General features: G+C 38.6%; 1 protein-coding gene across 2 annotated transcripts; it reads left to right on the top strand.

Annotated features, from left to right (window-relative positions):
- Positions 1-27,814: 27,814 nt before the first annotated feature.
- MAP9 (microtubule associated protein 9) lies at positions 27,815-44,985 on the top strand. Of its 2 annotated transcripts, XM_066548203.1 has the most exons (11): positions 27,815-28,004; positions 28,788-28,905; positions 30,124-30,522; positions 32,134-32,324; positions 33,200-33,258; positions 33,730-33,895; positions 35,004-35,093; positions 35,768-35,929; positions 36,426-36,571; positions 37,303-37,435; positions 43,270-44,985. In XM_066548203.1, the coding sequence occupies exons 1-11, from the start codon at positions 27,969-27,971 to the stop codon at positions 43,390-43,392; spliced, it is 1,623 nt and encodes a 540-aa protein (XP_066404300.1). In that variant the 5' UTR covers positions 27,815-27,968; the 3' UTR covers positions 43,393-44,985. The 2 variants fall into 2 exon arrangements, with proteins under 2 accessions (XP_066404300.1, XP_066404301.1); XM_066548204.1 differs by lacking the exon at positions 27,815-28,004 and having other exon boundaries at positions 28,188-28,905; positions 30,279-30,522.
- The last annotated feature ends 27,104 nt before the right edge of the window (positions 44,986-72,089 follow it).

The raw sequence follows: 72,089 nt of genomic DNA, 5'->3' as shown, positions 1-72,089 counted from the left end.
CTATCCTACCACTTGGAAAAAACCAAAACCTGTAAGCTTTCAATGCATTACCAATGTTCTACTCTATAATGATGTTTTATAATGGAAACAAAAAAATCTGGATTAGATTGATATTGAAATAATTGGCAGTGGAAGACACAAGGCTAACATTTCTTTTAACCTCTGCATTCAGTGGAACATAGACATTAGATTATTTAACTGCAGATACTGCAGCAATGCAAGAGGATTTATCATGGACTGGTTCTGTCACAATAAACCACAATAATAGAGAAAAGTAATGTACCATTTTAAATAGTTTGGCTAAGAGATTCAAACTAAAAATTATAAATAAATAAACAGTGTTTTCTGATGCTAGAGAAAATTATTAGAAAATCCAAATAGAACACAGAAGTACCAGAAGCTAAAAACAGAAGGATCTCTCATTTTCCCTTCACTGTTCCCCAACATTAAAGCATGATCAGTGGTCCTCTTGTCTGCTTGGGCACCATTTAATCTCTGCTTTTCACTTATTTATACTCCCTCCAAGCAAAACAGGCACTGGGCTATATAGAAGCTTCTATTTATGCTGTCCTTACTTGTGTCAGTTTTAATTATTGTCTATTGCTGTACCTCTGTCCAAAAGCAACAAAAGCTGATGGTTTTCCTCCATTACCTTTGCCCTTTTAAAAGAGTTTCACATAATATTCTGTACTTAGGTAGAGTATGAATTCAAAGTGCAAGTGATAAATGTTCTAGTATTCCATCAGGTTTGTGTATTAATTCTAGACATAACTTAGACTTGCCCTGGAGTGAGAACTAACTATCCTCTGGCTGTGCCAGGACACTGCAGTTACTGGTGCACAATCCTTGCAATGGAGCTTGGTGCAGGTGCTAGCAGCCTCACTTCTTATGGAGCATCCACAGCTTCTCTGGGCAACCTAGTCCAGTGCCTCACCACCCTCACAGCAAAGGATTTCTTCCTTAAATCTGATCTACACCTACCATCCTTCAGTTTAAACCCATTACCCCCTGGTCTATCATTACATGCCTTGTAACCCTGTGGTTTGTGTCTATTACTGAGTTCCTTAAAAACTGATTATTGTCTTGTCTTTTGCCCTTCAGAATAATCCTAATTTCTCTGTTTCTTCTTGTTTTTTCCAGACTAGGAACATTAAGTCCTGAAACTAACGCTGGGCCTTCCTGCACCTTAAAGTAAAACAAGAGTTAAAAGGAATGGGGAGAAGTCATACCATTGTACTTTATCCTGATAGCAACACCACTGAGGCAAAACAAAGCATGCAGAGTCCTTCTCCAGTTCAAGTGATGGTTATTTACTCTTCATGTTAATTTTAATTTAAATTCTGTATGTTAATTGTAACTTTAATTCCTTTTAACTTCCTAAGTCACTTGTAAAAAAGAAAGAATGCCCTGCATCTTTAATCACTACACAGAGATAAAGGCTCGTGCATGTGTCTGCATACAAAAAAACAAATTCAGACATTGAGAGTAAGACAGAAGCAAACTTCACTGTAAACAGTTTGGCAGAAAGTTAAGATTAGATTTTATTAAGTTCAACTCAAATATTTATTGTAGAGGGAACATAATACAAAGATGAAACTTATATGATGCGTGAGAAATAATTTTTAAGCGGCTGAATTTTTGCCAGGATTTTTTTATTTACAGGGCACCTCAGATGCATGCATAGGAACACTCAACATGGAAAATATGAGGGAGCTATCTAGTGAAAGAACATCAGCCATTAATTAACACAAGCATCACAAAACTGGGAGAGGCACAGAGAAGGAATTCAGCAGCCTTAGGTAACCTCTGGGGAGAAGTGGAGCCAACACCTTACACGTACTGAGAAAAGAGTACTTTAAAGTAAGCAATTACTTCCAATGATGAGTGAACTAAGTGTCAGATGTGTCACTGGTGAAAATACAAGCCTCTGAGATGAACACAAGATCTCATAGTCCATAAAATGCAATGCTCTTTTAAAACAAATCAAATTCTCTTCTAGACAGAACACTAAACAAAAGTGGGAGCTCCTAACTGAAAGTAACAAGTACATTTCAGTATTACAAGATCTATTTTTAATCTTCTTTCTGGCCACATTTTGTAAATATGCTAAAAGCTAGTGCAGAGGAATGGAAAAAAAATTCCTAATTCTTTAGACCAACAGCAGTGATGTAATTAAAAACAACTATGAATTGCCCCAAGGAATAGGCTAGGAATTCTGCTAACTGTATCCTAATTTCTAAGCTGCTAGTGTCTCCAGCAGAACTGAGACCAAAATTTAAAAGTTTACTTTTAGACCTCTAGGCTTTCAGTTTTTTTGCCTTGTAAGCCCCTCTTTTATCCATCTGCCAACACATGGTACTATGTTCTGATTATTTCTTTTTGTTTTTCACTCCTATTCCTGTGTCTGCAGTCTCCATGTCTTGCAAAACTCTCTGAAGTTTTTAATTTTTAATCCATGTTCAGAATATTGGTCTACATTTCCTGCAGAAGCGCCTTTCTTCTCCACAGAGCAAATTTCAAATGGAGGCCATATGAGTAACTTTTGGATGCTTTCTTGCTGCCAGCACTCTCAGCTTTACCATGGAAGTTACACAACCAAAAAATTTAACCTTTTATGCCAGGTATTTAGAAATACCTAATTCAGGTGCTAAGGACCAAATCAGCAGAACCCTCACCCTAATCCTAGTTATAACATGTTAATATGGATTAACTCCATTGTTATCTGGATTGTACAGATTTTCTCTATTAGCATAAGTGAGACAGTATATTCACAAGAACTTTTATCTTTTTGTATATTCATTTCCATTTCCATTCTTGGTCAGATGAAATGATAGCTCTGAAATCAGCCTGTCACTTATATAATTTGAAAAACCTACTTACTATAGAGCTTGAAACCATACTCCACCTACACACACGCACTCCTAGTCAAATTAACCTTCAAGTCAATGAATATTTAATTTTTACATTATTTTCAGCATCTCATCTCCCCACAGTAAGTGTTTACTGGATAACAACAAAGTTGATATGGTGCTAAATTCTTCAAGGCACAAGAGATGGAGTAAAAAGGGCTACAGACAAACTAACTACTCCTGAATACAGAAAGCCCAAATCCAAAGATAAAAAGATTTTTTCAAGTGTTGAAATGTAGGCAAAAGGTAAGGACATAGAAACTCAGGAAAGCTATAAAACATTCTTTCCTACCTTGACAACAGCCCTAAAAGTGGGCTATTAAGGAAATTAAAGCACTGGAGGCCACAATGATACATTATAAACAGATCAATAGCCCAAAATGCCACATGTATCTTCTTTCCAACATATTCAATAGCTAAACACTGACCTTTATCAAGAGGTACAAAGCTGTGAGAAATAATCTGATTCGTTTTGTCTAATGCTATAAACCTAAGAGCAACGAAAACAAAAACCAAGCCAAGAGATACTACTTAGGTTTTAAATAAGTGAAAGACTTTATTTAAAAACAGACCAACAAAACAAAGCAAAATCAAACCTAACCCAACCGAAACTAAACAAAAGAAAACAATGAACCTAGAAAAATATTGTGTTAAAATTCCTGTTCCAGCAATCTCAAAGCATTTTATAGAAACCTATTGGTCAGACAAAAAAATCACTTGCACACTAAACCCACTTCCTCACATCCAGGTTGAAATTTTGACAAGAGCATATTCTATTCCTTAGACTTAGTCCGTGTTCCTATGAACTTCTATGAATTTCAATTTATTTATTTGTGTCAGGCAGAAGAGTGGTTTAATGCTGTGTCATTTCTCTGCTGACTGCCCTACTCATCTCTTGGTTACATGGCTTTGGGGGTCTCCCCTCTTCCTCCATGGCCTCCAAATGGAGTTTGGCACAAAATTTTTAAAAATAAGATTTTTTCCATTATCAAATTGATATTTTCTAAATGATCTGACTGCAGCTGTAAGTTATAGCCTTGAATACTAGATTAGATATAAACTGATGTTTCCACTAATTTGATGTAAAAATGTTCAAGGGAAAATAAAACCACCAATAACCATAACAGGGAGTAAGAGGATGTACCTGCATTGCTGGGATTAGTTGTGTCATGTTAATTTCCCTATTGAAAATATTCATTGTGTTTCTTTAAAATATTCATTGGGTATTCTTTAAAATATGAACTGCGGTATGCAAATAATAAAGAAAAAGAAGTACTTCTGTTTCCATCTTATACCAACAGTTGACCTACAAACTTATGAATCCCTAAGAAAAGCAAGTCTTGCAAATAACTGGTGTATTTAAAGGATTTCTAAAAGGATTTGGAAAAGAGATTTTATTTAGGCATATTTCAGCTAGGGTTTGTGTTTATTTTTATGTCTGCTTAAGGAGAAGAGTTATTTATACATTTTTTTGAATCTATTATTTATGTATTAGCTCTCTGTGACATGAATAGCATTTCAGGGAAGGGCTGATCCTGGGTCTAAAGAAGATATGCAAAGCTAAATATCCATGTGTGCAGAAATCTGATTGTTGGGATTTATAGTCAAAGCATCTTTCCTTACTAAATGTTTTCAGAGAGGCTGTAATTCCATGTTATTGCACAGGACAGCAAGAGAAACCCTTTGAAGTACAGAAATCAACATAGAGCAACCATGAAAAAGATCAGCAATTACACCAAAATTGGTGGTTGGATAAAGCCAGACCATTTTTCTGTGCCTTCACATGTAATCCAAGACTGAAACTCAGATCAATTATTTCTAGGTTTACAGAAACAAAGCAGAGGGTATGTGTTTTTTAAAAAGACTACAATTTGCTTTCTATTGAATTATTTTATTTTTCTCCAGAGATGTACTCTGCCTACCCATGAGGCTACAGTATGTGTTGGAGAGGCTATTCCCTGATGTTACAGATTACATAAAAGGAAAATGTTCTCGCCTTCCATTCTCCTTTTAGCTATCCAGGGCAGCCACAATTGGTATAGTACCAAGCAAGAATACTGAAAACATGATAAAAGCAGTGGCTTCTGTCTTTCAAGAGAAAATTATTCCAGTCAGGAAAACCAGCTCCCAGCACCACTCTAAAAGACTGTAGTAAGAAAGAGCGACTCAAGACAATCTCAAGACACAATATGTTCCTTTCAGTGGGAAAATTAAAAGCTATCATTTTACATTGAATTCCCTAAATAACCTTGCTGACGGTATTTTTTCAGGTTTTTTTTTTTCAGTTCTACATGCCAAAGGAGACGGGCTGCTGATTAAAGTTGTTTGATCATACACCAGCAGACTGAAGGCCTCCTACTGCCTGCTTAAACTGCTCCCTCACTTTCTCAAATGCATGTCTTCATTATTTTGACTTCATCTGTAGCTTTGTGTAATAAAAAACAAAGTCATTTGTCTGGTATGTATTTATATCACTCTGATACCAGTCCTCTGTTTTCATAAATGGGTTTTCAGTGTGTCATTTCCGTGCATGTTACCATACTGCACATACCCAAGTTACCCCAAAATAATTATGATGACACGCTCATCCTAATATAGAGCTGAAACTGCATTCCTAATGTGGAGCTGCTTTTCAATATATTTTCTGTGGAACAAACTTCTTTGAAAACAGTAATACAGCAAAGTATTTGGCTGGTACTTTATTAATGCTACTTACAATGTCTGTCCACAAGAAAAATTCATGTCAGAATAATTAACAATATGTGTCGCGACTCATTAGAATCAGCACATGAAACTATTGCTACTGGCAACACAAGTGACACACACAAGTCAGCCAGTGGCAAAGACATGTCACTTCTTCTAATCACAGGAGGGAGGGACATGATATCTCTTCTGCTCAAAAAGTACTTTCTCCATTTAAATTTAGTACTCATGTTGATTAAACAGTTTTCCACTTTAATCTGTTTTAATCAGATAAAAAGACTTTGTACTATGTACATGAGGCAGTACCTATAACTGATACTTAACAGAATGCAGAACACAGGAAGAAATTATGTTTGAAAACAAGAAAGCTTTGCAATAAACTACATAATGAAATAGTATCATACATTTATCATAAATAATAAAAGCAGCATGAACACATGATACCTTTTTATTAAATGATTGGGGTGTTACTGAAGGCAGACAAAAACTACCCCTTTCTTGAGGAGGAAAAGTAAGATAGAAATAAGAAGGTAAATGTAGCTTCCTCCAGAAATGTCATAATATTATGTGCAAGAAATCATGATTATACCTTTTCTAAGTAGATTATGGTTTCTGTACATACACAGTTCTTGGGATTGTATGAACAGTCAGATCACATCTAACTGGTTATTTAGTCTCACATGCCTGTATGGTTGCAGGAGAGATTTTTGCACACATAGTTCTGTTGCACAAATATTAGCCTGTGTTTCTTGCTGCAAAGGACTGAGGTCATGTCTACAACAGAAGGTTCCTCTGGCAGAACTCTGAGCTGATTACAACTTGTACACATTGCACTGGAAGGACAGAGGCATACTTGCTGAACTGCCTTTGCCAGCGCCAAATATCCTCTATTTAAAGGTCCATTTTGGAAAAAAACATGAGGTATACACACTTTCTATTGACCCTAGCCACTCTGCCAAGCCCAATTCCTCAGGGACATGAGGAAGCATGTTCTGAGATGTCAACAAGGAGTTTGGGTTCAAATTCTTGTTAATGCCCTTTTTTCTAGCCCACCATGTTTTTCCCATTCTTTAACATTCACATTTCTGTTGTATATTTCCATGATACCTTTTCATGTTTCTGTTCAGTTGCTCAGCCAGAAATAGGGCCCTAGAGACATAAATTGCATAGCAGAGCCTGCTTACATACAAAACCTCCCACAGGCTCTACTCCCAAGGTAGCCAGTGGAGCTGTGCTGGACACAAAGTGGAGCAGCTGATTATGGCAGTGCATGAAAAAGGCAAGATGTCCTAGACATTTGATGCTCAGCACGGTACAACAGAGCAGCAGGAAGCTAGTGTTAAAGAATGTGGCATGTTATTATACTGCACTACAAACCCAGGAAAATCACCAGTGATCCCAAATTTCATGAAGGTTGAAATGTCCTTGGGCACAGAGACACCGGTGACAGCAGATGGAGCTTGTTCATCTTGCAGCCCTCAGCCCAGATGTTGATTCACTTGGGGCAAGAAAGGCCAGGAAGTGAATATAATCCTCCCACAGCACTGCTACATAGGCTCAATCTGCTCTGGCATAGCACAGTATCCTCACAGACATATGGAGGCACAGCCTCCCTCTTCTTTCATACCCAAACTTTGGCTCTGTCTGTCCAAGACAGTTACCAAAGGCTGAGATCGGGGTGGATAAGCCCAGCATGGGAACAGATTGTCAGTCAGGTATGCCAGGACTGTGGCAGGAGGAACAACAGGGAGATTTGAAAGAATTTTGGAAGAGGCAAAATGTGAGGCACAACCCAGCCCAGCTCATCACATTGTGCCTCTGAGCACATAGGGACAGAAGAACAGTTATGCTGGCCCAGATAAAAGCTTTAACTAGACTCATATTTTTCCAACAGTGGTCAGCAACAGATGCTGAGAGAAGAGTAAAAAAGGAGAGCAGGCAAGTGCTGGCACTTCTTCTGAACATTCTTCCAGCCTCAGGACTTCCTAAGTCAAAGGTTTTCACATTGTATTTCATTGTCTTTGAGTAATTGCTTTTCCAGTAATTTGTGCTGTTGTTTTTGAAACCCTGTAAAATTTTACTGTCCACAACAAGTTGTGGTAAGAAGTTCTACAAATTTTTGGGAAGTATCCAAGGAACTAAATTAATGAGTTTGCTTTGAAGAGTTAAGTAATTCAATCTGATGCTCATTGTATTTCATACTGAAAGCAACAGCAAGAAATTGCTCAGGATTTCTTGTTTTGTAACCATATGGGACCTCATTGTCTTACAGTCATAGAATCATAGAAATGTTTAGGTTGTAAAAGACCTCTAAGATCATCAAGGCCAACCATTAGTCCAGGACCACCATATTCATTTGTCCCCAAATGCCCCATCCACAGGCCTTTTGAACACTTCCAGATGATGATTCCACCACTTCCTTGCGCAGTTGTTTGCATAACTGACTTGGCTTTGGATTTTTCATAACTCTGTTACGAACAGAGTAGAGAGGATGGTAAGAGTCTGTAAATATGTATAAACAGGAATGGCATACTCATTAGCTTGTTCATGATTTGAAAGTAAAGTTAAATTGGGACAAAAAATGTGCAATCAGCCATACCCTTCAGACCTCATGAGCTTTAATATTAATACTTCAGCTTACCACTAATATGTGTGTGAAGTGTTTTCCAACACAGCCTCTATTTTGTCCCACGGGCCAGTGTATGTTACTTCTAGTTATTTATCTTATTCATGAAAGGCCTGTTACACACCTCCTACAGCTTTCACCATTCTTCTAATATTTGTCTTGTACATTCTGCTTTTTTTCAGCCATGTTGCGCATTAACCCTTTGTGCTTTTTCTTGGACTCAAGAACTCTCAGACATCATTTCACGCATCCCCACTTCCTACTAATTACACTTGAGAAGCATGGGGGGTGTAAGCTACCCTGCTTCTTCTGATTTTCTAATCAAGGTCTATTAGTAGGGGACTCTGACTTTGAAAAATGCAAATATGCACATTGAATAAAATATCCAGGGAGGAAAAAAATTAACTTGGTGAAAATTTGAAAAAGGTTGTATTTGCTTTGGGGCTGTTCCATAATTTGAGACATCACAAACATGAAGGCACTTGTGAAAGTCTCTGGAGAGGTGTTTGTGAGAAGAGAAAGGACTGTCAGAGTGGCACCAAACTACTGAAAGGAAGTAGGTGGAGATGAGCACTGGCTGCTAAATGTTGTTAGCCTGCCCATGACTTGAATGTGGGTTCTTGCCATGGATTCCATGCACCAGCCCAGATATCTCTGATTTTAACTCCTCCTGGTTATCTGAAGGGTCCTTTTCCCTCTCCTGAATAAATTCATCATTACTGGGTGCTGCCAGCATCCTTCTTTTCAGTCTAAAATGGTGTCCTCTCTTACTTTTGGCAGTGGCAATCCAAACAAGGCTGGAACTTTTTTGGTAGCCAGAACAGACATGTTTTGGAGAGAAGCACTAGATTACCCTTCGTTTTACTTCATTTAACGTCTTTAGCTGAAAGTGTTGTTGTTTCTTGTCATTGTTGAATTAAGAATTTTGTCATTTGCAGGGGCAGTTTTGCTTTGGAGACAGGAAGCTGGTTTAATCAACAAGAACTTTGGACAAAAACTTTACAGTGCAAGCTAAGTTTGAGAAATTGCTATAAAAATTACTGAAAAAAATCAATGTCCAAAAGTAAAAGCAGAAAAAGGAATTGTTTACTGTGCTGCAGATCATGACTGATCCTCTAATGCTGTGTTTTGTATTACAAAGACATTTTTGTTATGAAGACATGAATAATACAAATGTTTATTTTTTTAGAAAACTAGAAATAATAGAAAAACAATCACATCACACTGGTCTTCCATGCTTTAGAAACTATGTCATAAATACTCTAAACAATTAGGAAATCAACATTTTATTTGTTTTACATGATACTGCCCACAACAAAATGTGCCAGTTTGGGAATGTAGTTCAGAAAGTCACTTGAGGTAGGAATCCTGTCAATGATAGCTGTATCAACAAGCAGAAACAATAATACATATGCTTGTACATAATTAGGATAATTTGCTTTATTTCTTAAAACAATGTTTCGTTCTTATGGATTAATTGATGGGGCAAACATCCATTACATATAATTATTACTCCACCCTTATTAATCTGAATGTATCTCCTCAGTCTTCACCAAATATGTACGCGTCTATCACAACCTCACTGAAGGAGCTGCTAAATTGAGCCTTTGATAATCTCAAAATAATGTTATTTTTAACTTCCCTTCTATAGCTCCTCCATTCAGTTTTCTGGTGTACTCCATCACCATCTTCCCTCTTTGTAAAGTAACTGTCCTCTGCTTGACCTTCTGCTTCTACTTTGCTTCCTGCTTGCTGGTGCAGTAATTCACCACCCAGTCTAATCTCGGATTTACAAATGGGTTGATAGCCCACAGTCAAGGAGATGAGGCAGTAAAAAGGACTGCCAGGGGAAATTAAATAAACTTGGAATTTATCCATCTTTAGAAAGTGGTGCAAAGCCCCTTAATCTCTATCACCTCTAAGAATTTTTATGGCAATAGTTCCTCCTTCTATGTGTCTTCCTACCTTTCTTTAAAAAAACTTAAAAATAAATACAAACAAAATAATGAGGTCAATAAACTTACCAGAAGAAGAAAGACAGCCCCTGACATCAAGTAGAAATGGACACTCCAAGAAAGAAGGGAAACTCATTACGTCCATTAAGGACCTTTGCAATTAAGAAGCGGTATTACACAGAAGGTGCCCCTGAAATGTGATATTTTAGAAGCAAAGAAAGGAGAAGTAGAGAGAGGGAGATGCATGTACATGAGATTTTAAAACAGACCCAAGGCAACTGGCAGACAGGAGAAAAATTATCAAACATTTCTATTAATATTCTGGGCCTGCTAAAGGTATTAGTGCAAATCAGTCATATTCCCTTGAATTTAATGGCATATTATTGACAACAGCTTAGTGTGAGTCCATCTGCCCCTTCTGCTGTAATTGGATGGCTAAGAAAATAAGGAATTGTTTACCAATAAAATTGAACAAGAGCCATATTTTCTAGGACAAAAATTATGGGAAATGCATGTGTCATTTCCCTGTGAGCCCTGTGTCCAACCCTTGTTTGGCCAGCAAGTGGCATCTCAGTCTTTGCTTCTGCCAGTGCTTGATGATGTCCTGATATTTCACCACAGGAAAAAGAAAGGCAAATTAGTGCCCTTTGGAAATTTCTGGCATGCACATATGTACAAGCAACTTTTGACAAAATGCTGTACAATCTGCTTTTGGAACATCTCTAGTATCTTTGCTAATAAGGCTTTGACTTCAAAGGTACCTGCACAGAATTTTCTTTCCTACCACACACTTATGCTTTATATTTCCCTCCTTGTTAAGATGTGGCAAGAAGGTACAGCATCTACTAAACTTTGTTTTATTCCTCCTCCTTCTAAAATTTGTATTTGGAACTTTATTAAAAAGAGGGACTTGATTTTACTTCTTAGCTTTCTAATTTTGACTGACTGGGGTGACTTAATGATCCTGGGCACCTGTGTGCATCTCCTGTTATGCTTCAGTGCACTTCAGTGATAGAAGTGCACATTAAAACTCAGTTATTCTGAGTTCCTGCGTCTTCCCTGAACACCAAATACTACCTGTATTTATGCTCTCCTCCCCCTCCCACAGAGAGATAAAGAGGCTTAATCTTCTCGTGGGCTCTGCATGATCTTCTTTTATCTCCTTAGCTGTGTTCCATATAATGAAAGTGACATCACAGTGTGGCTTTTTGCCTCTTCCCAAATTACTTTCAAATTAATTAATGTTCTAAGTTTAGAATGTTTAGAAGGATTTTAATTTTTACTTGACAATTTTAGATTGCATACACACTTTTTTATCTTTTTCTTGGGATGCGTATTTTTAGATCCCTGACCTTTTGGATGTATGATTCATGCTGATTTAATTTTTTCCAGCTGGTCCATTTTCACTTAAATTGATACAGATGTTCTGAAAGAGATACTTTTGCATTAAACCAGTCATTGCACACCTGGGAATCCCAATTTTTTATTGAAAATAAATTGATTTTCTTCTCTATTCTCTATATTTATTTCCCAAAATGTCTGTAGAAACCTTTCAGGACAAAAACCCAGTACAAAAAAAAGCCCAAGCACCTGTACACTAATGCCACCTGTCACAGATCAAGAAGCAATTCCAAATCAGATAATGCTATTTAATTTATCATGCAACTTTTAAGAATCAAGCACATAGTCTATTTATTAATGCAAGTAAATAAGATTTATTATTTTGTGCATACATCAGACTAAAATGAGCTCTGCCAAAAATGATTCTATGCTTCCTTGGGTTGTATTCTACACACATGGCTCTTAGATACACTCTCAAAAATATTAACAAGCATATCCATCAGTAGCTGAGCATTCAAACAGTAAATATCAGATTTGTCCATTGAGGTGCTGATCTGAGCTTTCGTTAGGTTTCTTTCATATGTAGAGCTTGGAAGCAAAGAGCATTTCCATGCTTTTACTACTGAGCATGTATCCTTTCTGCACTCTTATTTTGTCATGAGAAAAAAGACCATCTCCAGCCCTGGTCCCCTCCCTGAATTTCTCCTCTTCCCCTCCAAAACCTACAAAAGCACATAGGCTCACTCACAGTTCATGAATTTGACTCACCCTTAAGCTTGGGAGGAGTGGTTCCATATTACTTCTGTACTCAGAGAGTCACCTGTTTACTCTTGCATTTTCTCCATTTAAAAAAGACTCATAAATAGTATCCTGGAAAAAAAAAAGAAATAAAACTGTAGCAGGGCTTTGAAAATAAAGGTCTTGGGAAAAAAACATGGGGTCTCTCAGTTCAAGTACAAAGACAACATCAAACTTCCCAATCATATTACTTGCAAAATGTTAGGAGACAAAAGCAGCTGAGGAAGTTTTTCAACTTTGACTCTCAGTGCCTTTTTAGTGTAATCTGTAGCAAGCAGCAAAATCTATAAAGAAGATTCAAATGAAATACCAGACATGAAAAGGCACGGGTAATGTTGATATAAACAGATCTTGGAAACTGGCACTTAAAAGTGCTTTAAACATTTCTGTTTGCAATTCTATTAACAGTATTCTATATACTAGATTTTTCTTTTCTTTTATGATGTTCTCTCAAGTGAGTGCAATGTTCTTAAAGGTTTTGTGTTTCTCATAAACTGTTCATGTCTGACATGCTTATATTTGTCTATTACTTATTCTATGTGAACCATAAACCCAACAAGAAGATTAAAGTACAGACACCCATTGCAGTCATGACATAAATTGTGTATCTTTCTGAAGGACAATGGTATTAAATATTTTAATGCAAAGAGCTGCAGATGTTGAGCTCATGGGGCTGAGCCTAAATATACCAAGAAATGTTGATAATATTTTCTAGAAAATACTTTTAAAGGATGTGTAAGGAACTGGCTAAATAGATCAAAAGTAACCAGTAACCTCAGTACAGAGAAAATAGAGATGCATTCCTCTGGGGAGCATAATCTGCCCCCTCTTATTTGACTGACCACTCACTTGCTATAAACAGTGAGCATTCAATATGAATCTTTTGCTAACCATCTACAGTCTGATTTTTATTGATTAAAAAAAAAATCAAATACTTTCAAATAATGGCCACACATGTAGAAAACCAAGTTGGCTTGCACTTACTTATCCCCCAAAAAAAGAACTACAACTGCAAAAATCTGTCAGGCCACATTGTTCTGTCATCCTTGTTCATGTCAGTGTTCACTTCTTCCACAGATTTTCTGCTCACATTCATGGGATAACCTTCAAAGTGAACAGATAATAGAAATGGCCCTATTTTTTAGCAGAATAAAAGATTTAGTGGAGCAAAAGGAGTAATCTTTTGTTGTAGCAATAATATTTGCTTCTGTCTTCAACTTTGAGCTCAGACTACTCTGCACCACAAACAGGCTTAATGCAATTAATGCTATCATATTCATGCAAAATCAAAATGGGTACTATAATGCAATAATTAAGATTAGAAGGGACTCCCAGAAGCTACATAGTCCAAACAGCTGCTCAAAAAAGGATCCAGCATCCAGGTTAGGCCAGGTTGATGTTATATCAGATTGAAATAGAAAATAGACCACAATCGTGATCATTCTTTGATACTTTAAAGTTATGTCAATTACTAAACAGTCTTCCAAATATCTTTTAAAGCACACGAGAGTTTACTTGAACGATTCTTTCAGCTAGCTTTTATCACCTTTGTTAAGATTGATTAACCATTGTCCCTTCCCATAGAGGAGAAATTATATTTAATATTAGTCCCCAAATGTTAATGCTAAAAAAACCCCAAAGTTTGACTGCCAAATGTGTTCAAGAGGGCTTCAGTATGGACAAGGAAAAGCAGCTTAACAAAAGCATTGACTGATACAAGACAAGGCTTAAAAGCTTTGTGCAAACACAAGGGCAATGTCTAGGACTTTTAGCACTGACCTTTCAGGGTCCATTTCTTGAAAAATCCTAGAGACTTGCCAGAACTTCAGGAGTAAAATGGAACTGAAATCTGGGAGTAGGATGAAAATAAAAACAAATGGAGATATTCCCTGTGCAAATGTAGCATCATAATAGCAATAGCAGCCTGATACTGGTGTCGACTGGAGCTGTATTTCATGTATAGTTCATAAGAAAGATGGAATTCTAGAAAATAGGGAATTACAGTAAACACATCAGCTAATAAAGTGGTGATGGTATTAGCATAAATGACCCAGGATGATTGCTGGTGAAACAGCTAACATGAAAAACTTTCTAATGCAGCATTTTAAAGATGATAATACAGAAACCACTTCATATTTGCAGTGATATCCTCAGTTTATATGTATTTTATTAACTGAGAGACTTGATGCTTTGTGAATCGTAAGAAAGATTATTCTGATTTAATCAATCAGAAACTTTGCCATAAAATCTTAGCTGGAGACTGAATTGTGCTGTGCCAGACCACTCCCAATTAATTAATCAGTAGGCCTACAATTAAGGATTCTAATTAACAGATCAGGCCACCAAGGGATTCCTGCCTTATCAGCCATTTATGCAATTGTTTGCTGCACATCGAGGAAAAGGGCTCTGCAGGTTTGCTGCAGGTTCCCAGCACAGATGGACAGGAGGAGGTGACACAGTTCGACACTGAGTGCATTTTCCTCCCTGCAGTCCCTCGAGGTAGAATGATAACTCCTGGGAGAATTCCAGTGCAGCAGGTGGGCTTTCCTGAAGCAGCTGGAAGGCAGCAATAGTCTTCCCTAGCTGCTCTCAGGCTGGGACAGCAACACCCTCCTGATTTCTTTTGCTTAATTTCAAATTGATGAAAAGCAGCCTGGGTGGCTGATGCTAGTAAGTGATAGCATTTAGCTCTTAGAAGAGGACTTAGGGTAGGATGACAAGCTTCTCCCTCACCTGAAGCTTCAAAGGTTGTTACACCAGAATGAATGAGACAGCAAAGCTGAGTCATGCATCTTTAACTCTTTAGTGTTCAGAGCAGACAAAATGTTTGCATGTTTACAATGAGCAAAAAAACCACCAACCAAACAAAACAAAACAAAAAAACCCACAAAAAACCAAACCACCAAAAATCAAAAAACCAAAACAAACCCCACAAACTAAAAGTACAAGAGTTTCCAGTGGATGAAAATAAAATATCAGCATTTCTCACGAGCGCAGTTTAGTGATTCGCATCTGGGCAGGGATCAGAAATGCTCAGTTAAGGATCTCATTGCCATTACAGCTTTGTCTCACTGCATTCCATGTGAGAAGGTTTAGATGCTATAATTCTTGGATTAAAGCAAAATGTGTAAGGATAGATCACAACAGAGGAAGACAAATATGGAATTGTCTATATTTGGAGTAGATAGAGGAATTTATGTCAGGAAAAAAACTCATTTCTGCTTTTTAATGCTCATTTTTGTGTCTTCCATTTCAATTCTGTTTGTGGTCACATTGAAATAAAAACCCTTTATAGTAAAAATTTCAAAACCATTTGAAAAAGAAAGGTATTGATTTTTGTGTCCTGAGTTTTCAGTCCTATTTGGGATCTTTTCCTTCTGTTTGCAACTACTTTGCTATATAGCTGCTGAAATTCAACCACGTATTTTTAACATTGAAATAGTAAAATGAACTTCCAGAGGTAGCAAAGAATTAATGGGAAATGTGCTTAAATAACAGTGTATTTAATAATAGTTTTAAGGGCTAAACTTTCCCTATTTTTCTGTGGGTAGTCAGCATGAAGTGTTTCTGTTTTCTTAAATTTCCACAGTGACTTGCTCCCTTCCTAGTGTAAGTGGAGCAACATCCAAAAGATTGGTGTGGAGTTGCAGGCAAAGAGTCACTCCCCACACAGATCAATAGCACAAGAATCCATTGAGGGCTATTAAAAATAAATAGAAAGCTGTTACTCATAACTCAGGAACCTTCTCAGCAACACACAGCTACAGGATGAGAACACTGTCCATAGAAATACCACTATAGGCTTGCCATGTTCTTTTGGTGCTGACTTGGGATGTTGAAGTAGACAGACCTTTGATATAGAAATGCATAATCATAAAATTTTCTTACCTCATCTGTAATAAATGACATGGACAGTGGTGAAAAGTGTTCAACTAGTGAAATATTAAAATCACAGGAGTACATGGATCCCAATTTATGTCTGTAGTCCCTTGTTATCCACATAAATCCACAATAAAGATCAAAATGGAAAATCAGACCAAGATCCATTATTAAGTTTTGCAAGTATAAATGGAATGGAACCTAAGCAAACCTTTTATTATTAAAGAGATAGAATAAGGGAGATTTCTAAATCCAGAAAGACAGTTGTTTTGCCTCTGAGGATGTTTTTAAAGAATAATATATTCCTTCCTTCCAATCCCTGTGTGTATTTCTAAAGAAGGCCATTCTGCAAAGAAATACAGGTTATGAATATACTGCACAGCAATCTTGTGTGACAGGTGGACAGAAAGTCAATTAACAAAAATTCGCCTTTAAGATCTGAGAAGTGTTATTGTGTATGTGGGTGTGTGTTTCATTAATGAAAGAGTTGTAAAGTGTGTTGAGGGACATGATCTTTAAAACAAAATACAAGTTAAAACTTGTCACAAATTTGGAAAGGCAGCAGCATCTAATCAAATGGTCTGATTAATTCTACGAAGGCATGAGTTCTTTATTCTCTCTGAAGTTCATTTCCTGGGAGAAAATCCAAGCTTAATAAGAAAAAAAGGAAGAACATTGCTGGTTGAAAGACCTAAAACCCTGCATGGAAGAAGAGGGCAAGAGTGGAAACACCTGTCTGTAATGGTAAGTGATCTGTCCTTAAGCTCACATCATCTCAGTAATATGCTCTGACATCCTGTGGTGTCGGAGCAGATACCTAAATTTGCCAAAAGGCAGTAAGACTTTGGCGGATTTGGACTTTCTGGACCTTGCTGATTAGTAGAAACAGTGTTATTATTTAATACAGGTAAAGTTCTGGTGCATCAGCTGCACCTTGTCATCTGGAGGAAAAGCAGTTCTGGTCCATCATTTCAGTTCAGAACAAAAAACACTGAAACAGTTATGACTTGCATAAACTTGGTTTCTCTGTGGACCCTAGCCAATTACCAGTAAAGTGATAGCAGTGAAAATGTACTTGTCAGAATATTCCTTTAATTACAGGTTATTTGAGAAATTGATTAAATAATTCCTCCATTTTGTTTTATGTGCTAACCAGCTCCAAAATGTTTGGTTTTATAAGAAAGTATTTCCTAAATCTCTCAGAAAAATTACTTAAGAGGCTTCCTCTAGTAACCGGGATCTCTGCTGTCTGGGGGTAACTTGGGAGACACTGTTGCTACGGTTAATGAAGAAAGGAATGTTTGCTTAGCCCCTGGCTATGTTTTTATAGCAATTGTGTAAACCTAAGTGGTCCCTTTCATGTGCAGGACCAAGATTTTACAATTTAGTTCCTTTCTCAATCTGATTACCATCTCTAACCAAGAAAAGTATTATATTTTGTTCAAAGACTTTATCCCATGTTCTGACAGAATGTTTATCTAGGCATTTACTAAAAAGTTAAGGACAGCAGGGTCCACATAATTTAGACTTGATTCTCCTCAGCCTAAGACAGCACTTATATCTGTCAAAACCTGCAGCCTTTGAACTGCATGTATATTCCACCAGTCCTCCTTAACAGGCTGTACATTTCATCATCACGTCCTTATAACTTAGAGACCGTGAACACCATAAGAACCTTTAGCACATCATTGTATCTTTTCTCACACCATGAAAAGTCAGGAGAAAGAATCTGTATATCTGAAACTTGATTTCTAAATACACATCTCAACACTTCAAAAATATGTTCTACCTTGGCAAATCTTTCTGAGTGAGATGCTAAGTAATAAAGGGTGTAGGAGAAAATTTAAATTAAATGGGGCTTAAGTACTAAATCTGACACACTTGGATGATTCCCCAAGGAACATGTTATGTTTTTTGTCCCATGTGAAAGGAAGCCAAAGCTAATTATAGAACATAGCGCTGTGCAAGCAAATAAATCAAGTTTGCACTGCTGAATTCTCAAATCTGCAAATTAACAGCTATGGGTCTGTTAGCGTAGACTCTTCTGTTACAACAAAATGATACGTTTAATAGTAGTTTATCTTAGGATAAGAAAATATAATAAAATTTTTTAAAAGTTCATTTCACAAGAATTCATAGCCAAGGGCATAAATCACCACCCACAGAAGTGTGTATTAGAATGAGAGCATTAGCTCAATATGTAATACTTCAAATGCCCACTCACAGTATCTGTGCAAAACCAGTGCATACAGCATGATACAGCAGCATAGCACTGCTGCAAATATAATTTCTATTACAGAGGCTGGTGAATGCATTGTATCCTGTATCTTATATCTGTAAATATAATGGGCATTTGGCTACCTACAGACATAGGAATCTTACAAAAATAATATATAACTATACACATTATTATGTCTGTGTGTGTGTGAGACAGTGAAATAAAGGCAGAGAGAAAAACATGCAAATAATCTTCCGAAGAGAAACTTCTCCAGAAGGTAACACAAAAATTTTCATGAACAGAAGCTATGACAAAAGCCTACAGACCCAATGCACACCCAAGCACCTGTAGCATAGAAGTGGTTCAGTCACTTCCACATGTGCAAGCCAGGCTGATTGAATATTCACTTAGAAAGATTAGTTTCAACAATCACAGTGATCAGTAGCTTCTATAGTTCATCCACTTGGAAAAATGGGTGGCACACCAAATTTTTTTTCTGCTGGCCAGCAGTAAGCATATTCAGGCAGAAAATAAAAAAAAAACCACTACAACAACAAAGAAACATCCAATCTCTGCGGAGCGTGTTTCTGAGGCTAAGTACTGAAGTAGACTGTTTATATTGAAATGTTCATCACAGGACTCTGGTGCAAGTTTCATTTTCCCTTATTTAAAAAGCAGGTACTATTTACTTTCTGCTACTTCACTTGGGGGTCTGTAAAAATCACTCAATAATGGCAACACTTCGAACAAGTGAAATCCTCTATAGTGACACCAGCACTATTATTATGGGGAGAGAAAAGCACCACCTGAAAATAAAATCGGGACCAGTTTTTCTTTCCCCCCTTTGAAGACTGGGAGCTCACATCTAATTTGCACTCTGTTTTGTTGTTTAGCTTTATTTCTCTCTACTTGACTATTATCTCTCCAGATCAAGTAGGGCGGCATCATAGCTTTCAGGGAGGATTCTCATTACAAGGCATTGCAGTATTACTCCAGCTTTATTCAAACTAATGCATTTAGCCCCAGTTTAAAAAAAAGAAAATACAACCACCCCATTCTCCCACTTGCAATCGTACTCAGGAGCTTTACTCCATTGATTTGGGGCTTTCTGGTTTTTTCTTTTTCCTATGTGTTTCATTTGACTACAGCACAGAGTAGCCTTCTCTAGACAGCCAGCTTTTCCTTTAGCAGAGGTCAGCTGTAATACATATGTAGTGTTATCAACAGGATTTGTACAACACGCAGGGAAGTCTCTGCAGCCCAGATTCCATCAGTGTTTTTTACCCGTATTAGGTAAGATTAAAGCCAGCTACGAGAGCATGCAGAGGAGGTGCTGAATTGTGCAAGGGCACCGCTTGACTCTTTGTGGAGGCTCACTTAGCACCTTTCTGTTTCACTTAACAACTTTGCTGTGCTAAATCCAGACTGGCTAAAGCCATTCATTAAACTGCACTAAGGACAGATAAAAGACAGCAGCTCAATGCCAGAAGAGTGTTCTCACTGAGATAATGCAGCAGTAAAGAATTAGAAAAACGCTCAGCATTGCTCCTTCACAAATCGTTACAGTCCTGCTGCTAATACGAGTGGTGCAGAATTAGGCCACCAGTGAACATCCTTAGTGAACAGCACACTGTGAATATCCACTGAATATCCTGAGTGCATGGATTAGCATACAGGAAAGCCACTGCCTGCTTTGGCACTGACTCCAGTTTGCTTAAGCATGTATAATGGACACTGTATTGCTGGAGATTTTTCCCTTTTTTTTTTTTTTTCCTTCTCCAACGAGCTGAACACTAACTGGATTGCATCAAAAAGACTAAAAAACCAGGACTTTTATATCAGGGCATTCTTTCAGTAGCAGGTCATGCAAATTAGAACAAGAAGAATATAGATTGGTTTTGGTATATTCCCACTGATTTCCAAGGATTCCTTTGTGATTTTAAGGAGAAAATGAGAAACATAGCTAAGAAGGTAATCCTAGAGAAAATCCCACTAGATCAATACTAGGTACTCCTGTGCAGTAAGCCATCAGCATCTGTCAGTGTGAACTGTGCTTCTTATTAGCAGTGGCTGAGCCGCATGCAGAAATCATCTGTTTCCCTAGATGATCTGGATATACAGTTGATATATTTAATGTGAATTATGAGGTAAATATCTATGTTTGAAAAAAAAACACAGAAAAGAAAAAGAGGCAACAATCACATCTAAGAAAAGCACTGCACAATCCATTTATCAATTTGCTGTAATGTAATTGGGTCTCACATCATTAGCAAGAAGAGTTTCTATGAAACATTTCAACTTTGAAACACTGCATAAAAAGATCAGCGCATGATCACTCTCTTATCTGGTTTCCATTATTCATCTACACATTAAAAAAATGTTTTGATACAAGACAAAATGCAGTTCCCAGCTGTATTTTGTCATGAAATGGCTTTCATAGCTCACAGCTCTATTATCAGGAAAAGATTCTCAGCAGCTGGGTAAATACATTTTGCTTTGTTGATGCTGACTGTTAATTTTGCATCTAAAGCTTGCCAATGTTATAGAACTATAAAGCTTCAGAAAATGCCATTGATGGGAAGTGCAGTTGCTGTGCTATGGATAATTCATAGGCAATAGATGAAAAGGACCATGCTGGTTCCTCTCATGAAGTATTCCTGTTTTCAATATAGACAGTCAATGACCAAGAAGACAGGTAGGCCCTCAGGTGCTCAGGTAGATTTTGCAGTATAAACATGTGTGTACATATGCATGGGCTGCTTGTGAGGCTGCAAGCAATTTTTAAACACCTTGATTTAAATAGTAAGTTTTAACTTCAGAAAAGGATTGCCTGGAGAAGTTGGGGATGCCCCATGTCCAGAAGTGTTCAAGGCTGAATGGGATGGGGCTTTGAGTTGCCTGGTCTCATAGAAGATGTTCTTGCCCACAGAGAGGGTGCTGGATCAAGATGATCTTTCAGGTCCCTTCCAATCTAAACCACTCTGAGATTCTGTGATTCAGCATCAACCACTGTCCTTTTGAAGTTTCAAGCACTGGTACTAAGAAAGAAATAAAATAGATGATGAAAGTTCATGTTAAAAATGATTTTCCAGAATCGGCTTTAAAATAAAATTTTCAAGTATTAATCTTTTTCTGTGGTGCTTCAGTGGCTGGGTTTGTACCTAGAAATGTCTGCATGTACCTCAGACATTTAGAACAAATCCCAATGGCATGAGCTATTGGTGGCAAGGGATACCAGCACTATGGCTGAGTTTAGTTCAGGAATGGAAACAGCACAGCTGTTAGTGTGATCCTACAGTCCTGAAGCTCTCCTTCCCACTTCCCCAAACAGCCTGGGTGGACCTATGTAACTGAGAACACAATTTCACACTATGTGTGCACAAACCGTACTTAGAGGAGGCACCATTACTGAAGAGTCAAAAATACTCTGACAAAAGCTCAGTTATCCCTTTTCCCCCCTTTGCACTGTCTCCTCCTCACCATGTCCAGCCCAGTGCTTTCTGCACTAGGATGATGCCTCTTTCTCTCTGACTCCCTCCTGCACTACACAAGAGTCCCTCTTGCCATTCAGACCCTCTCCCACACTTCACATGTTTCTGGCATGCCCATTAGCTTTTGTTTAGGATTTTCCTCTGACAAAACAGGCTGAAGAGCCCTGGCAGAGAGAACCAGTCTTAGGGTAGCTTTGGACAATCCCCTAAACTGGCAACTAATCGATTCGAAAAGAAATAGGAAATGGAAAGAAAGATCACACAAAACCCAGATTTGGGTTGATGACATTTGCTGTTAAACTGGAGCCAAGTCATCTCAGCAGCTGCAAAATTTCAAATCAGTTGCAGGGGCTATAAACTAAGTCACAAGACGGAAGGAAGGAAACATGGAGAACAAGAAAAGATGAACGGTTAAGCTTCCTTTGCAAATACAGAGTTTGCTTTAATGTTCCAGATTACTAACTTGGATTATTTGTTCCCAAGTGCTGGGATTAATCAACGCTTTCCATTCGCAAGTCTGAATGAAATGTTCTTTCCATAGCCCTTGCAGAGATGACATAAGAGTACACAGAAATATTAATAATGGGAAAGTCAATACAGTCTTTAATCCACAATAAAAATACCCTAATGTATCATGGTCTCCATAGGAACTGCACAAAATCTGGAGTTTGTATTTTGTGTAACTGGTGTTACCAGTGTGGAGCTCAATCTGCAGCCCAGGCCCTAAGCAGTGGACATGTTGGATGGCCCAGAAAGGGGGAAAGGGTAAGTGTGCTCCCTTCCCACCACTCTCTTTAAAGGTGCAGCTGAATAAGTGAATCTGAAGCTAAGGAAACCAGGGCTCCAATCTATGAGATAATAGTGACCTACCCATTTATGAGCTAAAGAAAAAATAGAAAATACCCAACTAGATGCTACACTTGTCCATATATTTGTTCAGGTGTGGGTCTGATGTTATAGCTTTTTCTGCTATGTTATCTTAGAATCTTGCCTTGTCTCTAGGGTAAGCTGAAAAGAAAATGCTCTCCAACAGTTCTTTTACTAAAAAAAGAGAACCACAAAGAGCAGCTGTTAGCAAATGCCTAAACCTTTTATCAAGCACTGAAATACCACTGATGTTCTTCAGATTCTTCTGTGTCTTCTGCATCACTGCCTCTAATGGGTACAACTCATCATGTGATGTCTGAGTTTTCTTCACTGGTTAAGAGTATAAGTTAGTGCAAAATAGGCATGATAGAAATCCTCCACAGTTACACCACCATAGAATTTTTTCATGCCTTTGTGTCACTAGCACAGCTTCTGAGTCTTCTCTCTACATATAAAAAATGGGAATAATAATTCTGTCTCAGCAGCCTAGCAGGGAAAGCTGATAACTCCCTTCAAGACTAGGAAGTGCTCAGATGTGGAAAGTGTACTGATAGACAAATCAATACATTCAAAAGATATAAAAAGATAATATCTTGTATGGTCAATTATAAATCTAAAAAGATTAAGTGATACATTCAGTGTGTTTCCAATGGGCCTTTATTTTGCTACACTGGAGTAAGGTAATCATTCATCTTTACTTGCTGAAGCTACTTGAACTGTAAAGCTCTATCTTCATTAGGATAATGGTAGAAAAATCAGACCTGGCAGCGTTATTCTCCTTTAAATCTTCCTGTCATACTGCAACTAGAATAGCACCAAAAATTAAAAGGAGACAAGGGAGGAATATAGATGTAAAGAGCAGAAGAAGCCATTTTTATTGTCAGTGAGAATTAGCTAGCCAATCTTTCTAACCACAAAGCAATTTAACTTGGCCTTTTGCTGCATCCATTTTCTCTGATTAATTTTTATGATGTCAGACTTCTCGTCCCTTGGGGCTGGAAGTTTGCAGGACATTATGCAAGTCTTTAACCCAAGGCCCTGTCTCTGGCTCTCTGGTGATCTTTCAGGTGCCAGAATCTGGAGTCCTGACACTTCTCAAATGTACCGGTGATAATCTTACAAGCATGGTTCCTCTCTCTGTGAAATGTGCCATAGCATTAAAGTGAGTTACTGCTCAGCACTTAACAGCTGTTGGCTTCTCCTGACAGCATTAATACAACAGCAGACATAGAGATATTTTGAGAGTGAGAGATGTTTTTAAGCAATTGCAGGTCTGCGAGGATTCTCTCAAAGGTGTTTATTTAACCGGAGCTCACAGCTGCAAGACTTAAAAAGAATGTATCCATATACAAGCAACAGCAGTAGCTTGAGTCATTTGCACACAAAATGACTCCACTTGACGTGAAAAGGTTTGCATTTTCTGACTCCCCTTACAGGAAGTCTAATCTGCTGCCACCAACACAAACAAGCTTTGTCTGTTTGAAAAGTTCATTGCCTTGTTACTATGACCAAGCACAACACTGAGACAGCTGTTTCATTCCTCTGTGTTCCAATGCTTTTCCTTAAAATCACATCAAGTACTATTTACAAAAAAAGACAGCTTAAAAAAATAAAGCTGAAAATAACTTTAAAAAGTCAAGGATACATTTTTTTTTTCTTTTGCAATATCTACCTCCATCTGCTACTTCTAAGTCTAATGCTCAGGAATAAATTAACCAGTCCAGAACACATGTATTCATAAACTGCCATGTAAGTGATGTAGTTGTGAAATTATTCATCCTAGTTTATTCTTTTTTTTGCTCCATTTTTACAGTCTGTTCCTTCAATGTTTTCCTATGTTTTTGTATGTAATAATTTTATCCAATTCAACTTTCCTGGCTGAATGCCTGAGAACAATCTACTAAGTCAAGGTTGCATACCTTCTTACACTGACAACATCTTCTCTATCTACTTACAAGTCAGGTCAGGATGTAAAAGTGAGAGGTTGAATTTGATGACAATGGGGATTTCCATCTGATGCTCAAAGTTGATTACACTTCTGGTTTTATTTCAAGACAAGCATAAGAAGAACAGTATATCTTGGCACTACAGGCATAGCCCTGCAAAACATGGCACGTTGTAATAGACTATTTCATATGAACTGGGAGAAAAATGTGAGAATAATAATTATTTGTAATGTTTGTACTTAAGAAGGTCTGTGATGGTGACCCCTAGATAGAAGAGCTCTTTGTTGTTCAGAATTGAAGCTACTTGTCACTCTGCTAAAAACTCCGTGTGCAAGGGCCAAGAGCCAAAAGCACTTGTAGATGATGTCTGATTCCCACTGATGTCAAGAACAGGAATAGTCCTTTATGAGCTGAGACCCTGGCAACCAACATAAAAATCACTTTCTACAGAAATGTACACCAATACAGAGATTTTGTCATGGCATTACATTTCCTTTCAAGTGTAACTTTTGACTTTGGGAGGGAAAACCTAAGCAAGCAGAACAACATTTCCCTCCAGTAAGGGGTTTTATATATTTTGTCTTGATCTATGTGTCATGTGTTCAGAAGGAAAAACCTGTCTTACAAACTCTAAACATATTGATAAAAGAAACCACTTAAGGAAGTTGTTTATATGCATAAAAGCTAGCCATCCAAAAATCTCATCATACTTAACTGCTTTCTGAATACAACATCATTCCAGCAGATGGTAATCACACTGCATCGTGATGCTTGTTTTAAAAAGTGCTTTTTTTAAGGCTCTGAGCATGGCAGAGACTCACACACATTTGGTCAGCAGAATAAAATGTTACCTCTACGTTTATTTTAATCCAAATTAATATAATTGCTGGGATCATTTACAGCCTTATTCTCAATGCTTCATGTCTACTCAAGAGAAGAAGTTTTACAGTTTACATATGTGATATATTAGTCAGTTACTAATTAAAAAGTAAATGTTAATGCTCATTTTCATACCATAAAATCTTCTGGTTTTTGTCCTCAATAAACCTCCATGTTTGGGGTTTTGTTTTTTGGTTGGTCAGGGCTTGTGTTTTGTTCGTTTGCGGGTTTTTATTGTTTTTGTTGTTGTGCAGGGTTTTTTTTTTAAGTAAGTCTCTTATACCCAGAGCACTAGATTAATATTTAGGCTTAAGGCCCATCCACCTCACTGGGTCTCAATGGGATTTTTGCCTCAGGTAAGACTAGAAGATACAGACCTGATGTTCATGTGTTTTGACAAAAACATCTTCACACATTTTGAGTTCTTCAGTGCTGACAGTATTGATATTTTTTTCCTGCATCCAACCAACTCAGTGCCTTGAATATTTAATAATACAGGTGACACGAGGACTCATTGTCTGACTCATGTAAATAACACAGTAATTTAAACCAAATCTTCCTTCTCTACAGTGTATGCAATGCTAAATGAATATAGTCTTTCTCAAAAAAGACCATAAACATTGCCAGTAATATAAAAGAAACTAGAATAAACTGGACATTTGGAAAAAAAAAAGATCCAATTGTCCATTTTAGAATATTTTGCTGCCACCTTTTGGAATTCAATAAAATGTGCATCTCAGTGGTTTGTAAGCGGGATAAATAATTTAGCCCTCAATAGCAATCCCATTATTAGAGAAAGAATATATGCATTTCTTCTTCCTTCCTTTTAAAATTTTTAACAAGTATGTTGAGTTTTACCTTTCACCTTCACAGAGAGATGGAATAGCATAGATTCAAATTTAAGGCTTTCGCATGCGAAGAAAATATAGCAAAAAAAATGGGTGCATCAAGCATAACTCTCAATAAATGCCATGAGCAGACAGCAGATCACGCATTATTTGGCCATAAATAAATATAGGCAAACAAAGAAAACAGCTGCTTACAGATGATACCTAAATATAAATTAATCACTGGCAAATAATTGTTAGTTTAAATGCAAGGTTACTTGTTAGAACTCAGGGCCTCTTTCCCCCCAGGTGCATTGTGGCCTTTGCATAACTGCATTGCTTTCAAAATCTAACTCTACATAAATAAACAAGAGGAAAACAAGTCCTAAGGCTCTGGGCTCTGTCCCACATATCCTCTCCCTGTTTCTGTCAGAGAGATTTTCTTCTGCACAACTTACAAAAATGCAATGCATTTTGGGGAACATTAATATAAATAAATATAACACCAGTATAGAGAACATGTCAGAAGTTCTTTGTTATCACTAAGACAACTGGAGCACTAGTCTTATTTTAGAAAGGCAAGATCAGAAGCATTTAAACCGGAGGAAGAATAGAAATGTCTGTGCCTGTAAATGGTCCTGAAGTGGACAGCTTTCCTTTGATGCACGGATTGGGAGCCCCCTGGGATTCGGGTGCCTTCATCGTGGCCCACACAGGGGACAGGTGACCTCTAGGACACCAGGTGACCTCTAGGACACCTCTAGGTCCCTGTGCAGGCACGTGTGCTGCTTGGCAAAGTGTCTGGTCACTGGGGGGCTGGTGATCGCCTGGTGGATCGCACAACCACTCTTTGGGGAAATAAAAATTGGAGTGTTAGGCGGTGTAAGCACCAGGAGATTTACTTCTGTGCCACTGTAATTTCTCCATGCCTAAAATCTGACTTAAACTAACACACAGGGGCTATGAGGTCTGTATTCCAGAAAGCACTAAAATGAGTATATTTCATACAGAAAGAGCTCACACCCCAAGTAGGAAGGTTTTGTACAATTACCTGACTGCAAGAGTGGGGCTGACGAACGTGTGTCAGCCCTGGTACGAGTGTCATGGATGTATGGATGCACTTCTTGTGGGAACGGGGTTATTTGCAGGATAGGGACATCGACAATAAATCCTGCCAAAGCACGGATATCGGTAATGAATCCTGGCAGCGCGGCTGTGGCCCGGCTGAGGAAGTGGCACTGCCGCGACGTGAGGCGATTCCCGACTAATGAAGGCGATCGCCGGCGCGGCCGTTGCCGGGCGACCGAGCGGGAGCGGCCCGGCCCGGCCCGGCCCGCGGCTCTTTCCCGGGGCTTCTTCCTGGGGCTCTTTCCCAGGGCTCCTTCCCGGGGCTTCTTCCTGGGGCTCTTTCCCAGGGCTCCTTCCCGGGGCTCTCCGCCGGGGATTTTTCCCGAGGTTCTTTGCCAGGGCTCTCGGAGGACACGGCGGCGGCCGCGGGCACTGAGAGGCGGCAGAGAAACGCCTCCGCCATGGCGGGGGGAGGCACCGCCGAGTGCGGGCTGCAGGTGAGCGGCGGGGGCCGGGGCAGGGCAGGAGCAGGGGCAGGGGCAAGCCGGTGCTGGGGAACGGGGCCTGCGAGCAGGTTTCTGCCATTGGGAATACGTTAATTCGCTGGTACAGGCAGCACCCGCACAAAAATCCGCGTTGCTTTGGAAATGGAAGCGGGAAGCAGGCTGCCCGCGGTGAGGACACCGGGAGCTGCGGCCCGTGCCTAGGCTGGGAGCAGCCCCGCTGCCCCGTCCCTGACAGCCGCGCTGGAGGAGCAGCCGGAGGTCCGGAATATCGAGATACTGGTGCATTTCTTCATGGGTTTACAATCTGTAATTAAGACCAGTGCCCTTCAGAATCATGTAAATGTATTGTGTCCGTGATGTCCTGCAGCAGCAGAGAGTCCAAAATACGTGGAGTTCTTCCATTGGTTTGGACCTGCCACCTGCTTCAGGCTCCTGTCGTGCGGCACCTGTTCTCATAGACCCTCCTCTTGTGTTCTTCCCGATCAAAACATACAAAAGAGGAGAAGTATCACATGATGATACATCATAAGTGCCCAAAAATGAAAAAGGGGTTTGCAAGATAGGTTTCTTATGATGAAGAAATATAAATAAATACATGGAGATTCGGGGACTTTTTTTGATTCAGATATGCTAGGGGAATGGAGATAGAATGGATGCACTATGCTTCAGCATAATTGTCAATTAAATATGCTTATTTCAGTTTTGCTTACATATGTGTGGGAGGGGAGAATTAGTGCTGAACTTGAGCAAGTGAATCTCCCTTTTTTGTAAAAGTTATTTGTGAAGCCATTTCAGGATGAGCTACAGGAGGCAATTTCTGATCATGCAACAAGCAAGGAAAAAGATGAATATCCAGACGACTTTGAAAGTGATGAAGATGGCATGTTAAATGGTAAAACAAAATTAAATATTTTTCCTTGTGTTTTTCCTTTCTTAACTCATTACTAGATCCTAGACAATCTTTATGTGTCTATATAATTTAGTGTTCCAAGATTTCATATTTTAACAACTTCTAAAGCACTGTCCTTCTCTGCCAAGTTACCAGCAGAATTCCCAATGAAATCAGCAATGTGCCAGCCTGTGAGACCACACACAGCCTGTACTGGTCCCTACCATTGTGGTCCCCAGTTGTCCTCCATAGTCATCTTGTTTACTTGACACCTGGATCAGACAGTAGTGCACAGTACTGTAAATAAAAGTGGGCATGGGCAGAGAAAAAGGCAGTGTTTTTTTCTGTTTTTTACTGCTTTCCCAGTCTGGACAATCAGTGAATAAGGGCTGCAGGACAGACTTCCCTGGCAGACTATGTAAACCAGAAATAAGTTTGATCCGTCTGTTTTTCTTGGAGCAGGATGCATTTGATGTTTGCTAATGTTTATGCTTAGTCTAACAAGATTGGCCAAAAGACTCTTCTTCCTGCTGGTATGGCACTAAATGTTAAGGCAAGTAGGAATATTAAATATGATCATGTATTTTTAAAAGGACTTCCTCTGCAGTCTGTTTTTCATTCTCACCTGAAACATCTTTTAACAGTTTGTGGGATGCTTTGATTTCCCTTTGTGGATAAGAATTAGGAAAAAATCTCTCCAGCAGTAAATGCATTATTCCACTATCATGACATTCTTTTGTCAACTTGTTCAAGCATTCAAGCTCCAAAATTAGGTCAATTAGCAATAACAGGCTAGAAGAAGGTAAATAAGTTTGGTAAACGTGAATCTTGGCATTGTAGAAGATACTTCCTTTTGAGTATCTTCTAGTAGACTTTAAATGTGGCAGAAGTGAAGAGAAGGGAAGGGAGGATGGGTTCCAATAAACATGCCCAGCTTTGTTGTTGAGGACTTGCTTCCACTTTCTCTAGCATCGACACATATTTTTTCAGAAGGACTTTAAATTGCATGGCAGAAAATAATAAATGAGTGAATATTTTTCTTTGGATTGGGTTCATGAAAATAGATGACAGGAAAGGAAGCAGAATAAGTCTGTAGTTCGGTGGCTTTGCAGATATTGGGGAAGAACATGAAAAATAGTGTTAAGTTATAGAAGATACAGGTTCTGTGTTGCATTTTTTTCCACTTGTATCAAATACAAGTTGGTAATGTGCTCTTTGCAGATATGGGGGAAGAACGTGCTGAAAGTAATTCAGGTTCTACAAGCACTGAGAGATCTCTTGCTGGGAGTCCTCTCTTGAATGATGATGCTTTACAAAAAGTAGTAGATTTGGAAAATGAAGCTGCTGATGACTTGAATTTATCCTTTCATGAAAAGAAGCTTCAGCAAATAATGGTTTTAGAAGGTGAGCCCATACAGAATGACAGAAAAGATGGCGAAGAAGGATGTTTGGAAGGTCAACATGAGGATAACAGCAGAAAAAATAATGAAGAAGTACTGTGTGATAATAGTGAAAGTGATGACTTGCCTATTAACAAACTACATGAAAAAAGAAATCAAGAGGAAAACCAACCAAAAGCAAAGCCTCAGATGGGCAAAAAACAAAATGCTTCAGCATCAGGTGAAAAGAAAATATTTTAATGTTGTTGCTGCTTAGCCATTTTACAGTATTTTAAAGTGTTTTAATTTGGGTTATTTTCTATGTTAACAATCATCTTCTAAAGATACATAAAGTCTGTATGTCAGGGGGTAAACTGAACCAGCGTGGGCCAAAAGCAGGAGGCTGCTGTTTGCCTTTTCCTTTCAGAAGATGAGAAACAGCTGTTTAGGTCCCTTAAGTCCAGCTCTCCATTGGTGCATGTGCATGGAAAGCATGAGGGGGCTACCGAGATGCCCCCTCAGTGTGTGCATGGCACAGAAAGCTGCATTCACATAGTGTCCACTGACACAGTTTGGATGTATAGTCAAACGCATAAACCCCCCCAAACTTGAATCCTTTAGTATAAGAATAGCTAATTCATTTTTAATATGCAATGCAGAATTTGGAATTCTGCTAATCAATCTATATGTGTCAAAAGACTTACTATTTTTTATGGAATTCTTAATATGAGAAGATTTTGTCCTGTTTGATGTTGAGATAAGTTTATGGCTGGTCATTGCCTGTGATGGAAGATTACAACTTTGAAATTAGTAGAGCATGATTTAAAGGTATCAGCTTAATTTTTCCTTTCCACACGATGGCACCAAAGTGCCATCAAAGGCATTTGAATGTGCAGATGCCTCTCCTTCCTGACTGGTGTGCCTGTGTAGTTTTAGACTGGCAGAAAAGAAGTTGAACTACTCCTTTTCTTGATGTGAATTAAAGTAGTGCAGTGACACACTGCAATATTGGTTAAAATTCAGGAAATTCAGAATTCTTGTCACCTTGAACGTACGTTCATCACTGTCAATTTAGGGTAAATTTCTTCCATTATGGGCATTGATGTTCCTTTCTTCAGGTAATTTGGAGTTAATTTGTCATCCAAAAAATCAATTTTTCTAAAGAATTCTGTCGGAAATTTGTAAACTATTTCTAAATTGATTTTACTTGGGCATTTTTTGGTTTCTGTCTGAATTGTTTTACAGATTTAGATCTCTGCATTACTGGAAGTTGAAATCTGATGAAAATGGTTTTTAAGTCTAACTAATAATGTGTTTTGTAAATAACGGCTTCACCATTTAAGCATTTATACAGATTGAGGTGATGTTTTCTTTAAATCCCCACTGTGGAATTTTTCAGTTATTCCTTCATGTGTCCCACACCCCTGAAGAACACTACACAATGAAAGCATGATTTGTTACTCAGAGTGTTAGCTGGCATACTTCATTAGAAGTCTGCTAGATGTCAGAAGAGCTCTTGCTGTGGCTGCATTGACTCTTGCTTTTAGTTTCTGCACTAGAGCCATGTAAGGCAGATGGAAAGTTTTCCCCTTGTCTTGCTCCTACATTCTCTAACATTCAAGCTTCAGTTGCTACTCCAGTCTTACATGAAAATACAAGTGAATACTGCCCTTATTCATATATAGTTTTCAGAAGGAGGCATACAGAAAATACATTATACTATATAAAATTTAGTAACAACTTTCATAGATGGATGGTTTTTCTACAACTACATTTTGTGCAGAAAAAAACAATACTCAAAAACAATGAAGTTCTTTTTAATGTGTCCTCTCAATCTTTTTTCTCCCTTTAGAGAAAGATCAGAAGACTGTCAACACCAGCGACTTGAAACTGGAGGACAATGGTATGAAATCCCCTTCTGTTGACAGTTCAGATGGAATGATGAAAATAACAGAAGAGCAAAAAATAGCTGATGCTATGCAGGAGGTGTCAGTGAATGATCAATCTGAGCATGGGGAGGCAAAAAACAAGAACTCTGTCAAGGTATTGCTCATCCACAGTTTACCATTGTTTGGAACAATGTCCTGGAAGCACAATGGAGTTTAGTAATGTTGCTGTTGGTATATTAAGTGTATAAAGCTGACAATTTAGATCTGGTTTCTAGAGACGAGGCTCTTGTAAATTCTGTATAGCTTTATGAAAGATGTAAGGAATACCTTTTCCACAAATTATTCAAGTCAGATAAAGGTATTGAAATGTGTTTTCCAGCCTTAAGAGAGTACCCTTTTCAAAGTGAAAATGTCAGATGTCTGTTGTGAGGATAGCTGAATAGCAGTGAGCAATGTGTGTTGGCAGAGGATGGAATCCATGTGTGACCTGAATAATAGATAGGATGCAGAGGACTCTACTCTTTATCCTTAAAAGAAAATATATAGCTACATGTAATTATTAAAGCTAAGTATTCAAAAGACTTAAAAGAGTGTTTATAGAATAAACCAGCTGTGTTCTTTTTACTTTTTATTATTTCTAAACTATTGACTGTATTTTTACATAATACAAATGAACATTCCTAGCTGCCATTCCAAAGTGATACAGGCATTCTGAATGGTTGGTTGGTTGGTTGGTTGGTTGGTTGGTTGGTTGGTTGGTTGGTTGGTTGGTTTGGGGGCTTTGTTTGTTTTGTTTTTTGGGGTTTTTTCTCTCCTTACTTCCTTTCTCTGTACTATACCCTCTCTTTATTAGGGTGTCTTTCTTGCCTGTTTTTATAACATCATGTGACCATGGAATATCTTGACTTGGAAGAGACTCATAAGGGCTGAGTCCAATTTCAGTGCCCTTGTTATCTTGTAAAAACCTGTTTCATCCTGATCTGTTGCTTAAGAGACTGTATAACTTTACTTTCCCTCTGTGTTTTTTAGAAACTAAGTGAAACAAAGGAGAGAGTTCTAAAAAACCCAAAGGCTTCTTTATCTGACAGGTAAGAGGAGAATGCCAAACGTTGTTCTGAGCCATTTAAGATGCCTGTAAGCACCCCGACAATGCTGCTCCCCTCTCATTTTCTGTCAGCATTATCTTTGCTGCTGACAACCTCTGACCATCTGTGGAAAACAGTTGAGTGCATGTGGCATGTTGTTTTGACCCTTGCTCAGGTTTATGGCCGATCAGACTCCCAGATCTTTTGCCAGTGTCTGTGATGAGTGTGTCACTGGAGTCTTTACAGGCTCTAAGCTGTTTCTTAGGTGAAAGTGTAAGTAATTTGTAAATTCACAAGAAGTAAATTCTTTCTCCTTTTCCTTTCCCCAGTCTCCAGCCAAGTGCATATAAAAGTCACAGTAACTTCTGGTATGCACTGAAATGAGGAACACTACTCATACCCAGCTCGTACTACTGTATGTGCTACAGTAAAAGGAAAGGTCATTAATATGTTTGTGTCCTGGTATTTTCCTAGGTCTACAGCTTCTGTGCATTTAAAGAGAAAGGGGAAAGCTGTTCCATCAACTTCACCTGTTTCATCTCAGTATCTGGGATCATTGAAGATGTTGGAGGATAAATGCATGCAGAAAAAAAGTCCAGAATTCAACAAAGTAGATAATTTAAGGGCAGCTGTTTATCAGGTAGATTTAAAAAATGAACAAACCAAACCAACAAAAAATTGTGCACATAAAGGTCCTGATACAGGGCTCAAGACCTCATTTTTTCTTGAAATCAATAATTTTTACTATTTACTAATTTTTACTATTCCTTTTATTGACTTACCGGTATAGTAATCCTTATATTCTGTTGCCTATGCCTTTTCCTCATATTATGAACAAAAAGCTCAATGAAAGGGACATAATGTTGTTATGTGGTTTATACTTTATTGTTTCAGACTATTTTCAGGCACATATTTTCCATTATTTCTACTTCATCCTTAATTTAAGTAAGTGTCTACTTACAGTTCTTTGGTTATTTCCCTGATATGTTCTATTCAAATGGCATTCAGGAAAAGTGATAACAAATCTTGTACTCTTTCCAGAAGAATACTATATGTAAATTCCTTGTAGAATTAGAGTTTCACAACAATTATTTTTTGGGTTTAAACAAATTTTTGCTAATCTGTTTGAGAACAACTCTCATTAACAGGCACCATTTATATTGGTATGTGGTTTTAATACTTGTTATGGTCCTAAAACAAATGTTAGACCCTCAAATCCATATTTATATTGTATTCACAGTCTTTGAGAGTAGAATAGTTTTCATTTAGGACACTATTATCTTTGAGCTGCATACCAAATGTACAGTTAATTGTTGAAAATTTAAGCCTGATTCTGCAGATGGCTCATAACCTTTTATGGCTGCCTGAAGTCTCACTTCTCCCTGCAGGATTTTATTCTCTTTTATTGTATGTATTTTCAAGAGAGACAACAAATGTAAATAATATTCCTATATACCAAATAATAAGAACCTTTATTACATTCTTCTATTTAATTTTGATTAGTGCTGACATTTTTGTTGGCATTTCTAGGAAGATGCTTTTTAAAAGATCTTTGAGCTTTTTTAGATTTTGTAGCTGTGATTTTAGAACCTTAAATTTTTTTTGATCACGTTTGACATCTTAGTTTTCCACATGGGATGCATATTTAACTTGGAAAAACTGAGAGTAATTTTGGTGGTCATTATATTGGTGCTGTTCTTTACTTATACCTTAAAAGGACTTTAAAAATATTTTAATGATTCTTACAGAACTGGTTGGAAAGGAAAAAGCTCCTTCTACTGGAATTAAAGAGAAGTGAAAAAGAAAAAGCTGAAATTCTAAGGAACAATACTGAAAAGGTTTGTTTACATTGTGGTTTAAAAAGAGGTTGACAAACTATGACTCTTTGAAGTGTTCTTCCTGCCTGAATGCATCCCTCTGCTGTTGTGAGGTATCTGGTTTTCTCCAAATAGCACAAGGTGATGTGAAATAATAAATGGCATGTCCTGCTCATTAGGGTTGTGGTAAGCAGTGTCTGTACAATGCTTCCCTACACATTTACATAAGATGTGTTAGAAATGTGCTTCCCAGATTAATTTTTGAGTTAGTTTACAAAGACCTTGGGATGCTTAACTCTTAAGGTGCCAAGTTTTGTTTTGTGCATGAGAACATGCATTCACTCCCTACCTCAAGAGATGCTTATGTGGAGAGGGCTCTGGCTTGAATAGTATCATGCATGTTTTTTGATTTGGCTTTTAACTATTTAATATGTTTCACTTCTAAGCACTTAGCATGCATTTCATATCCTTCACATATTTTGTGGGAGCAGTAAGTCTCATTCAAGTAAATTAAAAATGGGCATAGAAAATAACTCTATATATGCTTAAAATTTAATTGTAATACTTGCAATGTTGTCAGCAAATCAATGTCTGTTTCTTTATTGCTCTATTTAGCAATAAGTTTACAGCTTACTATTTCACTTAAAATTTCATACTGAAATTGATTTAAATGTAGACTTTTATTTCCAATCTAGAAAGAAGCACTTAAAAGAGAAGAAGCAATTGCCTGTTATGAAGCCTGGAAAAAAAAGAAAGAGAAAGAAGCAAGAAAGTTGAGTGAAAGAAAAAAGCATGAGGAACTTGAGGAAAAGAAACCAGCAGAACAGAATAAGGAAAAAACAGAAGCAGCACAAGCGGTGATGTGGAATATGTACCTAAGTGTATATTTGAATGTGGTTCAGGAGCTGGTAAAAATAATTTGGATTAATCCAGAATGAGATGGAAATGAACTAGAATCTCAAAATCTAGACATTTCCATCTAGAATGAGATGGAATGAACTAGAATCTAAAGACCTAGACATGCTTAGTTTTTGAAAGAAGCTGTATTAGGTTTTGTTATGTAAGAAATGTGTAACGTTTACACTTGCAGACAAACAGGTTTCTATATTTGGAGTCTATTAACTGAGCATAAAATAAACCTCATACAAATACATTAGCAATTAACTATTACCTACTGGAAAAATAAGATTCTTTTTAGATACAGTGATACCCACTTCTGAGCAATTCTGCAAGCAAATATTCTAAAATTAGAATGTGTAGAAATTACAAAAAATAATAATGCAGATTAGACTAGTGGAGTATTGACAGAAAGATGAGAGGTAAGATTTTTTATGGATCTATGGTTGTCTTTAGGCATTCAAAAAATGGAAAGAAAGAAAAGTGGAATATTTAAGAGAGCAAAACAGGAAGGAAAAACAGTCTGAAAGAATGAGGAAGAAGATAGAAGAGGACCTAGTTGCAGAGAAGAGGAGAGTCAGTGTATCAGCAGTTGAAAAATGGTACTTCTCCACTGTGTTTGCTATATCATAGCTTCCAAAATCCTTGCTTATAAATCTAATAGGTCTTCTGTGAATGCTTGATGTGCTTGTAATTGGAAGACAATGTATTGCTTGGGATCAGAGTCTTCATTCCCACTGGAGACAAAGTCTAACAGTGCAAACCAGCTGTGCAGCTCCCTTCGGTTTATTAATTTAGTTACTTTCCTCCCCAAGAGGATATTAACTAAGCCCAGGCAGAGATACTGCAAATGATAAAATTCACTGTGTAGTAGGATTGTGTCTTACATGGTTATTTTCATGCTTCATTAGTAAGCCATAGGAAGGAAGGTAAATCTTCAAACTTTCATGGAATACAGTATGGGAATGCAGATGTAGGAAGAAGGAAATGAGATGTATCTGCTGGAGATATTCTTTATTACTTTTATAAGCCAAGAATTTTCACAAAAAATGCACAACTTACTTTTATGTACAGAAGTTCAGAGTGGTTTTTTTTATTATTCTAAAAAAGGGAGAACAAAGTACAGAAAAGGTGATGCCATAATAGGTAGAGTAGTAGATTCATTTATACCTTGGTGATGTATAAAAATGGACATGGAAGATTTTAAATACATATTCTCAATCTTTTATTTAAAGTGTATAATACATATTTTGGCTCAATTTATTTAATTGGTCACAGATGCAGCTTTTGGTCTGTACATTATGATCTCTTGCTCTTCCCTCTCACTACACAGGAATGAAAAGAAGAAAGAATATATCAAAAAGAAAAAAGTAGAAAAGTTCCTGGAGAAAAAAAAGCGAGAAATGCAACAGGCAAAGAAGGAAGAAAAAAGTGAAAAGGCTATGGAGGAATATGAAAGATGGCTGGTATGTTTGGTTGGGTTTGGGGTTTTTTTTTGCCTCTTGTCAAAGCCAAAACATTTGGTGTAGTGTGAGCACTTGAGTATTGTAATACTCGTGGGGTGTTGTGCTGTTACGAGAGAGGCCAGACGATGGCAACATTACGTTGCTTGTCCCCCTTGAATGTGTGAGCAAAATGTTGCTAAAGTACAGTGCACTTGATAGCTGGCATACATGGAAAATACATTCTCCCTACCTACACAGAGTTTTCAGTTTCCATAAGGCTTCATTTTTTGCCATTTCATGTCAGGAGCAACCGTCTCTGAAGGGCCAGTTAGCCAGAGAATAAAACCTGCAAAGTCAAAAAACATTGCCAGCTGCAACAGTCAGTGCATGTACATTCAAGGAAGCATTGAAAATGGAGACTTGGGGACCTCACAATTGATAAAAGGACTTTTAATGGAGTTCATGATGATTTCCACTTATGAGAAAGGGTGGAACTCTGATGCTACCAATTATATTTTTCTCACAGCAGTGTCCCTGTTTTAAAGCAGTAAATTAATCCAGTGCTCTAGTACCAACAATAAGGCAGGTTACTTTTCCTTGCTGCAGAAGGACAAACTCGAAGAGAGATCACTAATATTCTTAGCATGTTGTTTTCTTAAAGATGTGTGACTTGTCAGTTAAAGAAGAACCTGTTTTAATTCCCCACCCTGTGACAGTCTTCCTTCATACTGACTGTCAAGTTTTTTTTAGTAAGAAAGTGTTTATTCTGTTCTTACATGTGATTTCTGGCATGCCTTGTACATATGGTCTCTGTTGCCGTTTTTAAGAATAAGATCTTGCAACCAAGCTGGATTATGGTCCTTACAAGAATTCTTCTTTAGTGTCATTAGCTTAATGTTTTTTTCTTCTTTTTTTTTTTTTTTTAGGAGGGAGAGGCAGTTAGATGAAAACTGAGTCAGGCAGCTGTACAGGTGTGGGACAGGTTTAGAGAGGACAATTTACTTAATTGGTCACAGATGCAGATTCTTTACTTGGCTAACTCAGAAATACACAGTTGCACAAAACAGCAAAAGCCTGCGCATTTTTCCCTTCTCTCTGTTTCCAAACTTTTTTAATCTTAGGTTTATATCTTTTAAGATGTTTGACCTGGTGCCCTGTTGAAATACCTCTCATTTCTGTAATCACTGATAAGGTTTTTTTCTGGTCCCCATTGTCAGGAGATTTTCAGCTCAGTTTAGCAAATGATTAATGTCTGATCTTAGTTGATTTCTTGCTTGAACAATACTCCTGATTGCCAAGGTAGGGAGTACTATGCTTTGAGCAGTAGCTAATCCACTGGCCTGCTATGATCTGCTCACTGAGACTATCCTAATCAACTTAGTTGTACCAAAGCAAGAATATTACTTCTCATTGTACATTTGACTTCCTTCCTGCCCTGGATTCTGTATGAAGGTAAAAAAAAAAAAATCCCTTTTTTTTAGGAGTGAAGGTTGCTGCCTAGCACAGGCTCTCCCATTCAAATTGTGTGTGAATTCCTGAGGCGATCACTTCAATGGGATTATTAATGAAAATTTTAGTAGTTGGAGGAATGACCAGATCTAACTAGATATACATGTGAAATAAGCAAGCATAGGATGGGATAAGTACTGAACTGGTTGGCAGAGGTGCCTCTAAAATGATCCCATTTTCAGTGTCAGTGTGCAAGTGTTGACTGATGTGTCTCGTGCACAGTCTTCACATTTTTTACTTTCAGAATTTGTGATGTCTTTTTGCAACTTAGACATCTTTATTTGAGAAAGCACATTGGAAAATGGCTCTGTCATAATTTTAGGCCAGAATATTGCCTCACTTTGTACACTTGCAGAAAAAAATACAGACCAATAGTGAACTGCCCAAGAGAAACACTGTAAAGTTGTCATTGCATTACCAAGGGAACTCAGGTGACAGCTGCCTGCAGGTGGATATGCATCAGATCTGAGGGCAGAATTTGGAAGCCTTTTAAAAAAGTATTCTTTCAACTAAAATTATTTTTAAATGGCAATAAAAATAGTAGTGATATAGTGGGAAGTATTTGAATATGTTTTCATTAACATTCAGCAGAAAGAAATGTGTACATTCATCCTCAGCTTTCCTGAAGCAGGTGTTGACCATAATGCGTGGATAAAACAGACATAGAAATCTCATTGTAGTTCTGCTAAAATAGGAGAAACATTCTGCTTTTATGTTAATGGCAATTCTGCTACTTCTGCTTTTAGAGGTCATTGTGTGAATGTTTGATAGCATAAGAGCATAGAGAAGATTACTTTTTAAGCCTGGAAATAAATGCCCTGGAAAAGGCTATTAACACTTGTAAAATACTGGCATAAATAGGATAATCTTGAGATGAGATGCTTTAGAAGCTGGAAATTCAAGCTTCTGATTATTTTGTTTCTTCCTATCATTTGCTTCTTGCTACTCACCAAGAGCTCTTCAAGCCAATCTATCTTGATAAATGATCATTTTTTACTTACTGCATAATGCCAGTGTCTGACACTTGTCATTGACATGCACCTGTTCTGAGGAGTGGAATGTGGACAAGAATCACGTAGAAAGTTGATAATGACCCATCATTTTAGTTTCCATTATTTCTGAGATACTAATCTTGATACTTGTTTACTGTGGATAGAAGTATCATCTCTAGATATGTTAATGTTGTCCATTTTCTGTAAAAACATCAAACTACCATGAGCTTCTGAGAAGTAAGTCTGCTCTCAAATAGTTATCAAAGACCAGCACAGTAATGTTGAAAGTCTTAGAAGAAGTTTGACATTTTACCTTGAATTCGAGCATTTGCAATATCTATTTTTGGCATTCTAAAGCTGTTTAAAAACATCAAGAAAGGATATACTGGATAAGTCCCATGGATTTCTTGCTTTTCAGGGTTAGAAATAGCTGAAGTGGGTTGTTAATTTCACGTATTCATTAATTTCATATGATCTCTGAAAATTCTTTCTAAATTGCAATTTTCATGGCCTGTCATTGCAATAGGTTAGAAATAAGACTGCTATTGTTACTCCTCTCAAATGTTGTCAGTCTTCTGTAATGTCTAAAATTCAATTTCTATGTGGCAGTCATACTGCTAAAGAATGTGCTCTTCCCAGAATTTTATAAGTGAAAAATATATTCATCTTACTAGGCTATTGAGTAGGAAACTTCCACAGAAATCAAGCCATACAGTTGACTTGATCTAGTGCAAGACAAGCTACAGTTCTGATTTAACCTTTCATTGTTTCTGTTACTCTACTTCAAATAGTGCAAATAACATCTTGTTTATTATTCTATATTTATATCAGTTATGTCTTGTGAGAATTTGCACTGTAGTTACAAGAACATAAAAACTTTGTGTGTGTTGAAAACAGAGAGAGGAGGCCAGTAGATCTTCACTTTGAATTTAATCTTTTAAAAACACTTAGATTAAGACTCTTTCCTTGCCACTTGGATTCATTAATGAAAACTGGATCTCAAATCCGAACATTCAAAACTGAAGCACAGTTAAAAAAACCAAAGCAACTTTTGTACCTTTCCTGGGTGGGTTTATGCTTTATTTTTGGTTGTGGTTTTTCATACATGAGTCTGTTGTGTAACATCTATTCAGTAGAGCGTGCTCAATAAACATAAAATATGCACATTTCTTTGTAGCACGCAGTTTCTCTAATGCTTGCAATACTGCTGCAATAAGTGTTACTTTTAATGAGTTTTCACTTACCTGTCCTGATGGTATACATATCTTTGTACAGTATAATTCTGTGATTAGAGATACATGAGCATCTATTATATATGTATTCCTTTAGAGCATGTTCTTCCCAAGCTCATCTGTACTGCTTCCCATATCTTTTTTTTGAAAAATATCACTTATAATGAAGACTAATTTTCTCTTAGGGTACTAAACAGTTCCCTTGAACAATTTTAGAATATCTTGAATTTGTTCTAAAGACCCAAAGCCACTAGTTGTGTTCATCTGATGAAATCTCTGTAGAGGGAGAAAGAAGGCAAAAATGAGGGATGAGAAGAGTCAGAATGTCACAATGCTGCAAGCCTAGTTTGTCTCAATTGCTCCATGTGATCAGAAAAATATAGTTTTTACAGAGAGAGAGTATTTTTTATTAGACTGTGATGAACTTTTGTATTGCCTATTTTAGCAAAGGGCATTCCTTTTCCATGCAAACCTTGCCTTGCTTTTAATCAGCCTTACTAGTAACGACATGAAATTATTGTGTGTTTGTTTAGCCAGACCAGATGTTCCTAACTGAATTGGATCTTCAGGTTTATGTTGACAAAGAGCTGAAGGGCACAGATTAAAATCGTATTGATAGGGCTGATATTTCAGTGTGTTGCTTTGCATTCTACAATTTTTGGACACATATATGTGTAAAACAGGAGAAAACTTTACTCAAGCTCACTTTCTTACAGTAATGCTTCCACACCCCTTTTTCAGTCTACTCCCTCAGCCACAGTTACCTCACTATTGCCCTGCTCACACAGGAGTAACAGACAAACACTGCCAGCATTTTGGGAGTTTGTGGATATATGGCATCCATCAGAGGAAGAGGGTCATGGGTTATATGAGAGTACCAGTTGTCTTATAGCTGTCCTCAAGAAGCAGTACTTCCACTGCAGTGCAGTTCATACATGTGAAAAACCACAAAACTATGGATGCTTAAAAATGCTGGCTGATGGGCTGCCAACAATGAAAGAACCAGGGTTGGATGTGGCACAGCTGATGATGGTTTTAAGTGGGCATATCCACATCGCGTCTTTACTACCAGGGATGTGTTTGCCAGGTTTTGGTCTTGGGAATGAATGTACTGTTCATGTGTGAGAAGGCAGTTGCTCAAGGACCTCTTATCCACCCATCACAGGGGCACTATAAATTGTGCTGTGGTCTATATGGCCAACCTTGGTTCCACCAAGAAAGAAACTACTTTTAAGTCAGTAAGAAGTCTGCACTCATATGCACCACAAACCTGCAAGGAAAACTTGCACCCATAGAAAGCTTGCCAGTGTACTAAACTGCTAATGCAGATGCACCTTTAGATGCTGGTTCTCTTGAGGGTAAAATGGCAGTCATCTTTGCAAAGAAGAATGCTTATGTAGAATAGAACTGATTAGAAATTCAAAAATGATTATAAATAATTGCAACTTAATTTTTGAATGACAGGTCTCTTGAAAATCATTAGTTAATGAGACACTAAAAGAGTGTAGCAAGTATCTTGCAATCCTCATCATCCTAATTGCCCCATTGCTGTTTGAAACAACAGAAAATAGAATTGGAACCTTGCAGTGCTTATAACATGAATTAGATAGATCTTTGTTTAAAATTAAATTGTTTAATTACCAGTTTGTTCTAATACATGGCAAGTGTGATTTAATAAGTACAGAAAGTTACAATGATGCATCAGTGTTCTCATTATATGAGAACCACATATTTTGCATTGTAATTTAGGTATCCTCCTAAAGACAAGAAGTAATTAATATGAGACTAATTACATACAAGACCAATACCTAGTCTAGTAGGCTTTCTGTTGGGCTTTTTGTTTAGACAGTGCACAAACCCAGCCCATCCTTGAGACAGACACCCTAATTGTGACACCCAATGTGCAGCCTCTTTCATTGGTTGCATTGCGCAAAGTCCGTGACTGAGCCTGCAAAAGGGATGTGCTGAGCTCCAAAAGGCAAATCTCCAATGCATGTTTTCTTTTCATTTTACACAAGAAAGGCTTAACAATAATGTAACTTATCTGTTAGTATAATTGTTGTTGAGAGGCAGTGGGTTGGTTTTGGTTTGGGCTTTTTTTCACACATCTTTTTATTCTCAGGAAAACAAAATGAGGAGAGAACAGCTTGAGAAGAACCAAAAGAAGTTGCAGGCTGTCCATGGGAACGAAATGAGTCCTCCCTGGAGACCACCCGGCAAAGTCACATATTCTAGTAATTACTAAGCAGTTTATTGCCTTCCCAAAGAACAGATAGCTTACAAAGTTCTGTCAATAGCCAGTAGCTCTTTTGTTATCAGCTGATTTTCACTGAATCTATTATAGGTGTTAAATTATTTCTTTCTAGTTTAATTGATATCTGCAGTTTAAATAAACCTGTTACTCATTTGCATTGCTTTAGAAAATGTAATAATTTTTCTAATTCCTCATTTAAATTACTTTTGCTAAATGCCATGGTATGTCATTTATATCCAGGATTTATATCCAGGATATTTATATATTTATCCAGGAAAATTTATATCCAGGATACATAAAGCTAGACTCAGGCATGTTTTTTTTTTTTCTCCCAATAAGTAGCAGAATGGTTATTTTTAAGTTACTAGACCACACTCTTAAGGAGTTAATTCTTGAAGAAATGATACGAGGAGGCTGGGGGGTAAGGATGATGGTAAGGAGATATTGGCTCTCTTGTGGTGGTAGATAACAAAACTCTAGGAGTATGGAAGCAGAATGTCATTTTCATACAGTAGTATATAAGATACAGAGAAAATATATATTGCAGATAGGTGAATACAGGGCTTTCATAAGCTCCAGGTCTGGCTCTGGCTGTTACCTCATGGCAGGCCAGGCATTATTTCCAGCAGTAGTGGAGAAAAGAGAAAGAATCTGCTGCCAGCACAAACTTTCAAGTAGCTGAGAAGATGCCCAGCTAGAGCAGCTTCAGTGGCCCATGTAAGAGACAGAGTAAACTTAGAGACTGCAGCAGGAGAGATGAGGAATTGCAGCCCTGGCAGAATGCAAAAGAATTGCCAATTCAAAACTGGCACACCTGGATTTTTTGAGAAAATACTAAATTACTTCAGGCCTTCAGAGTGGGGTGATGATGTCCATCATTGATGCTCTGGGCTTTTAGCACTTGGAGCCTTGAATTTAGTCTGTTAAGAAACTCCAACTATAGTATCATGGGAGGATGAAATTTGTAGCAGGCACCAGAGTTTATTGTACAAACCTGAAGAGTCTGAGACAAGGCAGCCTGTGAGAAAGGGATCATCTGGATCTTTATTTTTGCAGTGTCCACCTAGAGGAAGCAAGGAAGGTCCCTATGCTGACTTGAGGGATGGAAATAATAAGTGTAGTAGGATTAGTGGCAGAGATAAAGAGACTTTGTCAGGTGCCTGTTCCTGAGCTGAATGCTGCATCCTCACTGACTTTAAGCCTTTCTATAACTGGGTAGAAGGTTTTGACAGAAGACAGAAGTGAGAAGATGTGGGTGACATCTTTCAGAGGAATGAGGAGAAGCTCACAAATTGACAACTTCTCAATTAGGAAAAGATGCTGAAGTCTGTAGACAAGGGAAAACAACTAGTTGATATGTTTAACTATTATAATAAAATTTGGGGAGCTTCATTTAATGTTATATTGTAAAAATTTGTACATGTTACAGCATAACACAAATGTCATAGGAGAATTAGAGCTGAGAAATATATAAATATGTACATTAATGTAAAAGAATATACATATATCTGTATAGATCCTACCTATATGTTTATTGATGACAGAAGATATTTTGTATTAATAAAGTATATTTTAGTACAATGAGCCTCAATGTTTTCATTGGATTTTAGAATACAAATCTTTATTTAAAGCTTTAATATATAGAAATTAACTAGGCAGTGTCTCCAAGCACAAGGTATCATTGTTAACATGACAAGTAGATAGGAAACTGTATCCCACTGAAGGCAAGCTTCTACAGCATTCCAGCTGTCTCCTCCAGCTCCCTGACACTTGCTGACACACCAATGCAAACATTCATTTAAGTTACTGTTCTAAACAGTAACTTAGAAGATGATTAGTATCTCTAATTTTTTCCAAGTATTTAATTTAGGCATTAAATTGCTCCATTGGTGCTAAAGGCACAGGCTGATGATAAATGATTTTCTGTTTCAAGTCTCATTCTGGGTAAGAAAGATTGTATGCTGTTTTCCATTGTATCTTTTTTTCTTTAATATTCACAAAATAGGAGATCATCTTACATGGTCTGTGTATCATGGACTGCTGTGTTTCACTTCATTAATTATGTGTTTAACTGAGTTACTTGACTCAGAGTAACAGGGATAAACTTTTCTGGGCTGTGAACACCGATGGCAGCCTTGGCTGCACATCAAAACCTGGATTTGCTCCAGTTTGTCTGTATCTTTCTTGCACTGGGGAGCCCAAAACTGAACATGATGCTCCAGATGCTGTCTTGCTCCCAGCTGCAGTGTCACACATGCCAAACAGAGGGGAACAATCCCTTCCATCAACCTGCTGAGCACACTCATATCAATACAGCCCACAGTGTCATTGGCATTCCCTGCTATGAGAGCCCATGGCTGGCTTATGCTCTGCTGCTTTTCCTCTGGCAACCCTGGGTATTTTCCTGCAAAGCTGCTTTTTGACTACTGGAACTCAGGCTGTGCTATTGAAATGAGGTAACTTCACCCCAGATGCAGGACTTAGTTTGTCTTTGTTGACCTTAAAGGTTCCCACCACCCCCTTCTCCCACTTCCTGGGAAACACCCTGCTTGGCTCCATGGATTTAGCTGTGTCCAAGCAACTGAAGTGCTCCCTGTTCTGTCTTTTTCTTCAGTGCTTCAGTGTCTGAGGCTAGATGTCATCCATTACAAAAAAAAAGGCAAAAAAGGACATGAAGCATCTCAGCTTTTTCCATGTCCTGTGTCACTAAGTCACCTGGCCCTTTAGGAGCAGGATCCCATTTTTCTTTCTGCCCATGTACTTCCAGAAGCACCTTTGAGTCCCATATGAGCTTTAACTCTTGCTGAGCTTTGTCTTTAGTAAATGCTTCCATGTTTTAGTCAATGTAGAGTAATGTCTCTGTTTTGGTCCATGGTGCAATTACTCTCCACCATCTCTGTGCTTGCCTACTCTGAACTCCAGCAGGAGAGCCTGTTCCTGCATGCTGGCTACCTGCCCCACTTGTCTGACTACACACATGACAGAATGGACTTGTTATTTGATGGGGATGTCAGTGAAGCTCAACTAGCATTCCTGGGTCCCTTTGCTTCCCAGGGCAGCCTCCTGTGAGATCCTGCCAAACAGATCCCTAAATAAGCCATCATCTTCCCTCCTCAAGCCAAGGTTGTGGTTCTATTTCCTTTACTGCTTCTTACATTAGAAGTTTCACAATCTCAAGCTTAGGGCAGTCAGGAGATCATCAGCTTTCCCAGCCCAGACCAGTTCATCCCCGTAACCATCCATTAGGTAAGGTTAAGTCCCAGGCTCCTCTTAGAGCATCAGCACTTCCACCTTCAGATCTCTACTGACCTGTTGGCTTTTAAAGAGCAATTTCTGAAATTTTAATAGCCTTTATTAGTTAGATTTTCCCCTAATGGGTAATAAAGTAATTGCAAAATTCTTACCTGATTATTTCAACCTGGGGCATGGGGAAGTCTGCTCTTATTAGCACATTGTATTCAGGCAGTTGAGCTGTTTTCAACATAGAACATTAATTTAGCACCTACACTCAGAAGAAAAGTTCTAAGAAAAGTCTTTAGTACTGCAAGGTATGTTTCTCTTTTACTACTATTTCCTAAAATTATGAATTCTCTTTCTCTGGGATGCTTTTATTTCTGGATAGCTTCAGACTAGAACAATGAAAGTTCTTTCATATAATTTTTCATTTAAGGAAGCAGCAAGAACTCCCATTATATTTTAATAATTTTTCATGAATAGGAATACATAATTAATATATATTCATGTTCATTAATTATAAACTGGCTTGGCTGGTCCTTGATGACAGTAAATGATAGAAGGATAACATCACTAACTTTTAGCATTTAACTGTTGTAATGTGCAGGTGGAGCATCATATTAACAATACCCTGGTTAACTTTTATTTTCCTTTGTATCTTTTAACATGCTGTAATACATTGAGCACCCATTCTCATATGCTGATTTCTAACCATACCATTCCCATATGCTGATTTCTAACCAAACCATGTTTTTCCATGAAGGAAAACAACAGGAAAAATAATATAGACAAAGGGGAAATATTTTAGCTGTCCTCTATCTATTTCCTCTATCTATTTCTTGAAGAAGCATCTGGAGAATCATTGCAAATAAATGATGCTTTGGGAAAAAACTTTCATAGCTACCCTGAATTCCTCTATGCTTCTTAGCACTTCTAATACTGAAGTATAATGAGGATCTGCAGAGGTGATTTAGCACTGAGCCTAACTGCTGGACTATGTTCTTTGTTGAAATGGGAGCCAGAAACATTTTTTGCAAGAGATCAGCAAGCCAAATGAATAGCAGTGAGAAAATAAAGGCAAACTGTCATTATTCAATTTATCATTTTTAGAAGCATTAGTGGTTATGAACATGATACTGGATACTGCACAAGCAAAATATAAAGATGACTTGCCACAGAAGGCTCCCCATCCCAGAAAACATGCATAGAGATTTAGTCAAAAGCACAAGGAGAGTGAGGAAGGCAGCATCCCTTCCTGCACAGCAGCTGTTGTACAATTGTAGCAGCTCCTGGCACTTTGGTTTCACAGTCCACCAGCTACTGTCCTTGCTTGCTATCTTGCCTTCAGCAGGAAAGCCAATGTGATGATTTTCCCTTTTACTCTTCTGCTGACTATGTGGTTAAGCAGCCTCTCTCTGGCTACCTTTCTTCTCATGTACCAAGTTTCCTGTCTTTCCTGCTTAAGAGATCAAATAATTCTGTCCATTCTTGCTGTTATACAGCGTCTCCAAAAGAGATCAATCTGCTCAAAGGATGAATCTGCCATCACTATTGCTGTACAATTTAAAGAATTGTTATAGCATTAAACCCTAACATCAGCTTGATTCTTATTTTCCCCTAAACAGATGGTCGTGCATCGAGCTGTTAAATTTCACTGCAACAAAATTGACAATCTGTCTAAAGTTTCTATTCCTCACGTGAATCAATAAAATGTAGGAATGCTGTATTGGAGGAGAATTCTTTGCAAATGGCTATGCATTTGTAACCTATCCAAAGCAATGGCTCTTAATAATGACTCCCAATTTTCAAGGGTTTGGATCATGAAGTATCACTAGAAAGAGAGGTTATGTGCAAATAAGTCAAGACAATTACAAGAGGAAGCAAACAAGATTAATTAACAGCAAGTGCACATTAAGTGTTTCACAAAGACTTTCTTCTGATTTGCAACTTAAATATCCTGTACACTCTCCTCTTTGTGATTCACTTTCACAATTTCTCACACAGATATTTTTTAAATAATCCTGTGCAGCATTTAGAGCACTCATAAGAGAAAGAGTGGGGAGAATTTTTGTCTATATAAAATTCTTGCTGCCGGTCAGAGGTACATGTAGAAGTACAATTAGGAAATGGGAATGGATGCAAAACATAAGTTGCTTAATGAAATTGAACTAGCAAGACTGTACCACTCAAAAGTACTGCCACGAAGGAGGGAAGTGAAGTCTGCTAGCCTGCAGTCCAGTCTCAGAGCCCCTGCACTGGATGCCACTGGGCCTGGTTCCCAGCTGCCACTTTCTGCACATCTTTGCCATCAGGTTTGTGCCAAAAACCCATCAGGTTTGTGGGGCCCTGCCACAGGGCTGCAATGACATCCCAAGCTCTTGCACTATCTCGCCACTGATGGGTAAAACAGAGCAAGGACAAGACTGGCCAGTGGGGTTTTGTACAGATTTCAGTCTTTCAGAGAGGCTGAATGTCCCTGTTCTGACCTGACAATGTTTGGGAAGATGCCCTGAACAAGCTTCTGCCCACACATGCCAGAGCAGGATTTACTATGAGTAGAATGTATTATAGTCGTAGCTGGCAAGGCTTTGTTTTCATCAGTTTAAATATATAATTCCTTTAAAAAATGAATAAGCTGTTGCCACAATAAAATACTCAATGGGCAATAAGTGAGTCTTACTCATCTTTAGCAAATTTGGCAGCTAAGAATAAGCACACACATATTTGTGGCTTTTGTATGAGGCCTATATTACACTGGAATAGAGAGAAGAATATTTAAGGGGAAAAGCAAGGGTTGCTGTTTTAGCCTCTCATAAAATCTTAGTAGCTGAAGGACAGATTTATTTTGCCACATGAATACTGAACTCGAGCTCTGTACAGCAAAGTAAGATTTTCAGGTGCTAAGCATCTCAACTTCCCAGAGATTTTGCTTGTGTTCGGGTCCAGCCATACCTGGAATAAATTAGAGCACACAGCTAGTGTGGCAGGGTAATCATTAAAGAGATGCTCCCAATGTCCCATGAGAAGAGGTAAGACTTGTGTTAGACAAATGTGGCTTGTCAACCCGGAGTCATGACCAAATCAGGGGTCAGAGCACACACTCCTTAACTCCCAGATCTGTATTGTCCCCTGAAGATATTGCTGCTTTTCCTACAAAGTTTTAGCTGTATAAAGGTCCTCATAAAGGCTTCAGCTTCTACCACATTAAACTGTGTCCCCTCCTTCTCCATCCATCACACATACTCTTTGGCTGCTGAGGAGAAAGGAGACTTATATTTTAGATAATTATAGTGCAATACATTGAAGAGCTACATATAGTCATTGAACAAAGCTCAGCAACCATCCCAATGTGCCTTGAAAGATGCTCTAAGCCCCAAATTCTTGTAGTGTTGCCAGTAGCCTCTATCACCCATGTTTAGGAGAAAATTCAGTGCCTGAACATTATCACTCATTGTGTTCCAAATCCACCAGGCTAGCTGAAGGTGACACAGTGTCGTGCTCTACTACGGCTCACAACACCAGCTCACGAGAGTTTTCATGGAAAAGAAGTGTGGAGACAAACCTCAAACATTTCAAGTACAGAAATCCCAAAACTGTTTATTCCAATGGACTATTGCCAGTGTGGCTGGCTAGACAGACCCACACTGAGACTTGAGGAAAAAGCTGAGAAATAGAAAGTACCTGGACATGAGTAGAGGAGACTGTTGAAGCACCACGAATGCATTCTGTGTTGAAGTATGTATTAAACCATTTGAGAGGAAGAGGCAACAAGCTGTAGCCACAAAATCATAGCCTGAAGCTCCCCTCCACCTAATTACATGAGAACACACAGCCTTTTACAGACAGTGCTTCATGAAGCCAGCAAGCACAATCCCTTACCACAGTTGTAGGATGGACATCAGGTTGGCTCCTGTGGTCAGCACCTGACCTGTCCCTAGTGCTGCACATGGGCAAAAGCTTTAGCAAAAAACATCACCTTTTCACCTTTTCACCTTTTCTGTAGCCTTTAAGCTCCAGGTGGAGTAGGAACGTTCATCTGCTGCTTTTGGAGTTCAGGCTGCTGGATGCCCTGCCACAGCTGTGCCACCTGCTGTGTTCCTGCCTGGCCCTGCTCCTACATCTCCCCACTGCCACTTTCCATAGCCCTTTTGTCTCTCCCACAGCCTACCAGCCATGTAAGATCGCAGCATGGACTCACCAGCTGCACACCTGCTGGGGAGCCTTAAAAGCATTCATTACACATTTATAACTCTGCCCTGCTGCAGCTGCTGGTGTGGCTGTACCTCTGGGATGGATGGGGATAGACCAAACAATACTGCAGCAGGGAGAGGTGGCACGGGGCTTTGTGGAGCCTGCTGCCAACAGAGAGGCTTTTACTGATAAGCATTACTTCTGCTCAGTTACTTTTTTTTATGACTCTCATCAGACATGTTTGAGTATTTCTTGTGGCCACTGACCCCAGCAGATCAGGTTTTTTGTCTGGCTCCAAACTTTTTGAATGCAGTTGATAAACAGAAGCCCCAACAAACTGCACTACACGATGTTTCACTTCTGCTGCGGTATTCAGGCCTTCAGTCCCTCCTGGGAGCCAAGCCTCTTGTAAATATGATTATGATAAATATTTCAGTTGTGTGGCATGCAGTCCATTACACAGAATCTTGCGTGACCAGGGACCAGGGCTGCCAGGGCAGATAGGGCCAGCAGCTCTCCCAGGCGGCTGCTCAGACAGGGCTAAGTGCTGCTGCTGGCTGCTGCTCACACAGCGAGGCACAAAGCACTTTGGGCAGCTCAGAAAACCCAAATCCCATGCTCAGTTATGGGTAGAGAATGTCTGTTTTGACTGAAACTCTCAAAATAGCTTAGTTTACTTTTCTAAGTGAGAAAGCTTTGGAAATGTGTTATTTTTGTTGCCTTACAACCTGCGATAAATGCTGCTCTCCTCCCTTCACTGCCCTTAGGAAGCTGATTTTCAGCTGAGATTCACTTTGCCAGCTAATGAAGGAGGCTGCATTAAATGGCAGTAGCAACAACAGGACACAGATGGTGCATTACCGTGCCCCTGGAGAGCAGCCAGGAGGGATCCCACTCGGCCTCATCTGCACCCAGCGAGCAGAGAATCACTCTTTGCCCTGAGGGTCTGTCTCCTTTTACCAGCATGATCCCACAGGGACACCCTGCTCACTTATATTCAGCTCTCTTCTTGACAGCAGTAACACACAGAGAAGTTGGCATGAATGTTTTACCAAAGGAGCTTTGGCATGGGTGGACCTTGGGAACCTAATGTCCCTTGAGCACAAGTGCACACATATATTTGTCAGTGAGTTTGTTTAGGGCATCAGGAACTCCTTATTTCTCTTCATTCATGCTTTATATTTATTTGTTGAAAAAATGGGTGTTGCTATAGTCTTACAGCAATGAAACTTGCTGAAAACAGTAGGGAAACTAGAGACGGGACTTTTATTACTGCACTGAAAATATTCTAGATGTGTGTCCAAAATGCTGACTCCTGCACCTAACTGGCTTGTGGTGTAGTATAACTCATCTCTTGTATTCATGTGCCCTGTATCCTTGCTAAAATGCTAGTGAACACCAAGCTGGTTGAAAGTGCTTATCTAAGGGAGGGAGGGGTTGTCAGGCAGGCCCATGTGTGATTTACAGAGCAGCACTTGGGAGGTCTGGAGCTGCCTTCAGGGTGCTGCTGACAGGGCCTGGTGAAGCAGTGGGCATGCTGATGCTCAGCATCACCCTGCTGAATCCCTCACACCAAGCCCCCCCGTGCTCTGCCAGCTGCCTCTCCCGTGGGACCCTCACAGCCTGGCAGCACCACAGGTAGGGGAGACCACCCAGATGTGCCTTATGGAGTCATGGCCCTCAAATTTGGCTGGAGGATTTGCATATGTAAAGGAGGAGCAGGAACTTGGGAAGGACGGTGTCGCTAGAAAGGAAATTCAGAAGATGGGGAACCTGTGGCAGCTTCCTGACCAATATTTCAGCTGTGGAAACTGTGGAGTAACAGGACCTTTTCAAGTGTATTTCCAGGCGCACTCTAACCCTGAGTTCCAGTCCTCATGCTTGGGGTTTTGTGGTGCAGATCCTGATCACTCCTGACTTGTCTCTGGGATGTTGCCTGACATGGGAGGCACTGGGAGAGGAGGAAATCAGAATGGACAAAACCCAGGGAGTGTGGGTGATGCCATGCTGCACACAGGGAATGAGAAATGGAGGCCAACAGGAGAGGCTGCTAAGGAGTGGAATAGGCAGCATCAGTAGAAAGAGTGGAGTGGCAGTCACAAGTCCTTTCTATCCACTCCCATCTGTTTTCTTTTCTCCTGGACACTTTTGCCAGCATTAGGGCTGTGTATTTGGCCATTGTAATTAGCAACAGCCTTGTATTTCTACATAGCTTTCCCTGATGGGAAGTGATTGTTTATATGTTATTGCAGAAAGGCAGTGAGACTCAGATTCCCCCTGAATAATCATTATTATTACTGTTGTTGTTGTTATTATTTATTATCTATTCAGCGCACTTTCATTGTAATTCCTATATTTCAAAAAAGGAAGCACACAGGTGGGAAAGGGACAAACAATCCATGGTAAATACCTGGCAAGTGCTGGGGAAGAAATATGGTGCAGTAGCTCTTGCAGTAAGCCTTGCCAGAGGGAGTACTTGTCATGAAAATACAAAAGTTAGAAACAAAATATGTAGCAACAAAGGAAGATTTAATTAAATGAAAATACAGGAGCAAGTAAGAGAAAAGCTGAATTCTGGCACGTAAACAAAAGCATGAAGAAAAATTTAAGATAAAAAAATTACTGTAATTAAAAGGTGGCAGAAAAGGGACTAAACACAGCTAAGAAAAGGTTGGTTGGAGTTATCCACTCAAGAACAAAAAGTCTTGGGGAAAATTTGGCTTGCTTATTTTTTCTGGAGGAGCTGAAGATAGTGGCTCTGAATGTTTATGTCTGCTTTCCAGAAACAGTATTATTGTAAGATTATTTTGCTAATTGTATTTCCATAATCTGTTTTTGTTAGACATGGTATAGCAACTGTGATGTTATCAGGCAGTCATGATTTGATTGTGATGTTTAAATGTTCTCAAAAGCATGGCTCTTCAACTGTGTAACAGCAAACTCAGAGCATCTGTGCTGAAAGAGTCTAGTGGAAAATGCAGTTCAAACTGCTAAAAGTATGCTTTAAAATTCAAGCTAGTACTTGGCACAGTTAAATTAAAACATGGCACCCTGGAAACTGGCACTGTCACTTGAAAATAGATTCTCACTCACTGAAGTATTGTTTAATAGAAATCTTTAATATCAGAAAGGTTAAAGAATTTTCACAGTCAGCGGAAGTAATGCGCATCTGTGTGAAGTATTTTGTAAAACATGGCCCAAGAGACATTTTCCTCCTTTGAAGTGTTTTTTTTTTTACTCCAGTGGGTACCTTACAAAACAGGAATATCCTGTGAAGAAATGGTAAGCCTCAAGATCTTAGCTGGAGATGTGCTCTGGACCTCAGTTCTAAAATGAACTTTCATATTGAGGGGTAAGTTCTGGCTGCCTCAGTGAAGAGGCCTGAGCAGAACCCTGTGGAAACAAGCATCTCTGCTCTCCTTTTTCCTTCAGCTCTTCAAAGCACCTTGGAAGCTGCACACTGATCTTTTAATGTGTAATCACATCAGTCATAATTGCATCTCCTGCTGTGTGGCCCCTGTGTGTATGCACACTTTGGTATGGAAGCAAGATTAGAAATGCTGCTGTGTAGGCATGGGGATGCAAACTGAGAATCTGCACTTTTCAAGGTGCTCCTCTCCCTCCTGCCCTATATCTTCTTGGAGTTATTCAGTGCAGGATGAGCAGGACGGCATTCAGGTGGGAATTGCTAAGCCTCAGTGCACCTAAGCACATTCCTTCCTGATGTTAAAGGTGTTGATTTGAGTCATGCTTTTCATTTAGAGCAGTTCAAGTAAATTTTCTGCCAGTCTCTGCCAGCATCTTCAGTCAGCTATATTCTTGACTTTGTTATCATCTTCCCTGCCCATCACCCTCCTGCTGAGCACAGTTACAGGCTGGTAAGGTCACTGGTCCTGATGCTTAGCATGAAATAACATGTATCTCTTTGAATATTGCTGCACAACAACTTCTTGGTGCTTGCATTTTGTGTGTTAAAGCAGCAGGAAGTGAAATTAATGCAAGTGTCAGTTCTGAGTGCAGCACAGGTGGGTATGTGATGTCACCCTCCAAGGGCACCAAGGCATGTTCCTCACACCTTCCTACTTGTTACACTGCTTGTTTGATATTAAAGGCACCAGGAGTGTGCAAGTAAAATACTAAAAGGATTTTCAATCTAGGTGAACTGGAAGTAATACCAAGGGATGCCCCATCCCTAGAAATATTCAAGATCGGGTTGGATGGGGCCCTGAGCAACCTGATCTAGTGGTTGGCATCTCAGGTAAGGGTCTGGAGGGTGGAAGTAGATGATCTTCTTTAAGGTCCCTTTCAATGCAAGCAATTCTGTGATTTAAAAAATGCAAGAGGGGAAATTGTGTCCAGTTTCCTGAAAGAAAAGATATTGCCCAAGTACTTCTATACAGGGTAGCCAAATAATTGTATTCCTGCCTCAATTTAATGATTAAATGGTCCAGAACAGGAATTTTTTCCAAACATGTTTCTTCCCCTCAGTTCTCTTTTAGGGAGGCTTAGATGTAGCTGACTGACTGTCTGGAAGTTATTTATAAACCAGTAGGTTCATATTTGGGAGTTTGAGAGTAACTTGCCTTCTGTCAACTGAAGAAGAAAAGTACTTCCTTTCTAGGTCATGCTCTATTTGTTTCTAATCAATCAAAAAAAGACAAGATTAAAGGCTTGGAGTACAGTCATTAATTTTATGGAAATCTGTTCAAACTGCAGTAGTAGAAATTATAAAGAATGTGAGTCTAGAGAAAGGAGTCAGTATATGAAAAAATTGGGAAGCTCTTTCTACAGGGCAACTTTAAATTTTTTTATTCCTGAAAATAGTATCTGTATTATTAGGGTGATTTGAAGAGGAGAAGAATAAATCAGAAACTGAGATGCTTAAAAGTGTGTTTTGTTCAAATGCAAATGCCATTGTACCACAAAGCTGTCTATTTCTGCAGGGTGTTTAAGGCTACCCAGGATCTTCTGACTGATAGAAGGTTACAGTGAGCTTGTGCTTACTGCAAGGAATATTCCCTAATTCCTCTGCCTTGGTGTTTCTTACTAGCGAATGTCTGAAGCTGGAGAGATTCTTGAATTCCCTTTTAAGTCAGCAGGGAATTGGGGTCTTTAAATTTATCTGCAGATTAGAGCCCATTGCTCTAAGGTTCAGGTCATTTGATATCCCTGGCACCTGCAGATAAGCACTCAGCAGTGCTGATCAGCACTGACAAGCAATCCATAGAGCAGGCAGCTTCTCAGAGCTTCCACAGGCTTTGCACATGGCACAGAATTATGGAGCTATGCAGATATTCTGGCTGCCCTCACAGTTGTTGGTGCTGTGGTTGGGAGGAGCCACAATGGCTTCTGTCCTGGCTCTGGTGCTCCCATTTCAATTTTTATTCATCTTCATTGTCTCTTTTCCAAATACTTTTTTATTGTCAGGAGTTCATATTTCACCAGTTTTGGGGGTTTTTTTCAGTTATCAGCCACTGAAATTCCAGGAATCTGAATGGTTAAAGCTTACATTCATGTTTGTCTTAGGCTTCAGAATTTTTTTTTTAACTAAGCAAGGAAAATTTTAACTGCAGTCATTTTTCAATCTATTCATAGGAAAGTAGAGATATAGTAAGTTATACCCTGTCTACATCTATAATTCTGGCTTTAGAAAGACTTGCATTTACACTAGTGTGTGTTAAGCAGGTCATGGATGTTTCCTCAGAGATGGGAAGATTTAAAACATGTTCTGAGCCAAAGAATCTTTGTCTGTGACAGCCTTTTAGAGCACTACAGCTCTGCATTTGGCTGCTGAATGGACTGCAATCATTATTATTGCATCTTTTAGTTATAGAGAGGGACACAATAAGTGAGTCATGGCATTAAAATCAATGCCTACCAGTTATACAAAGGAAGCCTTTGGGCAGACCTTGCCCTCTCTCAGGTGTCAGCTGTAGCAGAGTCTGATTTTCTCCTGCAGCCCATGCTGGGCCATGCCACCTCTCCCCCTCTGCCTTCTCTGTCTGTCAGGGAGCCCCATGTGTTCCTGGGGTTTTGCAGAGCTGTAGCAGGGAAGAGAGAGGAGAAGGAGGAGGTTGTAGAGGGGCAGGATCTCAGGGGTTTCCCTGTGGCTGTGGTGCTGCTCCCTGGCTGTGCTACCCTTGCTGGAGTGACTGGATGCCCTGTGTCAATGGGCCCTGAGTCTGGGGCTGCTCCCCAGCACGGTGTGAGAACACAGCTCTCCTTCCTGCATGGCATACCTGCATGGAGGGGCAAGGCAAAGGGCTCCACCTCACTTCTCTCCTTCATATGGAAACACCTCTGTCCTTGTAAATAGAACCATTCTAAATTGTCTGGAGTAAAATGCTGAAAATGAGGTTCTCTTTATATGCACGGTAATTGTGTGAATCTTCCTGAGTGTCCAAAATTTAATGTGGGTTGTTTTCATTTCTCATGTTTAGGGGGAGGCACATTATGTACATTTCAATAAAATGTAGCCATACAAAAGTAATCAAATTCTGAGTGTCAGGATAGGTAAAAAATATTCTTATTCACAGTCCTAGGATAATTGCATAAAATGATGTTTGGTACTAGATTAAATATGAAAGAAAATACTAGATCACAAACCCTTTAAATGAGAATTTATTCTTTCTCTGGAAAAAAACCCCAGCCCATTATCAGAAAAATAATAAAACCTGATGCAAGTCTGAAAATTACTATGTACTGCTTTACTGTATGTAAAACTGACAGAGGAGCAATTTCTAAGCCTCTGATGAATAATCCTTTCTAACCTTCTGAAATGTTTCTCTTCTGAATAAACATTAGAAACTGTAGATAATTTATGAGAATTAAGATATATTGCCCAAGGTGCACTCATGAGTGATTAAATGATCTTGGTAAACTGATTTGCCATGCATCTGACTTGTGTGTGGGAGTAAGTAAATGGCTTGGTGCACTGATAATGGGACTACATTTTTATTACAAATTCTGCTGAAATTGAAACAGGCTGCATTCAGATAGATACCAAAGGACTTTAAACAAATTCCAGACAGAAAGCAGGTCTTACCCTAGTACGTGTCCCAACTACTAAGCATCAATATTTTTCTGTTATGCTGCCTAAAACTTTCTTTCTAGTTAATGAGTGTTTTGGCTCCTTTGGGTAGTTAAATTCTGTACTAAAGGCAGGCAGCTCCAGAAGAACCTCGCAGGTCTAAGTGAGGGAATAAAAAAAAAGACACACAGTCATCAATATAGATTACTCTGTTAAAGTGAAGGGACTCTAGAGAAAAATATCTGTGCCTGTGGGATGCTGAGCTCCAAACTGGCACTTGCAACTCCAGGAGGTGATGCTGAAGTTGCTGGTTCTGTGGAGCCATGGGCAGTGAAGTGCCTCAGAGTGCTGGGTTTTGAGAGTATGGTGGGAGTAGGCTGAATACTGGCCAGGTTTTCCCTGTCAGCATCCCATACTTCAGCTGTGTTTACTTACTGCTAAACAAGCAGACACAACCTTCCAGCACTGTTGTTGAACATTAGGATACACTAGAGTGGATCTGTATTTCCTATAACCTGTAGATTTCCATGTATCCAGGTGACAATTTGCTCAGCTTGATGTCTGTATAAAATCCCTGGGTGAGACACCAGCTTGCCATCATGTCTTGACCTAGGCTCCCAGTACAGTTTGCAAACCCCACTGTATTAATTGTGAGCCTGAACATTAGGTGTTATAGTGACTGGCTCCTAGGTGCCCCTATTCTTTCTCGCTATATTTCTTCATATCGACAGCATTCACCGGTGTATATATATATATATATATATATATATATGCAAGATCAGTTTTGTTTTCCTCAGTCTCATGTCTTGCAGAGAGGTTTCCAGATGGGAACCTTATTGGGGTGTTTATTGTGATGGCTGGATGGTTTTACTGAGTTTTTGGTAAAAGCCGGAAACCCTGACTGTGCACGGAGACTGAACTTTTCCCACCCAGACAAATTCTCTTCTGTACTACCATAGTTGGACATGAGTTTCTAAAATTCTGTGTTCACATAAAACATAATGCTTCTGGGGTATAGATTGGAGTGATCAGGAGAAGTGGTTTCAAATATATACTCCTCTGTGTTTTCTGTAGCAATGTAAATAATCAGTTTGTCATGTGCCATGTTTGGCATATTTCACAGTCACAAATATAAAAAGATTTAACTATCCATTAATAAAAAAATCAAATTCTTTGAAGTTTTTAGATAGAAATCTGGAAAGATAACATTTATTCCCAAGAAATTAGGATTGAAAACATATGCATCATTTAAAGCTACTGTCAAGTGATTTCTTGCTTAATTGGCTGTAAAACATTAACTGAGTGTTCCACATTCAGCCTTCAGTAACAAAGCAGAACATGCATGGTCTATATTATGCATAATATGTCATAAATAGTTATGTATAATCTATATTATGCATAATTCATTATGCATAACATGCATAATCTATATTAAGGCAATCCATTATAACTGCATATCCAGATTATAGATACATCTTCTTTCATTCAATAGAAAACAGTTTTGTATACTTAACCACATCTTCTTATTTCAGCAGCAGAGCAACACATACCCTAGGTTTACAGAAGGATAGAAAAATATCAGCATGTCTAAATCAGATATATTTCATATCAGTTCCAAGAAACATCCATCCTCATTTATCCAGATAAGTAGAGACCTGCAGAACATTAGATACTTAGGCAACACTCCCATTCTGGTTAGAGCTTTATCTGATAGATCATAAAATTATGGAATATCCTGAGTCAGAAGGGACCTGCAAGGATCATCTTTATCACTTTTTTGATGAAGATGATCATCTTCATCACTTTTTGGCCTTGCACAGGATAGCCTCAATTATCACACTGTGTGCTGAATTTGACCAATGGCTGTGTTGTCTTCCAGATGTTTTTCAATACCTCCCAATCTTCTCCCTGATTTTACAAGACACTGAAATGAGACTGACAGGCTGCAGTTATCAGGCTCAACTTTCTTGTCCTTCTTGAAAATTGTGACAATGTTGCCAGCTTCCAGTCAACAGGGACCTTTCCAGATTCCCAAAACTGTTAAAAAATCATTGAGAGAGGACTTGCAATGACTCAGACAGGTCTTTGAGTAGCCTGGGAGGAAACCAATCAGGCCCCATAAACCCACAGAGATCCAGCTGGAGCAGCAAATCCCACAAGTTCAGGGTTGACTCTGTGTTTATCATTCTTGCAGTCATGGTCCTGCTGCTGAGGACCCCTGAGCCTATCATCAGTGTCTACAGCTGAGGCAGAGAAAGAATTCGATATCTCTGCTCTGTGTCCCTGTTTGTGAGATGCCCATCCTCATCAAGTAAAAGGCCAATGGTTTTTCTGGTCTTCCCTTTGCCATTAAAATATTTTGAAAACACTAAGTTAGATTCTGACCTCTTAAACTCTTCTTTTTGTTCACCACCTGGCCTGAATTCTCATAATTTAAGCACCTGTGATTTTAACTCCTAAATCCAGAAACAGTGATTAAAAAGGCCTTAGGAAATATGCTATTTGACACATGTAAACATAAGCACGTTCTTTCGAGATGGAAAACAGAGCTTTCTTATGCCTTGATACCTAATAGTTTATAAACACATAAGTACCTTAATGTAAGGAAAATAATCTCCTTCAGATGGTTCAGCTGGCACTCAACCATCAATCCATTTTTTGTTTACACTAATTCTTTATACTTGCCTGACACCTTTGTTTCATTTAAATACAAATCTAGCACCACACTTCCTAAATGCAGAAAGGATGATGCAGGGGAGGCATCACTAGCTGTTGGTAAGCATATGTTCTGTGACAAGAATGCAGTTGTATTATGTGGTTGCTCGGATCTGTTCTGAGGGATAATCCTAAACAAAGGATCTTTCATGGTACATTGAGTCTAAGGACCTGTACTGCACTTGCCCTAGTGGCTAGTACCTGGTGTGACACAGCAAGATGAAAGGGGACAGATTATGGCAGCTAAATGAAGTGTACCTTCCAATTATTTGCTTGATTTGTAATGGCAATCAGGGTTATTGCAGCCTGAAGCATGATCTGAAAAAAGTTCTAGAGAGGTCTTATTAGAGAAGAATTTTAGGATTAAATAGAACACAAACCTACTGTCAGATGTAGCTTTTTCACCTTTAAAAAAAAAGTTAATCAGAACTGTTTAGAAGACTGCAAATTGCATTTTTGTCACGTGTCGTCTTTTTCTGACGCTATGCAGAGCTGCGCTCTGTGCTGCTGTAACATCCGACATATGAAGCAAGTTGAATCATTAACATTTATTACTGCTGAGTTCTAACATGGTGGAGTGTTTTCATTGCTTATGAGAGAGAAGTTATTTTAGTGGTATCATATCACACAGCTGTGTGATCATAGGAGGTATTAAATTAAATAGGATGTATTTCTTAATTTATCCAGCAGAGCTTTTAAAGCTTTGATGGAGCAGACGACATGATGTTATCTTTTAATGTCTGGAATAACATTTAAAATTCCAATTTTACATTCATTTCTAGAGGTATACTGTTGCTCCATCAAATGGAGATTCAGTATAACTGTCAGATGTTTGGAACAGTCCAGATTTGTTTTTTGACACTCAACCACAGTTAGGAAAGTAAGTCAGAGATTATATACATTTCTGCCTCATTCCTATATTACACAACACACTAATAAAAATGCAAATAGCATGACAAGATCTCTGCAGCCTATAAGTAAGACTAAACTTAGTGTGAAGTAAGGTATTTTGTTGGTTTTGAGACCAGTTGCTTCAAGCAGGAGGGTAACAGGAAGATTTTTTTAGTAAATAATAAAGCGAAGTTCATTCCATCTTTGCAGACTTGGAAAGACTGCAGGGTGTTATGCAATTTTATTTGGAGTTTCAAAAGACTTGCTAAAGAAATAACAAAGTTGGAAGAGTCAGTGAAGGATGAGGTTTGTTATCTGTCAAGTTTGTCTGTGCATCTGTGATAGAATCTTCTGCTGCAGCATCTTTCTACCTAAATTCTTACATTTTTCTTTTGCAGGCAAAATGTAGTTAAATCAGTTGTTGGCAACATTAATAAATATGAATAGGGTAAATGTGGCTTCTAGGAAAGCAATAGTAAATCTGTCTAAGAGGATGTTTGTGGTTACCTGCATACTAATTACTTTCTTACCACAGAAGTTTATCTGTCTCAGAGAAAGGTGAAATAGAGAATTGATTATTTTCTTCAGATCTACTCCTTAATCACACCTTAATTGTTGCAATGCTGAATTCTGTAAGTCTGAGAACCTTTCTGCTGGCTTTCACAAAGGGGGATGAAATGCGAAAAGTTCTGCCCTCAAGACCAGGACCACCATCCATCAGGATCACTGGTTTGGAGGTGAGCTTTGCCAGAGCTGGGCTGTGCCTCGCCGTGTCCAGTCCCTGGTTCCTTCCCCTCACCTCTGCCAAGAGCCTCTCCCCTCAGCCCCGTTTTGGAGGCAGAATTCCCTCTCACACCAGCCTGCCCTGTGACAATCCTCACTTCCACATGGGTCTGTGGTGACTCAGGGAGTCCAGGGCAGCGGTGGCCAGCACTGCTGCGGTGGCACCTCTGCTGAGTCAGCAAAACATATCAGCCAAAGATGTCATTGCAACTTAGAGCCTGAAAAAAGGACAAGAATATACCCAAAAAAGCAGTTTATAGGCACCTAGAAAATGATAAGGAGATGAGTAAGAACCAGCGTGGATATACAAGGAACAAGTCACGTCAAACTGATTTAATTTTTTTCTCTGACAGAGTGAATAAGGGAGAAGCAGTAGAAGTCAAATAATTTGACTTTTACGGATTTTTATGCTCCTTCACTGTATCTAAGAACTAGGAAAATATGTAGTGGGTGAGACTATCAGGAAATGCAGAATTGGTAAGAAAAATCTACTCTAGAATAGAAAACTAGTGCTTTAATATCAAATCAAAAGGCAAAAAAATATATATCAAACATAATTCAAAGACCTTTCTTGAGTCTAGCACTATTCATTACTTTCATCAGTGATTTCAATGCAGGAATAATGTTCTACCTATGCAGAATGTATTTATTCAAAAGGCTGTAAACACATTGGAAGACATGATCAGGTTATCAGACTCTTGAGGAATTATCTCAGTTCATTTGAAATGAATGCCAACTTTAGAGGGGCAAGACTGCCTGAAGAGCAGAATTGCAGGAAAGGATTTAAGCATTATAGAGGATTGCAGACTAAATATGACTCAGTATGTCATGCTGCTGGAGTAACACACACCAGAGTGGATGCATCATCAAAAACAGAGTCTTTAAATAGGAGTATCCAACCCTACTTAGCACAGAATTCTGCAGATCGGGAGGGATGTACATCAAATGTCGGGATCCAGAGTGGTGAGGGAACAGTAACTTCAAATTTAGTGATGAGAATACTGAGGAGATCAAAGTCTTTACTTACATCAGACAGTGTCATAAACAGAATTAAATTCCCTGCCACGTGCTGCAGTTAGGGCAAGTAGTAATGGACTTAAATGATAGCAAGCAGACTTCACTAGGAAAAGTAAGAAAAGCACTCTAACACTGATATTGGATGGGAAATGGTGAGATTAGAGCATTTCAGTCTGGGAAGTTTGTTTAAAAACAGACTCAAGGAATAGGCACATAGTGCCTATTGGGGCTCCTCTGTGCAGGGCCAAGAGTTGGGCTTTGATGATGCTAATGGATCCCTTCCAACTCAGAACATTTTGTGAGTCTATGAGTAATTTTAGGGATGACAATTCTCCCTCTGGGCCAGAAGATAGGTTAACTAATATTGTGGTGTCCATTTCTGCCATTACAAGTTCTGTGAAGCTTTTTCCATAGTAAAATATGCAAAAGTGTTATCTAATTATGTGGACAAGTTGTGTGCTAGGTCCACTGCTTTTTTCCCTAGGAAAATGGAAACAAACCTGAAGCAAACTGAAAACAATGGACCTAAATATAGGCAAAACACTTTAAGAACCAGTACAAAAAGGGAGTTAGTGCTGGAAAGGGATATAATTATGGCACAATATTTCTGACAATGCCTGCTTGAAAGCTTAAATTCCAGCAGTTATACATGAATCACTTTAAATATTTAAGCAAATTTTTTTCTCCTTTCAGAATATACATGTATTGTATCAAGATCAAACACTTTGCTTAAGGTGATTGTGTTGCTCAGTCCTCACTAATACTAAATCTGTATGCTCTACTTTTGTAGAAAAACTGGGTCATTATGAAAACTTGAAGATTTCTCTGTAGGTTTCTAAATACCTTCTCATCCATAGGTGCCACATTCCTTCATCCTACCCTGTGTCCAATGACTAAAGCAGTGAAATAATCACTCACTCTTTAGGTAATAAATAGTTTTTCCAAGCATAGAATCTGCTGTTTTGGAGAGAGAGGGTCAGGGAGCTGGTGACTTACTAACATTTTCTCTGCAGTTATCATTGTCTGTATCTAATACTAAGCCTTTCATTTTGGGGGAACTGAAAAAAAATTCTAAGGGATGCAAGGAAGGCCTGAAACAGGCAGCCCAAAATGATAGGAATATTTCTACTGAGCGAGGAGTGGCACCAGTAATATAATGTCATACATTCAAGTGCTATAGCATCAGTAACTGACTCATGTCAAAGAGGGTTAATAAAATAGCTTGTTCAGTAGAATATTAGGAATATTATCTCTAAACCATATCAATATCACAAGCTGCTTAAATTGCTCTTTCCCTTAACATAATGTGAGGAATGGAAAGAAACATACTCTTGCTTAGATTTATCTGAAAAACTTTTTTGGATGTATATATTTGTTAAGTGTACTATTTTTCACCTATGAACACAGACAAGGAGTAGCCATAAAGGCCAAGACAAAGCAATTATCCTAGCCTGAGATTTCCATAGGTGAGTGAATAGAACAAAATTCTGAGGAATGTCTTTTGCAGCAATCTGCAGTGCACTTGTTCTCAGGTACTCTGAGAGTAACTGCCAGTTTAAGGGGTACACACAGAAAAATATGTGCAGCTATTTTAGCCTTTTGGCTTGTTGGTCACTCTCTTTGTATTCTCACTGTGTTTATGTGGGTGCTAAGAGTCAGTGGTCTGTTGATCCTGCTCTTCAAATGCTGGGCTTTGGCTACCCAATGCCATTTGTCATCCTTTGCCATGTATTTGTACTGAATTTCTCCTGTAAAACAACAGAAAGCAAGCCTTGGTTTTGTCATGAGTAAGTTTAGATAGAAATGAGGCTTCCATAGAGAATGCTGATGAAAATATTTTCTGCCATGTACCAAAATGGTAGACAGACTGGGAAAACTGTTTCTGAGGAATTTGTTTTCTTGATGAAGTCATCAGCAGTGAGTGATAGCAGAACTCTTATTGCAAAGCCAGCACTGGCTCATCAGATTCCTTTCCTTTTTAAGACTAGCACACACTAATCTTGACCTTTAATGAAGGCCCAATCACTATGGCATACAATTCTAACTAGAAGTGTAGGTATTGACTAAAGCTGGTTAGATTTCCAGCTCATGTAACCAAGTGCAACACTTTGCTAGACTTCATCTGAACAGGTGATTCTAACATTTTTAATGGTACCACAGCTGGAAAATTTGGCCACAGACTGCTTTTAGGAAACGTTATAGAATTACAGAATCAAAATGCACAGGCATTGAGCTATTGGCAATGTGACAGGTGAGCAGTTGTTTAAATAACTGTGGGATCACTGTGCTATCTTCCAGAGCCACTAAGGGTGTGTAAGTAGCTGCTCTGAATTTAAATACCTTCATGGATTGCATTACAGTTGACAGGTTCATTGATTGTGCTTTGAAAATTGACAGAAGAATTTTTTTTGCTTCCCACTAGAGGTGCATCTATAAAAATGCCTAGGTATCTGGTGGTGCTAATGAGTTACTCTAATATTAGGGTAATATTTCTAATATTAGTAAAATACATAATCACAAACACTATTGTAACCTCTGAAGCTTTCAAAGGGGAAAGTTAAACAGCTTTCTCCTGTCCTCTTCTACAATGTTTAACAAGAGCAATTAGAAGTTCCAAAAGTGAAACTTTTTTTTTCTAGTGGGATAATGAATATTTCTAGTTGTTTTTTGGGGGCTTTATTAACAATGTTTTTCTTAAATGTTCTCTGGGAAATGTCTAAGTGATTATGAAGCAACTGAGTCAGTGTTCTATCATAATCACATTATTTCTCCATGCTGCATTTCTAAGTTCATGTGGGGTAAAGTATTTTACTGAGAGAAGTTTCTTGCTTGCAAGTAGCGACTTCTGTGATTTTCATTATTCCTTCTAGAGTCAGGATGTATGTTTTAGAAGAGAAACCAGGGTCACCTGCTATTAGATATTGCAGTAATTAATTACTTGAAGCTAATATAAATCTTGTCTTTTTGGAGAGTAACTGTTCAAAACCTGGGATTAATGACTCAAGAAAGTGAACTGTGCTTTTTGTCTCTTGAGAGAATATAATGTTTAATGTTGCAAGTATGGACATAAATTGGTGGATAAGGTGCATGAATACAACAGTAGCAGAGTAGTAAAATATGTTTCTTAAAATGGATGTAAGACAGCCCTTTTTACCATTGGAACACATTTTCATAAAAGAGTAGTGACATTAGTGAATTCACATATAATAATTTAATTTTCTTTTTCTTAAAAAACAGGCTGAAGGCTGGGAGATTCAAAACAGCAAATTCTCATGGGTCTTATCCTCCATGATGTTATGCTATAGAAATGCCTCTAGTATTTTTTAGGTTTTAGTTAAAAACTCAAGAACTGGTTCTCCTTGCCCCTTCATTTTAAAGGTAATTATTTGCATTATGTATTTTTCCTTCCTGTGGTTCTAAGTCTTAATATTTTGATTTAAATGGAAAATATTAAAACCCTTTATTGCAGATAAATCTACTCAGACCTATTGATAATTTCTCTGTCAGAGCTGACAGTTAGTGAGATTTTTATTAGATGAGCAAGCGTGGGTTGCTGTGTTACTGAGAAAAAGCTTGTGGTTTCCAACAACAGCTACTTGGCTGCCTTTACTCCCACAGGTACTGGGCATCTTTCCTGGTATATTGCCAAGGAACAAAGTGGCATAATACAGATTTCAAGGGAAATTAATATGAAATGGGAACAAGTTTTCCTCTAAATTATTTGAGAGCTGAATTTAGGCTGGATTGGTGCACCAACAGTTCCTTGCTACCAGAAAGCTACTTTTTAAACCCACGAGCAAGTCAGAGAGGGCCAGCAAGGCGTGAGTGGAGCAAGAGAGCTCTGAGACTGAAGTCAGAGCAAGCTGCTTTGTGGCATGAAGGGAGTGGAGCTAGAAATGTAGGCAGTGGCAGAGCACAGAGAGGTTTCTGGCCACCCAGAGGAGAGTGAACCACCTGTGAAAAGCCATTGTTCTGACTGATCACATCAGGAGAACCCCCAAAATCAGGAGAACTCCCAAAATGATAGCAATGTGTTCTGCCTGGAGACACGTGGTTTCTGTGGTAAGTGCTACTGGAGTAATTTGTGTGACAAGGTGAAGTTGGGCTTTTTTCTTGAGGGTTTTCAGGTTCTCCAAAGGCTCTTACAGGCAAGCTTTTGGCTTGAGGAGCCCTATTCATCCATGAATTTAAAGTGGAGTGAAATTCCTTAATGGACATCTAGTGAGTAACAGCTGTCATGTTTTTAACAGCTGTCACCCCTGTAGCAAATTTGCATGAATTCCACCAGTTCAGCATTCAGGACTGGAGCATGACCAAGTTAATGTGACTGCAGGCTACTTGGTATCATGTCCTTAAATGGGGTTGGAGGCAGACAAAAAGAGAGCAGGAGTTAAACACAGAGCCTAAGCTGTGTTGGCTGAAACTTTATCATAATGATTGTGCATCTGTACAAGCTCATCTTTTCCAGCATGAAGAATCTGACTGTGCAGAAAGTATTGTCAAGCATACTGAGTAAATAAGCTGAAAAAAGAAACGCTGTCTCTGATCACTTTCCCTCTCAGTCATCTTGGATTTCATTTGTAACAATAGCAGATAAAGCTCTTACAGTTTTATATCTTAGGGTCTGATATCATGCTTTAAATAATACAGAACCTGCGTCAACTCTATTAACATCACAGGCTGGGTCAGACATGTTTGGCACCCTGTTTATAGTATTTGAACTTGTGTCTATTTATTTCTATCATCTGGTCAAATGTTTAGCAGTGCTAATACTTTAGAAGCATGTAATCTTTACTGAGTTTTTATATTTTTTGTTCTAATAGGCAAGAGAGCAGGAAAGTATTTGTGTGGGAATGACAGAGGATAACAGAGGGTGGTTCTTGATCTTCAATGAGATGCTTTTAGTCTTTCCAAAAAATGTCTTGTATTGAGCCTAAATCAGACACTGTAGCAATGCTGAGGCAGTTTTCTGCTCAGTACATGTGCATAGCTGAACTGCTGTGTGCTCTACTTCTGTCTAGACAGACACACACCTTGCACAAAACTAGGTCCAATGCTGCTGCCAGAGCTCTGTCAGTACAATCTGCTTTGTACTTTCAGGCAAAGTCAGTAGCACAGTGGTCTCAGGCACAAATTTGTAACTAGAATGACAAGGTACTTATTGTGAGCTAACCCATCTGGGGCTGTTTGAGAATAAGTTCACTAAGTTTTAGTAGCTTGTGAACACCCATGCACATCTTTTGAGGAATGTGAACTTCTACTTAGTGTTAACAGCTGACTCTGATATCTTGTTCTGCCCAAGACTACTGATGGGCTGTAGATCATAATGAATTTTACTTTGGCCTTTATCAAGGCAAGTCAAAGAAATAATCCCAAAAATGTTAAAGTCAAGGAAGGTGAGATCAATCATTGAAGTGATTCTAGAAAATAAAAATAAATGCATTGTTTCAGTTACTCACAGATACTCAATAGTACCAACAGACTCACTGGAGTGTTTACAGATCACATGTGTTCTGTGGAAGAAATGTGCTACAATGACTGTCAAGAAAACATGAAGATTAAGATCTTGCTACATAGCAAGACACCTACAATCTAAATCATTGCAGCCAAGTTTCAGTCAGAGCTACAGTTTTCTTGCTGCTTCCTTTCACATAGGTTTCCATTCTTAAAATATAAAGGAAACTAACATTTCAGAGTCTTGACAATAAATTGCAGTGAAAAAAACCCCACATATACCTCCATTTCAACGGTTTAAAATACAGATATGGTATGTGTTGGCTCATTTGTGCCTACGGATTTGACAGGGGCACAGGAAGAAGTCTGAAATAATCTGTGGTCCTGTGGATATAAAATAATTCCTCCAGCACATGCTGGGGTGGAATTGGTGAGGCTGTAGGCACCCTCAGGGATGCATCCTGTGCATCATGGTCACGTGTGGAATGGTCAGTGCAAAGCTCTAGTGACAACAGGGAGCAGGGAGATGGGAATGTGCCAATGTGTGCATTTATTCCCTGAGCACATAGGCACTCTGCACATCAGTGATCTGTTTTTCACATCTGAAGATATATTCCTTTGTAACAGAAAAATAAATGTTTTCTTCTGCCCAATAAGTACTGAAGATATAATCAGCTCAGTGCTTAGAGACAGCCAGACTGCAAGTATCTTTAAATGGGATTTAACTGGAGCTGCATATTTACACACCATTTTTTTTTGTTATACAGACATTCTGGTCTCTTCTATGGCTTGACATTTTAACTAGTGAGAAGAAGTTTTTCCAGCTTGTTACCTCCAGCTAGTTTTTGGTTTTATGAAATACTTCTTATTGTCTGGAAGAGTTTTTCTGCATGTCTCTACATGGCTTATAAAACCAGGCTCATTCTATTCTTTATTTTTCCAGGAGAAACGTAGCTAAAAAATTTGCAGTTTGGAGTGATGAGAAGATATGTAGGTCACTGAAGGTGAGATGAAAACGAAATGGTTCTGATTTTTAAAATAGAACATGAAACTGAAAATTTGCATTCCTCTGTAGACACTTCAGAGGTGTCTAAACTTTTACTGAATAGCACTTAATCTGTGTTTTTTCAGAGCAGGGAGACACTCCACTGCTCTCAGCATGCCAGCTAACCTAGTGCTAGGGAACACAGTGTCATGGGAGAGAGTGGGAGCTTCCAACAAAGTTTATTAGAGAAGTCCTCCCTCTGAGTCACAAGGTGCAGAAAGGACCCCCTTGCTTTCTAAACTCCTTCTCAGAGAGGAGCCTAGGAGGGTCTGGATCCAGTCTTAACTTCAGACTGTCAAAAGTTCAAGTCTAAGAAATTATAGATTGTGATTTAACCTTTGTACAACTTCAGGATTAATGATGGCAAATCAGATATATTAATATAAAAATGAATGATTTATTATGGCCAATGATTAGACAAAAAGATCTTAATCAGAGTTATTTACTGGACAGTACAAAAAGGTAAAGTATGACATGAAGTGCACATTATCAAAGCAATTATATTAAAGCAATTGTAATAGAGCTAGCAAAAAGAAGCACTTACTACAGTAGGATTGATATAATTCCTCCATGCCAACATCTGCAGCCACCAAAAGACCTCTATTTTGCTCAGCCTTGAGAAGAAATTTCGGGGGGCATCCCCACCCAAAGGAGGAATCTTCATACACACTCCTAGAAGGGATGTGTTAGAAGAACCTGACCATATGAAAGTGGACTGGACTTCTATAGTCATATGCCAATCATATGTCTCCAGATAAGCTTAGCAGTTTATCTCCCAAATCTTTGCCCAAATGTTAGTTTGGGGTTGATGTGCCAGACTGCTTTTAGCATAATTCAACACCAGAACCAGCATGATGCCCCTGTCAGTCCACCTCTGATAGCCTTGTAAATAGAGCACTGTCCAACTTGCTTGCCCACAATCCAGGGCAGAGCATCCTGCTACACACACCTGACAATAAGGATCCTCTAAATTAGGATTAAATTAGAATAAATGAGGATTATTGCTGAAATGTTCCTAATACTGGCCTTCATCTAAATTCATTCGAATACAGGAGCAAGAAGCCTCAAAAAATGTATGACTTATGAATATCAATTGGTTGTTCATGTTTGGAAATCCAACCTGTTTATAGCATTTTCATGGACATGAGCACAGTACCGTGAAAATCAAAATCTGAGTGTCCTTTTTCAGGGTTTTTAATTCAATATAAAACCCTAACACTACATGCTTATTTTTAATAGCCTGCTCTTTGTCACGTCCTTCCAAGTTCAAGATGAGAACGGTGTGTGGAATTTCAAATGTCTTCCTGTGCAATTAAATGCTGTGTTTCTGTTTCATGTTCTTTGTTGTTACTTGGTCAGTCTGTTCTGAACTATTTTCTGACTAGGGAGTCAATGTAAATTGACTTTTCATTTGGTGCAGCAGAATGCTCTGTAATATCATAACCCCCTATTGTGTACAGTCCTGGAGTTTTGGAAGTAGACCTCCTTACCTTCTGACCCTGCCTTAGAAAGTGAAAGAATCTTTCTGGATGGTTTCAAGCAAGTGGCTGAAAGGTTTGCTGCTAGCATGTATAATGTGAAACTTAAAACAATAGTTTTACATTCACTGCTTCTCCAGGGGATATTCTGCATTTCATATAGTAATCTATTTTTCTCAACTCTAAGTTTAATTCAACTCCAGGTTCACCAAATTACTTCTCTTTCAATCTGCTCTTACAACTGCTCAAGAGCAAAAAAGGAATACAAGAACAATGAAAAATTGTAGGTATTTATTTCACAATAATATCTCCGAAAACATACTACAGGTAAATTGCACATTCTTTGTGCAATTTCTTCACATGAGTGTGTTCTTGAAAATTCCTGATCCAGTCTCAGCCACGAGCTGAGAGCTCAGGGCTCTGGATTTTTTTTGACCAAAATTTTGTACTTAGAAAAGTAACTATTTCCTTATTAAAAGCAGCTGATACTGCTTATGAATAGAAACCAAACAAAAATATAGCTATGTTCACCAATGTAGAATGGAAAATTCAGTAGGGCTGAGAGGGTTGTTCAGATGAAGTCATACAGCCTAAATATCTGACCAGAACTGAGTGTGTGTAGAAGTGGAATTGTTGGGGCAGCAGGGAAGGGCAGAAATAGAAACACACAGGTCACCCACCTCAGCTGTGACATGGTAGCACAGACCAGCTGAAGTGGAGAGCAACTTTGAGGGACTGTTCAAGCACGTGAGAAAGTCTTTTTTTGACCCACTAATCCTCTATAGAAGTTCTCAACATACAATCTGAAATTATATTAACAAAAAATACTCTGTGCTAGCCATTAATTCTA

This window comes from Molothrus aeneus, chromosome 4 (assembly GCF_037042795.1).
Source record: "Molothrus aeneus isolate 106 chromosome 4, BPBGC_Maene_1.0, whole genome shotgun sequence".
Taxonomy (NCBI): Eukaryota; Metazoa; Chordata; class Aves; order Passeriformes; family Icteridae; genus Molothrus; species Molothrus aeneus.
Note: the sequence above shows the minus strand (reverse complement) of the source record. Positions and strands in the feature narration are given on the sequence as shown.

What these genes read in the sequence shown, in the direction of transcription:
- MAP9 (XM_066548203.1), top strand. Translation starts at nt 27,969, where the DNA reads ATGGCGGGGGGAGGCACCGCCGAGTGCGGGCTGCAG. An exon ending in AAAACAAGAACTCTGTCAAG is followed by an intron (nt 32,325 to 33,199) that starts GTATTGCTCATC and finishes TGTGTTTTTTAG; the next exon opens with AAACTAAGTGAAACAAAGGA. An exon ending in TAAGGAACAATACTGAAAAG is followed by an intron (nt 35,094 to 35,767) that starts GTTTGTTTACAT and finishes TTTCCAATCTAG; the next exon opens with AAAGAAGCACTTAAAAGAGA.